This window comes from Oncorhynchus clarkii, chromosome 10 (genome assembly GCF_045791955.1).
Source record: "Oncorhynchus clarkii lewisi isolate Uvic-CL-2024 chromosome 10, UVic_Ocla_1.0, whole genome shotgun sequence".
In the NCBI taxonomy this organism is placed as follows: Eukaryota; Metazoa; Chordata; class Actinopteri; order Salmoniformes; family Salmonidae; genus Oncorhynchus; species Oncorhynchus clarkii.
Window position 1 is genome coordinate 10,514,192 of NC_092156.1, and position 71,639 is coordinate 10,585,830.

At 42.8% G+C, this 71,639-nt stretch overlaps 4 protein-coding genes across 10 annotated transcripts in view; 3 read left to right on the top strand and 1 right to left on the bottom strand.

Moving 5' to 3' along the window:
• The window catches only part of LOC139419425 (V-type proton ATPase subunit e 1-like), a 3,902-nt gene extending 2,571 nt beyond the window's left edge, over nt 1-1,331 (top strand). Inside the window, exon 3 of the mRNA XM_071169374.1 lies at nt 308-1,331. Coding sequence (XP_071025475.1) covers nt 308-401 — 94 coding nt within the window. The 3' untranslated portion in view covers nt 402-1,331. The remainder of the gene's footprint in view (nt 1-307) is intronic.
• Nucleotides 1,332-2,998: 1,667 nt separating this feature from the next.
• On the top strand, nt 2,999-24,066 carry LOC139418000 (creb3 regulatory factor). Of its 5 annotated transcripts, none has more exons than XM_071167067.1 (9): nt 2,999-3,242; nt 13,542-13,643; nt 15,267-15,392; nt 17,543-18,785; nt 19,410-19,604; nt 19,980-20,169; nt 21,341-21,414; nt 21,643-21,765; nt 21,881-24,066. In XM_071167067.1, exons 1-9 carry the CDS (start codon nt 3,228-3,230, stop codon nt 21,997-21,999), a joined length of 2,187 nt encoding a protein of 728 aa, XP_071023168.1. In that variant the 5' UTR covers nt 2,999-3,227; the 3' UTR covers nt 22,000-24,066. The 5 variants fall into 5 exon arrangements, with proteins under 5 accessions (XP_071023168.1, XP_071023169.1, XP_071023172.1 ...); XM_071167068.1 differs by having other exon boundaries at nt 3,092-3,242; nt 13,454-13,643; XM_071167071.1 differs by having other exon boundaries at nt 3,106-3,242; nt 13,454-13,643; nt 15,333-15,392.
• Nucleotides 24,067-43,450: 19,384 nt separating this feature from the next.
• LOC139419426 (BCL2 interacting protein 1b) lies at nt 43,451-46,236 on the top strand. 3 transcript variants are annotated; one of them, XR_011635405.1, is made up of 7 exons: nt 43,459-43,558; nt 43,780-43,872; nt 43,968-44,059; nt 44,160-44,264; nt 44,479-44,597; nt 45,077-45,580; nt 45,667-46,236. XR_011635405.1 is itself a non-coding variant. In XM_071169375.1 (6 exons), the coding sequence occupies exons 1-6, from the start codon at nt 43,475-43,477 to the stop codon at nt 45,271-45,273; spliced, it is 690 nt and encodes a 229-aa protein (XP_071025476.1). In that variant the 5' UTR covers nt 43,451-43,474; the 3' UTR covers nt 45,274-46,236. The 3 variants fall into 3 exon arrangements, 1 of the variants encoding a protein (XP_071025476.1); XR_011635404.1 differs by having other exon boundaries at nt 43,470-43,558; nt 45,077-45,602; nt 45,645-46,236; XM_071169375.1 differs by having other exon boundaries at nt 43,451-43,558; nt 45,077-46,236.
• Nucleotides 46,237-48,622: 2,386 nt separating this feature from the next.
• Nucleotides 48,623-53,591, bottom strand: LOC139418002 (stanniocalcin-2-like). Its single transcript, XM_071167075.1, has 4 exons — nt 53,304-53,591; nt 52,112-52,254; nt 51,033-51,244; nt 48,623-50,895 (listed from the first exon to the last, which is right to left on the bottom strand). Exons 1-4 carry the CDS (start codon nt 53,446-53,448, stop codon nt 50,505-50,507), a joined length of 891 nt encoding a protein of 296 aa, XP_071023176.1. The 5' UTR covers nt 53,449-53,591; the 3' UTR covers nt 48,623-50,504.
• Between the last annotated feature and the right edge of the window lie 18,048 nt (nt 53,592-71,639).

Here is a 71,639-nt window from a genome sequence, read left to right on the forward strand (position 1 = left end):
GTAAAATGTTGGGAATTCATGATGGAGAGAGGTTTGCTGAACAACTCCTTCTTTGTTCTCATTAAACTGTATTTCATTGATCACTCCACAGTACATACTGTTATTGTACGATGCATAATTTCTTCTTTTTTTTACATCATTGGATCTAAAAAACAAAACAATCCACATTCTGGCTTTGTTCAAATTAAAGATGAATTCAACACAAAGATGATAAGAGTGCTTGAAGCAGATGAGGAGAGTGCACAATGAATATGATAATTGAAAGGCTATCATAATGGTTTTTTTTCTCGTCCCTGTTCTTTCACAGCTGGTTGATAGCCATTCTCTCCCAGCTGAATCCACTGTTTGGACCTGCTTTGAGTAATGACACTATTTGGTATCTGCAATTCCACTGGCGCTGACTCTGCCCTCAATGACTGAGAAAGGCCTAGGAGGACCAAGGACAAAAGCATCATAAACCTGTCCATGTAGCTTTTTTAACTTTATATCTGACTCTTGGTTTACCTAAGATAATGGTAATAAATATACTGAAATAGCTTGCAAGATGGAATTCATGATAGCCTGTAAAACGGTCACCAACATCTAGGGAAGCTATATCTATGTAGGAATTTGAAAATGAGGTGGCAAGTGGTTGAGATACACAAAGCACATTGAGTGAAAGTGATTGTTTTATTTCTTACTGCTGAGTAATAGCCTCTTCTATTGATAGAGGGGGGGGGGGGGGGGGGCTGGCGGATCTAAGTCCTCCAGACTTTCCCACAAGGCCCTGAGCTCAGACCCTCCCACCAATGGAATCCTTGGCTTTGTTTATATGTATTTTTATTAACCACACAGTTACTAAGTGTTTTAGGTTAAATGCGAATGTATGACATAGGATCTTCAGCGATGATTGGATTCACATTACCTTGCTCATCCTATCAGCTTTAAGTGTTTCTCAAAACTCATGTTGTGTTTATTTATCTCACCCAACTTGTCTGTTACAATTCATATTTGAAGGTGCCTCAAAATCCACTTTGTGATTTTGTACTGTATGGACATTTTTGGGGACACAATGTGCCCAAGCATTTCCTGTACAGGCAGTAATGTTAACTAAATGAGTTAACCTAGTCTGTATGTTCCATGTTTATCTTACCCTGGACAATTTTTTCCAACATAGTAACAATGTCAAATCACAATACATAACAAATAGCATTCTGGCAGATCTAATCAAAGATGGTATTTGTAAACCCTAATGACTTGAGTTTCATGCTTGCACCAAGCAAGTGTAACCTAGAGCCTTTGGAAATACAGTGGGACAAAAAAGTATTTAGTCAGCCACCAATTGTGCAAGTTCTCCCACTTAAAAAGATGAGAGAGGCCTGTAATTATTATCATAGGTACACTTCAACTATGACAGACAAAATTCAGGGGGAAAAATCCAGAAAATCACATTGTATGATTTTTAATTAATTTATTTGCAAATTATGGTGGAAAATAAGTATTTGGTCAATAACAAAAGTTGATCTCAATACTTTGTTATATACCCTTTGTTGGCAATGACAGAGGTCAAACGTTTTCTGTAAGTCTTCACAAGGTTTTCACACACTGTTGCTGGTATTTTGGCACATTCCTCCATGCAGATCTCCTCTAGAGCAGTGATGTTTTGGGGCTGTTGCTGGGCAACACGGACTTTCAACTCCCTCCAAAGATTTTCTATGGGGTTGAGATCTGGAGACTTGCTAGGCCACTCCAGGACCTTGAAATGCTTCTTACGAAGCCACTCCTTCGTTGCCCGGGCTGTGTGTTTGGGATCATTGTCATGCTGAAAGACCCAGCCACGTTTCATCTTCAATGCCCTTGCTGATGGAAGGAGTTTTTCACTCAAAATCTCACGATACATGGCACCATTCATTCTTTCCTTTACACGGATCAGTCGTCCTGGTCCCTTTGCAGAAAAACAGCCCCAAAGCATGATGCTTCCACCCCCATGCCTCATAGTAGGTATGGTGTTCTTTGGATGCAACTCAGCATTCTTTGTCCTCCAAACACAACGAGTTGAGTTTTTACCAAAAAGTTATATTTTGGTTTCATCTGACCATATGACATTCTCCCAATCTTCTTCTGGGTCATCCAAATGCTCTCTAGCAAACTTCAGACGGGCCTGGACATGTACTGGCTTAAGCAGGGGGACACGTCTGGCACTGCAGGATTTGAGTCCCTGGCGGCGTAGTGTGTTATTGATGGTAGGCTTTGTTACTTTGGTCCCAGCTTTCTGCAGGTCATTCACTAGGTCCCCCCGTGTGGTTCTGGGAATTTTGCTCACCGTTCTTGTGATCATTTTGACCCCACGGGGTGAGATCTTGCGTGGAGCCCCAGATCGTGGGAGATTATCAGTGGTCTTGTATGTCTTCCATTTCCTAATAATTGCTCCCACAGTTGATTTCTTCAAACCAAGTTGCTTACCTATTGCAGATTCAGTCTTCCCAGCCTGGTGCAGGTCTACAATTTTGTTTCTGTTGTCCTTTGACAGCTCTTTGGTCTTGGCCATAGTGGAGTTCAGAGTGTGACTGTTTGAGGTTGTGGACAGGTGTCTTTTATACTGATAACAAGTTCAGACAGGTGCCATTAATACAGGTAACGAGTGGAGGACAGAGGAGCCTCTTAAATAAGAAGTTACAGGTCTGTGAAAGCCAGAAATCTTGCTTGTTTGTAGGTGACCAAATACTTATTTTCCACCATAATTTGCAAATAAATTCATTAAAAATCCTGTAATGTGATTTTCTGGATTGTTCTTCTCATTTTGTCTGTCATAGTTGAAGTGTACCTATGATGAAAATTACAGGCCTCTCTCATCTTTTTAAGTGGGAGAACTTGCACAATTGGTGGCTGACTAAATACTTTTTTGCCCCACTATATATAGGTGTCATTATTGAAGTATGTATATTACTTCCCTATTTATAAAAATGTCTGGATGTATTACAGCATCTGAAGTGTGTGTAATGCTCTGCATTGTGTGCAGTAGTATACTGTAATTTAGGTGCAATGTTTTGGGTCAAGCTTAAAGCTTCAGTGCGATTGGTCAGTGAAGGACCAGGTGACTCGGTAGTCACGCGCTTTCCAACGAACCCGTCAGGAAGAAGAAAAACAAAACAAACGCAAGAGAAAGGCAGCGTGGACTCCATTGAAATTGCTTTGTTATTGCTCAGATAGGAATAAACACGAAGCGAAACACGACATAAAACGTTCATATGGGGTTTCTAAAGGTGAGCTGAACGTTTTTAAAACCATTTGCCAAACTTTGTGGATAATGTTTCTTCGTTGTATGCTTGTTACCTCTTGTCTTGGTTAGCTGGTTATATCGTGCTGCTGTGAGAGGGGCGGGACGGAGGCCATACTGGAGCTAGTTGGTAGGGAACAAGATTGAGCTATTTTCGTGTTAAATCCTGCTGAACTAAAACGTCTTACTTATTTGACAAACCATGTTTTTGTTGTATCACGACAACTGTATATATGTGAATGCACAATGTAGCTCCTTTCAATAGCTTGCATTTTTGTTTACGAAATAATTTTTATTTGTAAGATTGACATTTAGATTTATTTTTTTTGGGGGGGGGGATCATGCGGGTGTTGAAACAAGGTGCTGTGAATCAGGCATTCCCCATTAATGCTTTTTGGGTCAAGTAAAATCAACATCCTCTTAGGGTACACGCCCCCCACCCCCACCATGCTGCTACAGAGCTCGAGAAAAAGATCTAGAACATTCTAGGTATATTGAGCAAAGAATAAAGACAGCATTTGACAGAGTTTGTTGACAAATTGGCATTTCGGGGATTGAAGGGCGTCAGCTAGTCGGGACGGTTGTCAATGCTTACTTTTGTTCAGTGTCACCGATATATCCACGTCGTGTGTTTATAATATTGACTAACTAGATATGCGTGTTCCCTCAGTAATTTATAAGATGATTACATAGACCTCATAAAAATGATCTCCTATGCGAATTCTGCCTGTCAAGGGGTCATTTTGCATGTATTTAGTCAGCTATTTAGGCCACAAAAACAATCCTTTTAAATTGCTTGTTGTTTTCAGTCTCAACCTACAATGAAATCTCCTGCTATTGACAGCAAAGCCGACCATTCGTGCATATCTGGAGGCGGGCTATAACTGCGCTTTGACCAATAGGGCTGTTGGATTACGTGGGTGTTGGCCCAGGATAGTAGTAAGTTAGTTTGACGTTGTACTTGTTTGTGTTGGGATCCATGTTGAGTCAGCCTCAAACTATTAATTCAGTTGATTAGTGATTGTATTAGTTTTTTTGCTCACTGCAATCCTGTATTGCAGAGGTATTATGTATTATGCTGTGTAGTTAGATCGTCCATCCTCATCGCGTGTAAACGCTAGACATCTAGTCCTATATCTATACTGAACAAAAATATACATGCAACATGCAACAATTTCAAATATGTTACTAAGTTACAGTTCATATAAGGAAATCAGTCAATTGAAATAAATAAATGAGGCACTATTCTATGGATTTCACATGACTGGGCAGGGGTGCAGCCATGGGTGGGCCTTGGAGGGCTTAGGCCCACCCACTCAGGAGTTTTTTTCCCCCACAAAAGGGCTTTATTTCCGACAGAAATACTGCTCAGTACTCAGTAAGACTTAGCCCATTTCTGCTGTAATTCTTTCCTACATGATCGATTTGCCCCTGTAAACTTAGGGGTGACCAGTGTTGCAAATTTGATGTGGAGTGCTCTGCATGCTGAGAATACCACACACATTCTTGTCTTGACTCTTTGCTCAACATGTCCTCAAAGCAAGGTTGTCATTACCAGCTGTGGTGGTTAGACCAGAAGTATATCCTTCAGAGTACATGAAAGAAAGATGTCTGCCTCAGTGTATTGGATAACTTTGTGATAATAATAACATGGTAATAACTGAGATAATAAAACGGATCTAAACTTCGTTGTTACAGAAATTCAACAATAATCCTGAAGCAGTCCATTTTGTATATTGGTAGTACAGTATCTCAGACAAAATCAATGCAATTTAAAACATCTAGGCTATCTAGATGTGCACTGAACATTTAATGGTAAACAAACAACCTTTGAAGTTAGGACATTTCTCTGTATTGTCTCTCAGGCATAGTCAGTTAATTATTATAAGGTTGCTGGTACTGCATTTGCTTCCTGGTTTGTTTTGGTATTGGCCCTAGACCTATAAATATGTTTGCATGATATTGATAGAATTTGCCCGATAGTATAAGTTTGCGTGACTCATCTTGCCATGTTTATAGCCTACTTTTCTAATGTAGTTGTAGAGAACATAGCTATTTCTCTGTGTAATTAATTAGCGAATGGAGATGACGACAAATAATTCCTGCTACCACTACCAAATCGGCCTATCACACTTGAGATTATTATCTCTCTGTTATTATATTATAAAGCCAACACACGTGGCAAGGATTCAGTTCAGCACGGAAGCGGAGCTTTTTCTGTAGGACGCTACCTTCAATATTAGCAGAATGATATGAAACTTGGATATGCTAGTGATAGATTTTTTTGGTGTGCTGCAAAAGGTGCACAGGAGAGGTCCCTGTGTTTCTAAAATATACCTATGCTGGTCTTTACACCAAGGTTTTTTTTGTTGTTGTTTTTTTGTGAAGCATATCAGTTGGTGACGGGGTAGCAATTGATAAAGTAGATTATCACAATATTATCTTTGCTGATATTTATATACAATACCAGTCAAAAGTTTGGGCCTACTCATTCCAGGGTTTTTCTTTATTTTTTACTATTTTCTACATTGTAGAATAATCGTGAAGACATCAAACCTATGAAATAACACATATGGAATCATGTAGTAACCAATAAAGTGTTAAACAAATCAAAATATGTTTTAGATTCCTCAAAGTAACCACCCTTTGCCTTGATGACAGCTTTGCACAGGCTTGGCATTTTCTCAACCAGCTTCACCTGGAATGCTTGTCTAACAGTCTTGAAGGAGTTCCCACATATGCTGAGCATTTGTTTGCTGCTTTTCCTTCACTCTGCAGTCTAACTCATCACAAACATCTCAATTGGATTGAGGTCGGGGTGATTGTGGAGGCCAGGTCATCTGATACAGCACTCCATCACTACTCCTTGGTGAAATAGCCCTTACACAGCCTGGATATGTGTTGGGTCATTGTCCTGTTGAAAAACAAATGATAGTCCCACTTACCCCATTCCATCTAGTTTGCGCTATCACTGTAGAATGCTGTGGTAGCCATGCTGGTTAAGTATGCCTTGAATCTGACAGTGTCACCAGCAAAGCACCTCCTCCATGCTTCATGGTGGGAACCACATATGCAGAGATCATCCGTTCACCTACTATGCGTCTCACAAAGCCATGGTGGTTGGAACCAAAAATCTCAAATTTGGACTCATCAGACAGACCAAAGGACATACTAATATCCACTGCTCGTGTTTCTTGGCACAAGCAAAATCTCTTGTTATTATTGGTGTCTTTTTTGGTTGAGGTTTCTTTGCAGCAATTTGACCAAGAAGGCCTGATTTCTATTATTGTGTGCATGTTGTTGTCAGGGATCAGAGAAGTTGGGTTAAATGCGGAAGACACATTTCAGTTGAATGTATTCAGTTGTACAACTGACTAGGTATCCCCCTTTCCATGGTTGTAAAGAGTATGTTATTAAAAAGATGTAGGTCCATTATATTTTCTACATACTTTATATGTGGTTTAAGTTTACAAAGAACCCCCCCACCCCTTTTAAATGGTCAATTTGCTGGTAGGCTGGTTTAGCCTTAATGTTTTTTGTGTGCTTATGAGTGAGACCCTCCCACCCTGAAGTTGGTACAGGAGTATGACTGTCCTTTGTATCTGTCATTCTTTCCCCACACAATCAGATTGTGAAGTGGGCTCATGTTTCCTAAGGCCTGTGGCTTAATGCCTATGGCTTAATGCCTTTCCAATTGTGTTGAGACCTTTGAAGCCAGCTAATGCATAGTGAAGTTTAATGTCCGTCAGGAGCAGCTTGTGACATCCATTGTTACCAATGATATATACAAAAACTAGATTGCTGATGCTATGTATTGGCCAATGAGAGGCTTTGAAGCCACCGGTCGGCCATATTGGTAATCCTCAGCAGCAGTCCTCCATAGGAATGAATGGAATTACACAGTATTTCAATGAGTAGTAAAATGGATCAGCGGTGGGGGGGGGGGAGTAGTAAAATGGATCAGCGGGGGGGGGGGGGGGGGAGTAGTAAAATGGATCAGCGGTGGGGGGGGGGGAGTAGTAAAATGGATCAGCGGTGGGGGGGGGGGGGAGTAGTAAAATGGATCAGCGGTGGGGGGGGGGAGTAGTAAAATGGATCAGCGGTGGGGGGGGGAGTAGTAAAATGGATCAGCGGTGGGGGGGGGGAGTAAAATGGATCAGCGGTGGGGGGAGGAGTAGTAAAATGGATCAGCGGTGGGGGGAGGAGTAGTAAAATGGATCAGCGGTGGGGGGGGGAGTAGTAAAATGGATCAGCGGGGGGGAGGGGAGTAGTAAAATGGATCAGCGGTGGGGGGGGGGGAGTAAAATGGATCAGCGGTGGGGGGGGGGGGAGTAAAATGGATCAGCGGTGGGGGGGGAGGAGTAAAATGGATCAGCGGTTGGGGGGGGGGAGTAGTAAAATGGATCAGCGGTGGGGGGGGGGGGGAGTAGTAAAATGGATCAGCGGGGGGGGGGGGGGGGGGGGGGAGTAGTAAAATGGATCAGCGGGGGGGGGGGGGGGGGGGGAGTAGTAAAATGGATCAGCGGTGGGGGGGGGGGAGTAGTAAAATGGATCAGCGGTGGGGGGGGGGGGGGAGTAGTAAAATGGATCAGCGGTGGGGGGGGGGAGTAGTAAAATGGATCAGCGGTGGGGGGGGGAGTAGTAAAATGGATCAGCGGTGGGGGGGGGGAGTAAAATGGATCAGCGGTGGGGGGAGGAGTAGTAAAATGGATCAGCGGTGGGGGGAGGAGTAGTAAAATGGATCAGCGGTGGGGGGGGGAGTAGTAAAATGGATCAGCGGTGGGGAGGGGAGTAGTAAAATGGATCAGCGGTGGGGGGGGGGGGAGTAAAATGGATCAGCGGTGGGGGGGGGGGGGAGTAAAATGGATCAGCGGTGGGGGGGGAGGAGTAAAATGGATCAGCGGTTGGGGGGGGGGGGGTAGTAAAATGGATCAGCGGTGGTGGGGGGGAGGAGTAAAATGGATCGGGGGGGAGTAGTAAAATGGATCGGGGGGGGGGGAGGAGTAGTAAAATGGATCAGCGGGGGGGGGGGGGGGGGTAGTAAAATGGATCAGCGGTGGTGGGGGGGAGGAGTAAAATGGATCGGGGGAGGAGTAGTAAAATGGATCAGCGGGGGGGGGGGGGTAGTAAAATGGATCAGCGGTGGTGGGGGGGGAGGAGTAAAATGGATCGGGGGGGGAGGGGAGTAAAATGGATCAGCGGTGGGGGGAGGAGTAGTAAAATGGATCAGCGGTGGAGGGGAGTAAAATGGATCAGCGGTGGGGGGGGGGGGGGGAGTAGTAAAATGGATCAGCGGTGGGGGGGGAGTAGTAAAATGGATCAGCGGGGGGGGGGGGAGTAGTAAAATGGATCAGCGGTGGGGGGGGGGGGGTAAAATGGATCAGCGGTGGGGGGGGGAGTAAAATGGATCAGCGGTGGGGGGAGGAGTAGTAAAATGGATCAGCGGTGGGGGGGGGAGTAGTAAAATGGATCAGCGGTGGGGGGGGAGTAGTAAAATGGATCAGCGGTGGGGGGGGGGTAGTAAAATGGATCAGCGGTGGGGGGGGGGGAGTAGTAAAATGGATCAGCGGGGGGGGAGGAGTAGTAAGATGGATCAGCGGGGGGGGGGGGGGGGGAGTAAAATGGATCAGCGGGGGGGGAGGAGTAGTAAAATGGATCAGCGGGGGGGGAGGAGTAGTAAGATGGATCAGCGGGGGGGGGGAGTAAAATGGATCGGGGGGGGGGGAGTAAGATGGATCAGCGGGGGGGGGGGGAGTAAAATGGATCGGGGGGGGGGAGTAAAATGGATCGGGGGGGGAGTAGTAAAATGGATCAGCGGTGGGGGGGAGGAGTAAAATGGATCAGCGGTGGGGGGGAGGAGTAAAATGGATCAGCGGTGGGGGGGGGGAGTAGTAAAATGGATCAGCGGGGGGGGAGGAGTAGTAAGATGGATCAGCGGGGGGGGGGGGGAGTAAAATGGATCGGGGGGGGGGAGTAAGATGGATCAGCGGGGGGGGGGGAGTAAAATGGATCGGGGGGGGAGTAGTAAAATGGATCAGCGGTGGGGGGGAGGAGTAAAATGGATCAGCGGTGGGGGGGAGGAGTAAAATGGATCAGCGGTGGGGGGGAGGAGTAAAATGGATCAGCGGTGGGGGGAGGAGTAGTAAAATGGATCAGCGGTGGGGGGGGGGGGGGGGGAGTAGTAAAATGGATCAGCGGTGGGGGGGGGGGGGAGTAGTAAAATGGATCAGCGGTGGGGGGGAGAGTAGTAAAATGGATCAGCGGTGGGGGGGAGTAGTAAAATGGATCAGCGGTGGGGGGGGAGTAGTAAAATGGATCAGCGGTGGGGGGGGAGTAGTAAAATGGATCAGCGGTGGGGGGGGGGGGAGTAAAATGGATCAGCGGTGGGGGGGGGGGGGAGTAAAATGGATCAGCGGTGGGGGGGGGGGGGAGTAAAATGGATCAGCGGTGGGGGGAGGAATAGTAAAATGGATCAGCGATGGGGGGGGGGGGGGGGGAGTAGTAAAATGGATCAGCGGTGGGGGGGGGGGGGGGAGTAGTAAAATGGATCAGCGGTGGGGGGGGGGGGAGTAAAATGGATCAGCGGTGGGGGGGGGGGGAGTAAAATGGATCAGCGGTGGGGGGAGGAATAGTAAAATGGATCAGCGATGGGGGGGGGGGGAGTAGTAAAATGGATCAGCGGTGGGGGGGGGGAGTAGTAAAATGGATCAGCGGTGGGGGGGGGAGTAGTAAAATGGATCAGCGGTGGGGGGGGGGGGGGAGTAAAATGGATCAGCGGTGGGGGGGGGGGGGGGGAGTAAAATGGATCAGCGGTGGGGGGAGGAGTAGTAAAATGGATCAGCGGTGGGGGGGGGGGGGGAGTAGTAAAATGGATCAGCGGTGGGGGGGGAGTAGTAAAATGGATCAGCGGTGGGGGGGGGGACTAAAATGGATCAGCGGTGGGGGGGGGGGGAGTAAAATGGATCAGCGGTGGGGGGGGGGGAGTAAAATGGATCAGCGGTGGGGGGGGGGGGGGAGTAAAATGGATCAGTGGTGGGGGGAGGAGTAGTAAAATGGATCAGCGGTGGGGGGGGGGGGAGTAAAATGGATCAGCGGTGGGGGGGGGGGGGGAGTAAAATGGATCAGCGGTGGGGGGGGGGGGAGTAAAATGGATCAGTGGTGGGGGGAGGAGTAGTAAAATGGATCAGCGGTGGGGGGGGGGAGTAAAATGGATCGGGGCGGGGGGAGGAGTAGTAAAATGGATCAGCGGGGGGGAGTAGTAAAATGGATCAGCTGGGGGGGGGAGAGTAAAATGGATCGGGGGGGGAGGAGTAAATTGGATCAGCAGTGGGGGGGGGGGGTAGTAAAATGGATCAGCGGTGGGGGGGGGGGGGGGGAGTAGTAGTAAAATGGATCAGCGGTGGGGGGGGGGGGAAGTAGTAGTAAAATGGATCAGCAGTGGGGGGGGGGGAGGGGAGTAGTAGTAAAATGGATCAGCGGTGGGGTGGGGGGGGGAGTAGTAAAATGGATCAGCGGTGGGGTGGGGAGGGGGGGGAGTAGTAAAATGGATCAGCGGTGGGGGGGGGAGTAGTAAAATGGATCAGCGGTGGGGGGGGGGAGTAGTAAAATGGATCAGCGTTGGGGGGGGGGAGTAGTAAAATGGATCAGCGGTGGGGGAGGGGGGGAGTAGTAAAATGGATCAGCGGTGGGGGGGGAGTAGTAAAATGGATCAGCGGTGTGGGGGGGAGTAAAATGGATCAGCGGTGGGGGGGGAGGAGTAAAATGGATCAGCGGTGGGGGGGGGAGTAAAATGGATCAGCGGTGGGGGGAGGAGTAGTAAAATGGATCAGCGGTGGGGGGGGGGGGGGGGGGGGAGTAGTAAAATGGATCAGCGGTGGGGGGGGGGGGGGGGAGTAGTAAAATGGATCAGCGGTGGGGGAGTAGTAAAATGGATCAGCGGTGGGGTGGGGGGGGGGAGTAGTAAAATGGATCAGCGGTGGGGGAGGGGGGGGAGTAGTAAAATGGATCAGCGGTGGGGGAGGGGGGGGAGTAGTAAAATGGATCAGCGGTGGGGGGGGGGGGGAGTAGTAAAATGGATCAGTGGTGGGGGAGGGGGGGAGTAGTAAAATGGATCAGCGGTGGGGGGGGAGTAGTAAAATGGATCAGCGGTGGGGGGGGGGGGAGTAGTAAAATGGATCAGTGGTGGGGGAGGGGGGGAGTAGTAAAATGGATCAGCGGTGGGGGGGAGTAGTAAAATGGATCAGCGGTGGGGGGGAGTAGTAAAATGGATCAGCGGTGGGGGGGAGTAGTAAAATGGATCAGCGGTGGGGGGGGGGGGGGGGGAGTAGTAAAATGGATCAGCGGTGGGGGGGGGGGAGTAGTAAAATGGATCAGCGGTGGGGGGGGGAGTAGTAAAATGGATCAACGGTGGGGGGGGGAGTAGTAAAATGGATCAGCGGTGGGGGGGGAGTAGTAAAATGGATCAGCGGTGGGGGGGGGGAGTAGTAAAATGGATCAGCGGTGGCTTCAGTACAGTGCTCCCTGTCTGTCATCTAGTGTATATATAAATAATTGATTGTGACCCATATGTCAGTGCCCATGGTAAACTAACTTAACCTGTCTGCATAGCATACTGAAGAGCCCATTATGCTTTAGTCGTGATCTCCTATTTCAAAATCTTGCGCCAACAAGGCTAAAACATGTAGCCTGCCCTAATCTAGATTGACTACAGAGCTGTCAATATCAGGTGTGGGGCGCACAGTTGTTTATGTCTGAAATCTGCAATTATTTCGGCCTTCCTTTCATCTCTATATTCTGCCGTCAACAGAAACCTATCATCAGAGAAATCTGACTAGGAAGTGAGTGGTCAATCGTAAGCGTAAGAGAGAGGCCTACTCTGTAGCGTGCATTTTAGAAACTGTTGCAGTAAGGCATCACGCAGTGTGTTTTCAATGTCCAGGGGGATGTTTCTGTGTAGAGAGGACAAGGATATTAAAATGGCAGAGTGCAGTAGCCAGGCTGGCAGGCAGTTTCGCATGGCATCAGCACATTGCAGCAAGGGCTTCCCCACAGTGCCTCCCAAAACACAATTGCCCTCATCTGAGTGGCTCTAACAGGTGTGGTGTATTTTCAGGACCAGGACTGTACTCGCAGTACAATTACTTTTCCTTTGCATACTGACTAGGTATGTGTAACCAGTAACATACTGACTAGGTATGCGTAACCAGTAACATACTGACTAGGTATGTGTAACCAGTAACATACTGACTAGCTATGTGTAACCAGTAACATACTGACTAGCTATGCGTAACCAGTAACATACTGACTAGGTATGTGTAACCAGTAACATACTGACTAGGTATGCGTAACTAGTTTCAGCCAGTGCTACTGCTCTACTTTGCAGGCTATGCTGCCGTGTCTGTGTGTCTCTGTGTGATGCTGTGGCAGGCAGAGAGAAGAGGAGGTGGTGTTTTTCCTCTGCGGGCAAAAGCTGCTGTGTGAAAAGCAGACGGGGGTGATAAGAAGCTCATTTGACTGAGTTGGCAAACCAGGGGGAAAATGTCATCCACCACTAGAGGAGCTGGGTTGTTTTGCTCTGTGTCACAGCTGGCCAGCACAGTGCCCTCCCTCCCAGCATATTTCTCATGATTTGTTATGCAAACGGGGTCCAGTGACTCTGCTCCCTCTCTTTGTGACTCTTCGTTGGCAGCGGGGAATGGTAGCTAGCTAGAGTCGTTGGAATGGTAGCTAAATAGCCTAGACACAGTGTTTATTCAATGCTCATTCTGTCTCGCATCAAAGTAATCTGCCGTCTGCAGGGAGGGCTCCCAGTGTATTTTCTGGATCTGAAATGCTGCAATCGGACAATGTCTGCAACTTTGCTCGGCTTCGACTGTCTCTTTTACAAACATGGAAGCCCCCCCCCCCCCAGTCTTGCACTGAGTGTAACCAACACAGTCATGAGTTAAGATATATCACACTAGAGTTGATAGAAGTAGGCTATGTGTTCTGATTTAAATGAACAGCCGGTCTTGACAGTCGCTCTCAGAAGCCGTGTTTGACGATCTGCACAGAATCTCAGCTTGCAGGCTAAGTGACAGTATTATGTGTTTTTGTTGTATAAGAGTGTAGGCGGGGAAGTGGGAAAATGTGCAAACATATGTAATATCTTACTAATTGAACCCTTCCATTCCCCCCTGTGTTCTCATCTCTCTCCAGACGCCAGGCATCAGACGAGAACTAAACTTCCATGAGTTCACAGAGTTTTCCACAATAAAGAAGACTCTTTTTGTTACTTAACTCATAGATTTTTCTACTGTCGGTTGACATCATCCGAAGACGACTGGGACACGAGGTGGAGGAAACATTCCCAATAAGAAACAGAGATCGGTGCTCGGCGATGCCTCAGGTAACGGAAAGGTTAGGGTTCTGGACGTGGTCCAGCTTTAGCCAGTTGTCTCTCTATAGTCTTGCAATTGACCAACTTCTGAAGCGAAAACAACTAGGTTGCTGGACAGTTAATGGACAGTCTGTAGCTTAAAACTGACAGACCTCAGTCTAGTTGCCCTGCAATTACAATGTGGATGATATAGCCACAGAGGGAACAATGAGCCGGTTAGTTAGAAAAAGTATTTGATACAGCTGTCAGTGAACAGACAGCCTATGGCGATTTCCCACGTCCATGGGAACATCCCCCTTTTTATCCAGGCTGTCCCAACCCCACAAATGTTGTTTGTTCACTGTTACTCTCCATGCTTAACTAAATGTTAAAGGGGCAATCTGCAATTGGTGCATCCATTAATTCAAATTTTAAATAATTAATTAATTAAAATGTACTTTTAAGTTCATTTTATATATATACCCATTTGATTCTTACAGAATGTAACTTATATTGTAATTGCCTCATGACCTTAGTTTAAAACAGGTAGCTTCTTTAAACTACAACTACACTGAACAAAAATATAAATGCAACATGGAACAATTTCAAAGATTTAACTGAGTTACAGTTCATATAAGGAAATCAGTCAATTGAAATAAATAAATGTGGCCCTAATCTATGGATTTCACATGACAGGGTCGCAGCCATGGGAGGGCATATGCCCACCCACTTGGCAGCCAGGCCCAGCCAATCAGAATTAGTTTGCCCCCACAAAAGGGCTTTATTACATACAGGAATACTCCTCAGCAACCCCACCCTCCCCCCTCAGATGATCCCTCAGGTGAAGAAGCCAGATGTAGAGGTCCTGCCTATTGTGGTAAACATTCAATTAACATTCAGTTCCCTGGCAACAGTCTGCGGTTGTGATGCCGGTTTGACATACTGCCAAATTCTCTAAAATGACGTTGGAGGCGGCTTTATGGTAGGGAAATGTAACATTCAATTCCCTGGCAACAGCTCTGGTGGACATTCCTGCAGTTAGCATGCCAATGGCACTAACACTAGGCTACCCTGCCGCCCCAGGGTTGGACTAGTAACCGGAAGGTTGCAAGTTCAAACCCCCGAGCTGACAAGGTACAAATCTGTCGTTCTGCCCCTGAACAGGCAGTTAACCCACTGTTCCTAGGCCGTCATTGAAAATAAGAATTTGTTCTTAACTGACTTGCCTGGTTAAATAAAGGTTAAAAAAAACTCTCCCTCAACTTGATACATCTGTGGCATTGTGTTGTGTGACCAAGCTGCACGTTTTAGCGTGGCCTTTTATTGTCCCCAGCACATGGTTGATATGCCACACTTGTCAGGTAGATGGATTAACCTGGCAAATGAGAAATGCTCACTAACAGGGATGTAAACCAATTTGTGCACAGAAATACGCTTTTTGTGCATGTGGAGCATTTTTGGGATGTTTTATTTCAGCTCATGAAACATGGGACCAACACTTTTACATGTTGCATTTTTATTTTTGTTCAGTATAATTATCTCTGTTCACTCTGAAATGGAAAAGCGGTATTTAAATATGTTATTCAGAGTATTATAACAGGACAACAGGAATTGCAACAGGTTGAATAGTTTGGAATGTTTATTTCCCCTTAGCCCGGCATCAGTGGAATGGATCTTCCCTTTGGGGATTTCTTTCAAAATTATACTTTTGCTGATCAGGCGCTGACCAGCACGGACCTGTTGGCGAGTAACACAGACCCAGACTTCATGTACGAACTGGTAAGTGTTCTCCGTGCAGAGGAGTCTCCGGGCAGGATCACAGCTTACAGATGATAGAAAGAATGATAGTAAAAAGCTTTGGCACACCTTAAATTACATTTTGGGCAAAAAGGCAAACTCAGCTCCATCATTCATTGAATCAGATGGCTCATTCATACAAAACCCACTGATATTGCCAACTACTTTTTCATTGGCAAGTTTAGCAAATTTAGGCATGACATGCCAGCAACGTACGCCGAACCTACACATCCAAGTATAAATGACAAAATTATTAGAGACGAGCATTGTCATTTTGAGTTCCGTAAAGTGAGTGTGGAAGAGGTGAAAAAATTATTGTTGTCTATCAACAATGACAAGCCACCAGGGTCTGACAACTTGGATTGAAAATTACTGAGGATAATAGGGGACGATATTGCCACTCCTATTTGCCATATTTTCAATCTAAGCCTACTAGAAAGTGTGTGCCCTTGTGCCTGGAGGGAAGCAAAAGTCATTCCGCTACCCAAGAATTCCTCTGTCCCCTTTACTGGCTCAAATAGCCGACCAATGAGTCTGTTACCAACTCTTAGTAAACTTTTGGAAAAAATGGTGTTTGACCAGATACAATGCTATTATACAGTAAACAAATTGACAACAGACTTTTAGCACCCTTATAGGGGAGGACACAGCACTTACAGAAATGACTGCTATATTGTGGATAAAGAGTTACCTAGCAGAACACAGAGGGATGTTCTTTAATGGAAGCCTCAAACATAATCCAGGTTGAAGTAGGAATTCCCCAGGGCAGCTGTCAAGGCCCCTTACTATTTTCAATCTTTACTAATGACATGCCTCTGGCTTTGAGTAAAGCCAGTGTGTCTATGTATGCGGATGATTCAACACTATACACGTCAGCTACTACAGCGACTGAAATTACTTCAACACCTAACAAAGAGTTGTAGTTATTTTCAGAATGGGTGGCAAGAAATATTAGTCCTAAATATTTAATTTAAAAGCATTGTATTTGGAACAAATCATTCACTGAACCCTAAACCCCAACAAAATCTTGTAATAATGTGGAAATTGAGCTAGTTGAGGTGACTCAACTGCTAGGAGTAACCCTGGATTGTAAACGGTCATGGTCAAAACACATTGATACAACAGTGGCTAAAATAGAGAGAAGTCTGTCCATAATAAAGCGCTACTCTGCCTTCTTTACAACACTATCAACAAGGCATGACCTACAGGCCTGAGTTTTGTCTCACCTAGACTACTGTTCAGTCGTGTGGTCAGGTGCCACAAAGAGGGACTTAGGAAAATTACAATTGGCTCAGAACAGGGCAGCACGGCTGGCCCTTAATGTACACCGGGAGCTAACATTAATAATATGCATGTCAATCTCTCATGGCTCAAAGTGGAGTAGAGATTGACTTGTTTTTGTAAGAAATGTTGACAAGCTGAATGCACCGAGCTGTCTGTTTAAACTGCTAGCACAAGACATACCACCAGAGTTCTCTTCACAATCCCCCAATTCCAGAACATACTATGGGAGGCGCACAGTACTACATAGAAATCAAATTTGATTTGTTGCATACACATATTAAGCTAAAGTTATTGCAGGTGTAGTGAAATGTTTTTAAAATACTTGACTACATGGAATTCCACATCAGGTAACTGAAGCAAACAGTAGAATCAGATAAAAATACACCTTATGGAACAGCGGGGACTATGAAGAGACACACACACACACACACACACACACGGGTACAGACACCCACATACTTACACACACACATGCACACGTACATTGTAATATTGTTGTATGGTGGTATTATACATTTTGTATTGTAGCGGTGTAGTAATGTTATCTGATGTACTGTTTATCTTTTGTTTTTATGTGTTATGTAAGTGTCTTAATGTGTTTGGACCCCAGGAAGAGTAGCTGCTGCCTTGGCAACAGCTAATGGGGATCCATAATAAATACACACAGAGAGACAGGACAGGTGGTGTAGTAGAGAACACAACACGCAATGTCAATACAATTAAAAAAATAAATAAAAAACTTTATTTACACAGAATATTGTTGATTGAAGATGGTTGCATACTTATCACATGAAATAATGTAAATTCTATGCACTATTTTCATCTCTGTACTTTCTTTTCCTCCCCAGGACAGAGAAATGACTGCTTGCCTAAGTCCTAGAGTTGATCACTTCACGGTGGGGGACTGCAAGGAGATGGAGTGTGGGGAGCACCTCATGGAGCTGGTGGACAGCGACCCGGCCTACAGCTCGAACTTTGAGCAGTGGGATACGTACTGGGAGGACCTGACCAAGTACACCCGTTTCACCAGCTGTGACATCTGGGGCACCAAGGAGGCAGGCCTGGATGACTTCTCCAGCCCTTACCAAGACGAGGAGGTGATTGCCCGGACCCCCACCTTGGCTCAGCTCAACAGCGAGGACTCGCAGCCCCCTGTGTGTGACACACTCTACCACCCTGATCTGCTGATAGGGGGCCAGAAGCAGCACACCTCCCTCCACCCACTCTCCCTGAGCAAGAAGACAGCCGCCCGCCCGGGCCCCTCCTCTTCCTGCTCCAACCTGGTCAAGAACCCCCTGGGCGACTTTGCCAAGGGTTCCCAGAAGGCCACCTGGCCTGTCCCCTCCAGCACAGAGACAATGTCCAAGGCCCAGGGAACCAGCAAGATGGCCACCCTGGGCTACCACTGCAATGACTACGTGCGCAAGGCAAAGGTTCGCATCAGCATGCCCCACCGGCCCCTAGTCGACATGTCCATGGCCTCCCATCAGGTTGAGGCTGAAAACCACTTCACATACAGCAGCAAGCCCCCAGAACTGGCCACCACATCTGGCTGTGCTGCTCCCGTGGCTGCTCCTGCTACTGCAGCCTCCGCCTCTGCCTCCGCCAGCACCCTGGCCTATGAGAAGACGGTAGAGCTGCCTCGCCGGGAGATGCCACCCGCCTCAGTGGGCACGTCTGGCGCTGTGCCCCCTATGCTCCACTACCCTGTAGCTGGGGCTGGGGCCAGCGAGACCCTGGTGACTGCCAGTGGGACTGACCCAGTCTCTGACAAGAAGAAGGAGGAGGAGCACAACTACTCCCTGTTCCTAACCCGAGCCAGGCTGGCCGGGAAAGCCCTCACTGAGGAGGAGGAGGAGGAAGAGGTTGAAGAGGAGGAGGAGGAAGAGGAGGAGGTGGGGGAGGACGAAGAGGATGCTGAGGGGGTGGAGCTGGATGAAGATCTCGATGAAGATCATGATGAGGGTTTTGGCAGCGAGCATGAGCTCTCTGAGAATGATGATGAGGAAGATGAGGAGGACGATGATTATGAGGGGGATAAAGATGATGACATGAGCGACGCCTTCTCCGAGCCAGGTAGCCATATATCAGGTAGACATTCACCTTTTTTGAGACTCACATTGGCCCCGAGCCCAAGCATGTACCTTTATAGCAACCATGTTGTTTTTCCATGTGAGGTTGGAGTTGCTGCAGGTGCTCTTCAGACCGGCAGTTTATTACAAATGTCAGCTCCCTGTAATAGTAATGATCCCTTAGAGTTCTGGATGGGAATATCTTTGTAGCTGCAGAGTCCCACGGAAAGGAAATATGTGATTGGTGAACTTATTCCCTGTTGGGAGTCCCTGGCCTGGCCCATTGTGGTCCAGTGAGTCAGGATTATAAATGGATCTTGAGAATGGGGTCATGTTTCTGCTTTGGGTGGGTGTTAGTGTGACCCTGGCCGTGCTCTGAGATGGAACAGTATAATCAAGGGTTTATTTAAGCTGTTTTATACGTGGAAGGCTCTCTGATCGACTGACCCTCTGCCATTTTCTCATCCTTGCTCTCTCCATCTTCATCTCTCTCCATCTTCATCTCTCTCCATCTTCATCTCTCTCCATCTTCATCTCTCTACCCTCACCCTTATCTCCCTTGCTAATATTTTCTCTCTGGTCCTTCTTTCTCTCAATTGTGTCTCGCTCTCCCCCTCCCTCCCTCCCTTCCTGTTGTGATCAGGATGTGACAATGACGCGGTGGAGGACGTGAAGGGGCTGACGGCAGGGATCTCCAGGAAGAGGGGCAAGCGCCGCTACTTCTGGGAGTACAGCGAGCAGCTCACCCCCTCCAAGCAGGAATGCTTGCTCAAGCCCTCTGAGTGGGACAGGGAGACCCTGCCCAGCAACATGTACCAGAGGAATGGCCCACACCACGGTGAGACACACTTTATCATAAACACACACATCTGGTAAGTGGTGACATGTACAAGCACACACCACAAGCACACACCACAAAATATATATTGCTCTACAATCATGTGAAGAAGTATGAATTCCCGCATTTACACATGCACTCGATGGAAGCCACACTCTTCATAGTTCATCGATTACAGTAGATCACATCATACAGTACATTCTACCCTGATAATGTATGTAGGTTACAAATGTAACATTGTTGTTCCATTATTTATAGTGTACATTTTGGGTTTTTTAATGAATACATTTGAGATACAAATGTGTCTGACTGTCCCTGCTGACTAAGGGACATGTCTCAGTGGTTAACTGGCTCGGTGATTGGCTGTGTGAACAGGGAAGTACACTCTGAAGAAGTCTCGGCGGACAGATGTGGAGGACTTGACCCCTAACCCTCGCAAGCTGCTGCAGATCGGGAACGAGCTGCGTAAGCTCAACAAAGTGATCAGTGATCTGACCCCGGTCAGCGAGCTGCCCCTCACAGCCCGCCCACGCTCCCGCAAGGAGAAGAACAAACTGGCATCCAGGTACTGGATACTCACCTTGAAACCCTGTTCAACTCTTGTTCTCCAGAACCTTCTCTTTCTGCTTTGTTACAGTTAACTTTGATACACGCTGCTACTACTACTACTATTATCACTGCTACTACTACTACTACTATCACTACTACTACTAGTACTGTCACTACTACTACTAGTACTACTACTAGTACTACTATCACTACTACTAGTACTACTACTAGTACTACTATCACTACTACTACTAGTACTGCTATCACTACTACTACTAGTACTGCTATCACTACTACTACTAGTACTGCTATCACTACTACTACTAGTACTGCTATCACTACTACTACTACTACTACTAGTACTGCTATCACTACTACTACTAGTACTGCTATAACTACTACTACTACTAGTACTGCTATAACTACTACTATTAGTACTGCTATCACTACTACTACTATTAGTACTGCTATCACTACTACTACTATTAGTACTGCTATCACTACTACTACTATTAGTACTGCTATCACTACTACTACTATTAGTACTGCTATTACTACTACTATTAGTACTGCTATCACTACTACTATTAGTACTGCTATCACTACTACTATTAGTACTGCTATCACTACTACTATTAGTACTGCTATCACTACTACTATTAGTACTGCTATCACTACTAGTACTGCTATCACTACTACTATTGCTATCACTACTATTCGTACTACTATTGCTGCTGCTACTAGTGCTATCGCTGCTAGTACTATCACTGCTAATGCTAACACTGCTAGTACTATCACTGCTAATGCTATCACTGCTAATGCTATCACTGCTAGTACTATCACTGCTAATGCTAACACTGCTAGTACTATCACTGCTAATGCTAACACTGCTAGTACTATCACTGCTAATGCTAACACTGCTAGTACTATCACTGCTAATGCTAACACTGCTAGTACTATCACTGCTAATGCTAACACTGCTAGTACTATCACTACTACTAATACTACTACTGCTACTATTACTACTAATGTCACTACTACTGATACTATTACTACTAATGTCACTACTACTACTAATGTCACTGCTACTATTACTACTAATGTCACTACTACTACTAATGTCACTACATAAGGGGTGTTCTTGTTATATGTATACCTTTACACAAGCTGTTTGTCTCTCTGTTCAGGGCCTGTCGACTGAAGAAGAAAGCTCAGTATGAGGCCAACAAAGTCAAGCTGTGGGGTCTGGGCACAGAATACGGTATGTTGATCACTTATGTTGAATAATATACTTTTCCCATAGTCGATTTCCCTCTTGATTTCCATTTACTACATTGTGCAATTGGTAGACTGTCAATTGTCCTTCTGTATAATGTGTGATTTAGGGAAGGAAGTTTATGTTTTGTGTTTGTAAATAGCTTTATTGCCAATCTCTTTCTCTCTAAAAAAAATAACATTTACATTGCCCTTGTTTTATTGTTTGTTCCAGATCGGCTTCTGTTTGTCATCAACACCATAAAGGAAGAAATAGTGAACAGAGTGCAGGATATCTGCGACGACAAGGGAACTAGCATGGCTGAAACTCTGGACAAACTCATCCAAGAGACCCTTGGTAAGATGATGATGTATTTTTCGTAAGTAGCAACAGAAATATAGTTTTGAGCCCAAACACAGTTTAAACAATGGCTGTTGTTTAAAAAAACATGTCCTTTTATTTTTTTCTACAGTGAAGTCACCAGTTGCCGGGCAGACGTCTGACTTTGTTAACCAGATCCTAGAGAACACTGGCAAGGGGGATCCCACTGGAGGACTGGTCGGGCTGCGTGTACCCACGTCTAGAGTGTAGACGGACCATGTAGAGGTCTGGTGATGGCATACTCTAAGCCATCCGCGCCATTCTTGTCCCACACTGTAACGGCTCACCCTCTGCATGACCATTCCATCCAGGAATCGCATCACCATGCCCTGTGGGAAGACATACATACCACGCTCCAAATGTATGTGTGTCTTCACACTGTGAGCATGCGCTGAAATGAAACTTAGTATCTATCTCTGCACTAGTAGTCTGTTACTCGCCATTTGTACACATGGCTAGTGCACGTGGCTAGTGTCTTTAGGGCCGCAGTGTTTGCGAATTCAAAGCCAATATATGAAAAATACCTCCCGAAATGTTTATATTGGAAGAAAAAAATATGATTATCAGTTCTAGCTGTAGCCATTTCCTGTAGCGTTCAAACGACCTGTTTCATGCCTGCGTACCTGGGTGGGAAAGGCAACACAGGATGCCGTTATAATTAGAGCGAGACGACGGGATGGCACGAGATATTTGCTATTGAAACGTAAATAGTAACTTGTCAATCCCATGTCCTTGTCACCTTTACTGAACTGTGCTTCTCAGATGAAAAAAACAAACAACTTAAAACAGCCACTGGGTATTCCATAGTGTCTACTGTTGTGGAGGTATAGGGAACGCTTCATACCCGTTGTCTGCTTTCCCATTCTAGCACCGTGGCATTCACATAGGGGGAGATGATGTTACCCAATACTCTCAACCTGCCAACCACATTATAAGGCAACAAAAACACACAAGCACCTGAATTACTACTAACATTAAGAAAGTCTACTTTGACAGAATGCGCTAAAAATTAGTAGAAGTTAGGGGGGGATACACAGGAATGCAGTGAAATGTTGTTTTGCGATTTGGCCTGATTTTTTTTCAATTCCATTATCCTGTGTTTTTGCAGTTGAGAAGATATTTCAAATATACTTGAGCAGAAGGCCACTATATTCCCATCCGTTGCATGGGAAAAATTCTTAGTCATCTGACTATAAGCTAGATGACGTGATTATAACAACCATTTCCTCGATCTATATACCCTTTGGTTGAAGCGTCTTCAAATGAAAGCACCATTGGCTTCTTGCAAAGTAGGGATGAGAGGGCTAATAGTTTGAAGTTCCTTAGTTTGGTGTGTTCATATTTGTATTTAATAACAGTACTGTTCATTGTGCCTTGTATTTAAAGTGAGATGATTACACAAGTGGTTGAAGGATAGTGGACCATTTTACACTGAGGGAGAGCAGAACATGGTGCAGGAAAGGTAAAGAGGTTTGTTATGTATTTCTGCTCTTTCAAGCTATTCTGAATGTACATATGAACATGGACCATGTAGATATATGCCACAGAGTCTGTGCATTGTATTATAAGATGGCTCTGACAAAAATGTACTTTGGTTATCGGTACTTGGACTTTGGGGCAGAGAATGGGAGGGTTAAAAAAGGATATTCGTATAGAATTTAAAAAAAATATTTGCACACTATATTTTGATTGCTTTTTGTACCAAAGACACATGCAACGAAAACGGCGACTAGCCAGATAAAGTAAGGTTTTGCACAGCTTACCTGACACCGTATTGAATGTAGGAAATGTGGTAGGGTCAGGGATTTTCATTGAACTGTGAAATTGGCTTGGGTCCAATTACGTACTGAAAGAAGCATTCATTAACTTTTTCTAAACGGCTCCTGTCAGTTGGCTTCTCAAGTAGATTAGTTGCTTTAAAAACATTTGATAGATTCCAGAAGTTACATATAATACTTCCACTTCTATTGTGCTTTGGCACAAAGTAGAAAAGAGAGGGAGAACATAAAATGTTTATTTTGACTGTTTGTCAAAACGTCACAAATAACCAAAAGGTATATCACTTCTATAATTTATGTAGGTGAGACGAATACACATATGTCATATTAAGTGTTGCGTATTTATAATAATGTCCATTCATGCATACACATATGTCTATCTATTGTGAATTGCCACTTTTTCAAATTGATACGTTAGTAAGCATGACACATTTCTAAGGCCTATCCTCACATTCAGAGAAACTTTGGAGAAGAAAAAAATTGAATGAAAAAACAAAAACATTTTTGTACTATTTGCCTTTTTCTGTTGGTGCGCATGTATGTCATTTGAGAGATGTTCAGAGAAATACATTTCTGGATGGTGACTCTGCATGAGATAGGGTGGGGTTTCTGGATGGAGACTCTGCATGAGATAGGGTAGGGTTTCTGGATGGAGACTCTGCATGAGATAGGGTGGGGTTTCTGGATGGAGACTGCATGAGATAGGGTGGGGTTTCTGGATGGAGACTCTGCATGAGATAGGGTGGGGTTTCTGGATGGAGACTCTGCATGAGATAGGGTATGGTTTCTGGATGGAGACTCTGCATGAGATAGGGTGGGGGTTCTGGATGGAGACTGCATGAGATAGGTTAGGGTTTCTGGATGGTGACTCTGGGAGGGGTTCCTCCTGTTTTTTGTGATCTTTGTGAAGAGGCTCTAGTTTTTTAGGGGTTGTTCTGAAAGTAAGCGATTGAATATCATGGATATCATTCTGGTTTCTTTGTGCCCTCCGCCTCAGTTCTTGACACAAAGCTCCTCTGTTGCGCTGAGTCACGGGGAAGATTGATAGAAAACGAATGGATGATAAGTCTCAATTGTATTCTTGCAATTGTAGTCTTAACCTGTATTACAATCTCAGCCCAGACTAAATGAGGTGAGCAGCTTTTAGAGAGGTCTAGCGTCTGTCTTTGCTGCTGTAACTTGTCAATGTTGTCAATTTGAAAGACTAGGTTTGCTAATTTCAAGAGAACAAGGAGACTTAAGGCTGAATTCAATCAAACCGGCACAGCTGAAAAACCCTCTCTGCGGGAACGTAACACTGTCCTTATTCTGAGAAAGGGCATGTTTTAATTGAAAATGTAGTGAACATTTTCTTATTTCAGTACTGAAGATATCTGAACATGCCTTTTGTTTGCTGTAGAGAAACAATGTTATTGTTCTGCAAAGCAGGTTTCCGCACTGCATGCCATACTCCAACTATTTTTGGTTGAATTAAAAAAGGAAAAAATACACTCTCTGAAACTAGAATGATATGTTTGATAAGATATCTTATTCTACTTACTTTGTTAGTGTGGTAAATATTCTCTATATACCGTCCATGGTTTGTTTTTGTAGTGTTTCATTTTGTAAATGGATTTATCTTCTAAAATATTATATTTGTATAGTATATTCTATATTACATGTATGAAAAAGAAAGCACTTTTGTTCAACAAAAAAAACAACGACAAAAAACAAGTATGAAGAAAAGCATTTTTCCTTCCATTTGCTGCTAAACCGACCTTGTTTGAATGCTGCAGTGAGTACTTGACTTCTGTAACCTGACCAGGACAGTGTGTTGGGGAGGTCTTAAGAGGGCAATCAACCTTTGATTACAATGCCCCTATGTTCTGAATGACTCTAACGTCATGAATTCATTTGCCTTCAGTAGAGATTTCCTATGGAAAAACAAATTCTGCTTTGGGTTTTTCTTCAGGTTGATGTACAGTGTAGACACACTTCTTCTGGGCATTTGCCAGAGAGTTATATTGTTATCATTTTAAAAGTAATTTGTACTTGTAACTTGTACTTAATGGGGAGGGGGAGACTGAGGTACTCACAACAGCCCACATCCTTTTGTGAGTACCTCAGAAGGAAAACTATATCACTGTACTGTATGGCAAGTAATTTGCAGTGGAGATTTAATCCGGGATACTTTTTGCCTTCTCAAACACCCATCCATTCACTTAATTAAGATGGCCAATAGTGGGTTCAATTGCAAAGTGGTTTGCTGTGGCAACCGATCTTGGCCAATATTGTACTGTCTACAATCAAGACCTTCAACCTGGTGATATGCTCAAATCAACGATGGCCTCTCCATTGGGATCACTGATGGCAAGTGAGGTTGAGCTAGGGGAATTAATGTTGTGTAAGAAGCTAGTGGAACATAGTGTTGTGAGGCTGATTCCAGCATCGGGTGTGTGTGTCCACGCAGGTTTTCACATTTAACATGATGGGCGCAAGCTGTGCAACTTTACATTCTAACCAGGAGACTCTGTGGCATTTTAACAGTCAAGGAAGTGGTTGACATTCAAAGCCAGTAACTATTCCTTCTGCTCTATTGACATCAAACATATAAACAGATAATAGATTGTGTAATTATGTGCTAGTCTCGTCTGATAATTGAATCCATTATGGTCTCTTCTGCAGCGAATCAGGGTAACTACCATTCTTCTAATAGAAATATATGTAATAGAATAGTAAATCAAAGGAAAATATATTTATGTATTCCAATTAACGTTGCGATTTTTATTTCTGCAGTTCAATAACTATGTGTGCGTTTTAATGGAGATTCAATGTAAAACAAAATGGTGCGATGCTCTCTACGGGATAAGAATAGACAAAGGCCAATGGATTTGTAAGTATAAATATTTTACCTAGATTAGTTTTTCTTTATACTCTAAGAAATTTAAACGTACAAACTTTTTTTTTTTGTATTATTCAAAAGGGAAATAAATTATATTTCTAGTTTTGATCCAACTTCTGTTTTACTGTGCTGCTGCTCATGTATGGGTTGGTTATTAATGGATTATATTGTATTAAAAAGACGATAGTTCATTATACATTACATATGCCTATGCTTAACAGACCTTTTTATACTTTTTAACAAATGATTAACGCTTTGATCACATTTGAGTTAACCTTATGCTATAGTCTTAGACCTTGTGGATAGATGTCTAATGGTAGCATTAACAAACCGCTGGATCACAATGAGAAAGAGACCGATCTCAATTTATTCCAATTCTCCCAAATGGCTACAGTAGACTAGAGAGGAGGCGGCAAGCGTGTTTGTCCTCTTTTCTTTCAATTCCTGATATGTTTTTGGCTTGCTTTGTATGTAGTTGTTTGTAGTGTATGTGATGACAATGTTCTTAAATTGTGCACTATGCATGTCTTACTTGTTTTTTAGTAAGACAGCGTGTTGCTTTAGTTTTCAGCTGTCTCGTGTCTGAGCAGAGCATTTTCATTGTATAAAGTCAGACTCTTATCCTGTCTCCATAATCCTATGGAGGTGTTCCTAGTGGTGATAGGCAGGTGGGGAATGAGTGGAGCTATTTCCTCTGACAATGGAGGAGCCACACGTGTGTGTAACGGAGAAAGACCTGTCTAATAATTGCTAGATGAGTATGTTCCTTTCCATCTTAGCTAACCAGTTGAATGCTTTGTTTTTTTGCTTTAAACTGTCATTCAAAGGACCTGCATTCTGCCATTTATTTATATATATATATATATATACACCTTTTCCCATACACCCATAGTATCTATAGAAATTGAAAACTTAAAGTATGAACACCTGTATAGTTGATATTTCATGGGCTGTATATTGCGTATATAATTGCTTCAATGCTTAAAGGGGCGGGCACTCAGCAGTTGCTACCTTTATAAATTAATGATACGTATCCATTGTTTCTTAAAGAATATAGCTTGTAAAAATGCCTCATGAAGTAAGTTCAACTGTCGTAACCCATCGGAAACCAAAATATAAGCTTTTTTTTTTTTACTCCAATGTTTGTAAACAAAGTAAATGTAAATGAACACTGTATAGCCTAAAAACAGTTTTAACCATTGTTTTTATATAATGCATGGTCAGTCCTTGCATCCATAGCTCTTTGAATTTGAGAGTGCCTACTGGTGCTTAGCGATTAACCTACGTGTTTGTATTTTTTTGTTATTAAACAACTAATTGACCATCAGTTCAATTACTTGAATTCCATTTAGTTTGTTTTGTTTGGGGGGTGGCCCAACTCGTTGTTTTTCTTGAGATAAATCATTCACGAGAGAAATCATGTCAGGAACTATGTGGGACACTTGGCTGAAGGGAGTTGTAGTTTTAATTAAGCAAACTTTCAACCTAGTTCACCACAAGAACGTGGTAATTAACTACAATGACCATAATCCATTACGCCTGTTTTTTCCGTCTTGGACCGAGAGATATAAAATTTACACCTGTTATGTTAGATACACACCGGTCACATGAGAGAGGAATGTACACAACACGACTACGAGAGAGATGGAGACAGTTTGTGAAAGTATGCCTTATCTAATTTGAAAAACAAGTACAATTATTTCATCAGACAGCTCGGCAGCACGCTAGGCTAGCCTAGCTAAAAAAGGATGACTAGACAGTACAGTATGGGAAGCACAGGGAATGTTGTCTGGCTGCTACTGCCTGAGCAGAGAATAGGACTTTAAACAATGAAAAATAATGAAGTCCTCAAATAAAAACTAAGTCATATGCACATCTGATATTTTTGATTTCAAAGTCATTTTCTTTTGATACCTAATGTGGACTTGATGGAGACAATGGAATATTTTCATTTTTTTTTAGCAATTGAATGTTCACAATTTTTGGCTTTGGAATTTCCATTAAAAAGCTCTAAAATATTGTCATTATTTCATAATGCATTTGATGTAAAAAAAAAATAAAAAAAAATGAAATAAAAAAAGACGTTATTTGTTAATAATCAAACTGAACTGACCTCAAAAAATCACTAATCGCGTAGCGCTAGTGTTACCATTATTACATCCCCATCCCCCAGTTTTTTTCCCAAAACAGTGGTGAGGAGGACGATTTGCTATTGTTTCAACTGCTGATTGCCGGTTTTAAGCATTGCAGAAGCATTTCAAACGCATTCTTTTCGTATTATAACTTGCTCAACACCCTATATTGCTTGTGGAACTGCTCATACTCAAAGGTTATATGCTCAGTGCACTATAACCGTTTATGTATTATATTGTTGGATAATTAAATGCAGAGAATATGCGTAGGGAATGACCATTTGTGCATGAAAATCTCACTCATCTGATAGGTTTGTTACTGGTTCAAAATGTACTGAGTAATGGGTGCATCTTCACCCTTAGTTCAAGGATTTTGTAGGTGTCAAGGACTATGTCCACGTGGCATTTGAACTTAACAAGCATAGAGAAATTTGGTTTTGGATGTTGAACATATTCAGATCAAACTATTTTCCATTGCTTACCCACTGTTTTTATGAAAACAAAATCGTACAAACAAAAGCATACCCACAACTCACTTGGTTTTACAAAATGTCAAACATTAATTTTAATACAATGCCTGCTAAACCAGGTGCCTTAAAAAAATAAAAATTGAATCCAAACGTGATCTACTCCCTTCAAAGTCTTGATGTTTTGTACAAATACAAGATTTACTATCTTTCTGCCCACTATGCCAAGAATTCTGACATTTTACTCTGTCTGGTGTTTTAACAGGGATCTCATGTACAGATGAAAATTGATGCTGCTTTGCCTCAGACAGTTTTCTCATCAGTGGAATGTAGTCTTCCTTCAAAGGATTCAATTCAATATAAGGATATGTTCATACTCCAGATGTCCAGTGTAACATTGGGTGAGAGAGACTATCCAAAGTGTGCTGCAATCATGATTCAGAGGAATTTGAACTTGTTTGTATGGTTGTCCTTATTTCTGTAAACCTTTTTTTATTTATTTTGTATTTGTGCTCAAAATCAGTCAATTGTTGCACACGTTTGAATTTTTAAAATCTTTTTTTGCCTTTTCTACTTAGACCTTACCTACTTGCCATACCATTCATTTTATATTTCATTTGAAATATTTCCTCTAGTTTACCTATAGAAATTATTTTAGATATTCATGATACCGCAGCGAATTACTGCTTGCTGAATTACATTTATCAGACCCAGAGCATTCACCAATGGTGATTGATTTAGTTGAGTTTTCTATAGAACCGGTAGATCTGCTTTGCAAAAACTGTCAATTTACCAACCTATTGTGTCCCCTCAAAAATGATCAAGATAATTGTGCCTCTTTGGTCCTCATTTTCTACTGTTCCACAAACGGCTGAGTTTCATTTTACCCGGAGCAGTGTCACATGTACAAGCAGATGGCCTTTAGCAGCCTTTCTTCAATGAACAAACAAGGTTTGAAACAGTAACTCTTAATGACACATGTTGAGGTTTGCATTGTTCAACATAGATCTGTTAACCATGGAGTTCCAGGAAACAAAGCTTGGATGTCTCTAGTAATTACGCAGGAGCAGGCGGCGTTTTAAACGTGGCAAAGCCTGTATAGCGCTTAAAGCAATGGTGATGGTGACGTGGTGGCTGCTGCACAAATCCAGGTTCCTTGATTTCGCCAGTTTGCTCCAAAGTGCCACCACACAGTTAAGATTGAAGGGGGCACTAATTGGAGAGTGAGTTTAAAACAAAACAATGCAAACAGCTGATCGGAGGCACCATTCGCCAGCCATGGTGCTGAATCTCAAAGACGTACTTGAACTTCCTCAAGAGCTGCCACTCGGGCCCTGTTGCTGTGTTGGAACGCTGCCTGAGGGGTGTTGCCACTCTTGACCAGTTCCCAGTGAACTTTGGACAGTGACTGACTTCTCTTTTAAGACCTGCTGTAGCCACTGCAGTGTCGGTGTCAGTAAGGCCTTGTCCTCAGTAATGGTGGTTGACGACCGTGTTTTTAAAAATGTAATTGAAGTGGATTGGCTGGTAGCTTTGATAGGATTATTAGTATTATTTTTTTGCTTCAGGAAAAGGCATAGAGATCGGTAAGGGTCACTAGGGCTGCTGGGCAGAGATCTCTCATCCCTTCACTGAAGTGTTGGAATATGTGTTCCTGCATAGTACACATGCAGACCAATTCAATGATTACCAATGACATTGAGAAAACAGATATAACCCTCTTTCAAAGCACCATAAACACATCATATTCACACTGCAATGATTTACATTTTCCTTCCAAACTTGCCAAATTATTTTTTGGGGGAAATCCATACAACTCCCAATGAGGACAATTTTTTTTTAAAGATATCTCACCCATTCTTAAAACTACACAATTCATGCCCTTGATGTAATGCTTCTGATGTTGTATGGTATTTCAATAGATAATGTAGCATGGGAACTTTAAGTAGTTAGTACTGTGTGTGTACTCCCCAAGTGAAAAATATTTGTCACAGTAGGAAGGCTGTATTTCATTGCTAAGTGCTCTGTAATAAATCTCTTGGGTGATACTCATAAACAAATCTGTATCCTGCTGAAACTAACAGTGACTTGATCCTATTAGAAATGTCTATATTTGTAGTTCACATGTATGCCTGTTCAAATTCAATAATATCTTGACAGTTCTATTTATGTTGTTTAAATGTTGTGCTGGGTTTATACTTTTGTCGTTCGATCTCTTTCTCTTTATTTTTCTTTCCATTTTTTTTGGAGGCACAATTAGTTGGAGAACAGATAATGATCCTTGTAAATGTACAGATGTGATGTAGGTTGGGTTCAGTTATGATTGATTGGAAAAATGTGTCTGCTTGTGTAATTGTGCCTCTCCTTCATTTTAGTTTAGTTTTTTTTTTTTATCATACTTTTTCTCACAGAATTGTATCAGCCAGGAGTTGGTACCACAGTTGTGGCTAGGTGGAGTACAGCTATGGACTGAAGTGACTTTACGTAGCAGGTTAGGAGAATTAATGTAGCAGGTTAAGGTTAGGAAAAGGGGAAAGGTTAGCAAAAATGCTACAGCTGACCCCGATGCGACTCGAACATGCAACTTTTGGTCCGTAGCTGTACTCCAATCTAGCCACAACCCAATTTTGCTTGTAACCATGATTCTATTGTCCAATTCTATTGTTGATTTTAATATCAAAATAAAAACCTTTGAAAACCACTATTTGCCTTCTTTTACAATTTGTATGTTTTATTTGGGCTATCAGTTTATTTGTATGATTTAACACTGAAGCACATTCATGACCTATGTCTTCCATACTACAAAGCATAGTTAAAATCCAGTCCAGACATATGACATATTGAATTGCATAAGCATTGATGTTAGAGGCTGAATCATAGAAATTCAATCACATTCTAGTTCTATGAACCAACTGACCAACTGTACTGAAAAGCCAGTTCAAATAGCCTGGCAGCTTCACACAAACACTATCTCCTCTCAATATCTGTCCTTTTCTGATTTCTTGTCTTGTGTGGATGCCAGTAGCTGGTCAGAGTCAGCATGACATGACAATGTTTACCTGAAGCAAACAAAAGTCAAGTGGTTTATTATGTCACTCGCAGAAAGCTCTTACAATGGCTGAGATGCATGAGGACATCTACCGCTTGGGACTAGAAGTTTCTATCTGGTTCTATTTGAAGAAATGCAGATAGAAACTTATACTCACTAAACACAAATTATTAATGTGTAAATTATGTGAGTGTTGGAACATGCCACTGGCTATCTGTAAATATACTGATTATTTATATATATATATATATAATTATTATTTTTTATTATTATTTTTTTTGCTTAAAAGGAATTTGAAATTATTTATACTTTATTTTAACTTTTGATACTTAAGTATATTTAAAACAAAAGTATTTTACTGGGTGACTTTCACTTTTACTTGAGAAATGTTCTATTAAGTTATCTTTACTTTTACTCAAGTATGACTATTGGGTACTTTTTCCACACCTTGTAGAGTCCATGCCCTGACGAATTGAGGCTGTTCTGAGGGCAAAAGGGGGTGCAACTCAATATTAGGAAGGTGTTCCTAATGTTTTGTACACTCCGTGTATGCGTTAACAGGGCTGAAAAGTGACTGGTTGGTAGCAGGACTATATACATACTTATTGCAACATACTAATGGTCATATAATTATTAGCAATGAATCCTTAGGTACTGGTACTCAGCGTTCAACACCATAGTACCCTCAAAGCTCATCACTAAGCTAAGGATCCTGGGACTAAACACTTCCCTCTGCAACTGGATCCTGGACTTCCTGACGGGCCGCCCCCAGGTGGTAAGGGTAGGTAGCAACATATCTGCCACGCTGATCCTCAACACTGGAGCCCCCCCCCCCCTCAGTCCCCTCCAGTACTCCCTGTTCACCCACGACTGCATGGCCAGGCACGAGCAGGTTGAGAGCTTCAAGTTCCTTGGTGTCCACATCACCAACAAACTAGAATGGTCCAAACACACCAAGACAGTCATAAAGAGGGCATGACAAAGCCTATTCCCCCTCAGGAAACTAAAAAGATTTGGCATGGGTCCTCAGATCCTCAAAAGGTTCAACAGCTGCAACATCAAGAGCATGGTTGCATCACTGCCTGGTATGGCAACTGCTCGGCCTCTGACCGCAAGGCACTACAGAGGGTAGTGCGTATGGCCCAGTACATCACTGGGGTTAAGCTGCCTGCCATCCAGGACCTCTACACCAGGCGGTGTCAGAGGAAGGCCCTAAAAATTGTCAAAGACCCCAGCCACCCCAGTCACAGACTGTTCTCTCTACTACCGCATGGCAAGCGGTACCAGAGTGCCAAAGTCTAGGACAAAAAGGCTTCAACAGTTTTTACCCCCAAGCCATAAGACTCCTGAACTGGTATTTAAATGGTTACCCAGACTATTTGCATTGTGTGCCCCCCCCTCCAACCCCTCTTTTACGCTGCTGCTACTCTGTTTATCATATATGCATAGTCACTTTAACCATATCTACATGTACATACTACCTCAATCAACCCGACTAACCGGTGCCTGTATATAGCCTCGCTATTGTTATAGCCTCGCTACTGTATATAGCCTCGCTACTGTATATAGCCTCGCTACTGTATATAGCCTCGCTACTGTATATAGCCTCGCTATTGTTATAGCCTCACTACTGTATATAGCCTCGCTACTGTATATAGCCTCGCTATTGTTATAGCCTCGCTACTGTATATAGCCTCGCTACTGTATATAGCCTCGCTACTGTATATAGCCTCGCTACTGCTGTTTCTCACTGTCTTTTTACTGTTGTTTTTATTTCTTTACTTACCTATTGTTCACCTAATACCTTTTTTGCACTGTTGGTTGGAGCCTGTAAGTAAGCATTTCACTGTTGTATTAGGCGAACGTGACAAAAACTTTGATTTGGAGTTGATTCTTATTATAACTCTACATTGTCAATGGATTTGGTCTTGTTTCCTATAATTACATAGGCCTATAGAACAATAGGATTTCTATTTTGCTATTCATGATTATTTTATTTAACTAGGCAAGTCAGTTTTTTTTTACAATGACGGCCTACCAAAGGCAAAAGGCCTCCCCGCGGGTAGGGGGGGGGCTGGGATTAAAAATAAAAATATATAAATATAGGACAAAACACACACCAACCACAACAAGAGCCACAACACAACACTACATAAAGAGAGACCTAAGACAACATAGCAAGGCAGCAACACATGACAACACAGCATGGTAGCAACACAACATAACAACAACATGGTAGCAACACAACATAACAACAACATGGTAGCAGCACAAAACATGGTACAAACATTATTGGGCACAGACAACAGCACAAAGGGCAAGAAGGTAGAGACAACAATACATCACACAAAGCAGCCACAGCTGTCAGTCAGAGTGTCCATAATTGAGTCTTTGAATGAAGAGATTGAGATAAAACTGTCCAGTTTGAGTGTTTGTTGCAGTTCGTTCCAGTCGCTAGCTGCAGTGAACTGAAAAATGCAGCGACCCAGGGATGTGTGTGCTTTGGGGACCTTTAACAGAGTGTGACTGGCAGAACGGGTGTTGTATGTGGAGGATGAGGGCTGTAGTAGATATCTCAGATAGGGGGGAGTGAGGCCTAGGAGAGTTTTATAAATAAGCATGAACCAGTGGGTCTTGCGACGGGTATACAGAGATGACCAGTTTACAGAGGAGTATGGAGTTCAGTGATGTGTCCTATAAGGAGCATTGGTGGCAAATCTGATGGCAGAATGGTACAGAACATCTAGCCACTCGAGAGCACTTTCACCTGACGATCTATAAATGACATATCCGTAATCTATCATGCAACGATATTCGTAGGTGGAAGAAGGTGAAGAGGACCAAGGTGCAGCGTGGTACGTGTTCATGGTAAATTTAATAAAGAAACTGAACACTAGAACAAAAAAACAAAGCGGGAACAAACGAAACTGTTCTGTCTGGTGCAGACACACAAAGACAGAAAACAACTACCCACAACCCATAGTGGGAAAACAGGCTGCCTAAGTATGGTTCTCAATCAGAGACAACGATAACCAGCTGCCTCTGATTGGGAACCATACCAGGCCTAAAAACACAGAAACACAACACCTAGACATACAACATAGAATAACATAGAATACATAAAAATAGAAACATACAAAGCAATCTACGGTCAGGGCGTGACATCATGGGTAGGATGGTCATCTGAATCAGGTTTAGCAGCTGGGGTGAAAGAGGAGTGATTACAATAGAGGAAACCAAGTCTAGATTTAACTTTAGCCTGCAGCTTTGATATGTGCTGAGAGAAGGACAGTGTACCATCTAGCCAGACTCCCAAGCAGTGGCGGTTCTAGCTTGTATGACTCCCTGGGCTAACTGTCATTTTTATTCAGTCATTTGGAACAACACAAATAAATAATAAACATTTAAAACTATATAAATATTAAAAATATATACGAAAATAAGACTCATAAATATAAAAAAGAAGTCATAGAAACAAATAGTATATAAATATAAATGAAAAAGATAATTTAATTATTACACTATTACCCTATTGCTAACAAAAAATACACAAATAAAACTAAATTGCACAAATCCTATATCACACAAATACACAACTATAATAACACACTTATAAAGAAGATGATTATTACACTACTGCACTTCAAACAGGAAACACACAAACCATCTAAACCCTGACCTTTCTTGCCTTCCTTGATGCAAAGTCATCATCATCATAAGAAATCTGCCCAGCAATTGCATGGTTAATACTGATGACAGCAAGGCCACTAAGGTGTTCCTGTCACATGGTGGACGTCAGGTAGGATTTGATGAGCTTCAGCTTTGAAAAGCTCCTCTCTGCTTCAGTTACGGTCACTGGAAGAGTAAGACAAATTCTGAGAGCAGTTCATAAATTTGGATACATTTCTGAGAGCTCCCTTTCGTGTATAAATATCAGCAGCTCAAACAGGGTCATGGTCTTCGATGGCAAGTCAGGCAAGTTCTTCAGTTCCTGTGCAAGATCTCTGCCATCCAAGTCTGAGTGTTCTTTATAGTGCAGTGTCATACTAAAGGCCTCACATTGTTCTGTCAGCTCCTCATTTGAGAGACTTTGGAAGGTTGACAGCACTCCAAACTTCTCTCCCACATTTTCCAATGTGGAAAATCTTTCCTGAAGGGCCGAGGGTGCAGCATCAACAACAACATTGAAAAATGTCACCTCCAGCTTCTTCAGGGCATCACTCAAAGGCTCATCAAATGATTTGTATGAAAAGTGCTGCTTTGTGGACCTCAGCCTTTTCTGTTGTTGTAGAACGGCCTCTACATTCATACCATCGCAAATATCTTTGGCTGACGTTTGTGCTTTAGCAAGTATCCTTGGCTGACCATTGTACAGTCATAAAGCCTGTCGCGCTGTAGTTGCTGAGACCTCTCTCTGTCTTTCTGAGAAGACTGACTGCAACATACACATGCATACTGGGAGACTGCATTAGCTTGCTCACATGTTGGATATGGCTCAAGATGTCGTACCACACCATTGTACAGATGCTGAAGCGGTATGATCCCACCTCCTCTGACAAGGACTAGGCCTCAATCTTTATCACAGGGTCTTTGGTTTAATCCCTCACCTCAATCAGTGCCTCTCTCACCTCTGCTGCCTGATACCTCAGTGTCTCTCTCACTGCTGCTGCCTGATACCTCAGTGCCTCTCTCACTGCTGCTGCCTGATACCTCAGTGTCTCTCTCACCGCTGCCTGATACCTCAGTGTCTCTCTCACTGCTGCTGCCTGATACCTCAGTGGCTCTCTCACCTCTGCTGCCTGATACCTCAGTGTCTCTCTCACTGCTGCTGCCTGATACCTCAGTGTCTCTCTCACCGCTGCCTGATACCTCAGTGTCTCTCTCACCTCTGCTGCCTGATACCTCAGTGTCTCTCTCACTGCTGCTGCCTGATACCTCAGTGCCTCTCTCACCGCTGCTGCCTGATACCTCAGTGTCTCTCTCACCTCTGCTGCCTGATACCTCAGTGTCTCTCTCACTGCTGCTGCCTGATACCTCAGTGTCTCTCTCACTGCTGCTGCCTGATACCTCAGTGCCTCTCTCACCGCTGCTGCCTGATACCTCAGTGCCTCTCTCACCGCTGCTGCCTGATACCTCAGTGTCTCTCTCACTGCTGCTGCCTGATACCTCAGTGTCTCTCTCACTGCTGCTGCCTGATACCTCAGTGCCTCTCTCACTGCTGCTGCCTGATACATCACCTGCCTCTGATTGAGAACCATACTAGACCGAAACATAGAAATCCCAAAATCATAGAAAAACAAACATAGACTGCCCACCCCAACTCACGCCCTGACTATACTAAATAACGACAAAACAAAGGAAATAAAGGTCAGAACGTGACAAGAGTAGTATTTCTGTGGCCCCTTAGTGCCAGATTTCTAATTGCCAGAGACTGCACAATAGCAGTCAGACGTGTCAACACCTCTCTCCATCTTATCCTCTCAGCCTCCATAAGTGCCATCTCATGCTTATCAATTGTTTCCCTTTTTTTGATCCTCATTGCCAGTTCTTTCCATGTTTTCATGCAGTTTTGGTGTTCTGGGCTGCTGTCGTGTGAAGTCAGCAAAGAACTTGCATGTTTTCAGTCTGTCAGACCTGAGTTTGCTAAATTCATTTTCTTCTTAGAAGCAGAAGAGGCTTTTGTTTCTTTAAAATAATACAACAACCAAATTCTAGAGATTTTTTTACCACTCACCAAGGTCTTCCTGAAATACTGGTGGTGGCAACTTCCATCACTCTCATTCCCTGGGAAAACAAAGTTAGGTGGTACCTCACTTGGTCCTCTGCAAACTAGTTGTGTCCAAATTCTGTCAGTCAGAACAGAAGGCCAGTCAGCAGGGTCTGTAGACAGTGGTTCATCCTCAGCAGCAGGATTTGGTGGGGATGCTGCTACAGGCATTTCTAATGGAGAGAACATGGGCATTAGTTTAAACACGTTATTCACCACATTTATAGTGGTGGATCATCCCACATACATACCCAGTAATAATAAAATCATCATTGTTACCTACAATATGGAAACTTAAAACTTTGCGAGAGGAAATTATTTATTTTGTTTATGTTATGCAGGAATGCACACAAATACATGTGCGTGTGCGTGTACCCCCCACACACACACACACACACACGTGCGTGTACCCCCCCCCACACACACACACATGTGCGTGTAGCAAATGGGTCTTCATCCTCATCCTCAGGCTCAGGCTCAGACAACATTTGTGAAGACACGTGTGGCTGAGGAGGTGGATGGCTCCTCATTCTGAGGTGCCGAGATAATTTCTGAAGAGACCTTCTGTGGCTGAGGAGGTAGATGGCTCTTCATCCTGGCCAGTGCCAGAGGGTGCTCCAAAATATTTCAGAAGAACCCCTAAATTTGCATTGAAATACAGTATTTGAGTCTGACACCCTAAATACATTTGTTGCACAATTAAATATGTCATTATGCACAATTTATCAAACTTTCAGATAGGAACCAAATGAACCATACAACCTTATTGGCTAATTCTAGGCATTAGACACCCCAAAATACTCAATATATCACAAAGGTACAAAATATAAGCATAATATAGACGTCTTTTAAGTTAGCCCCCTTACTGAGCTCAGGACCTAGTCAATACCATCACAGAAAACCTTTATGTCACCCCAGTAAAAGTTAACCAAATCAATAATGTGCTAGTTAGGTTTTAATCGTTTTGCTGCAGGCTACACACATTATCATGTGAAATTATATCCAATGTTATGTAAGCTAGTTGGACAGAAAATTGAATATTGTCGCCCTTCAGTGGGGAGAACAAGTATTTGATAACCTGCAAAATCGGCAGTGTTTCCTACTTACAAAGCATGTAGAGGTCTGTAATTTTTATCATAGGTACACTTCAACTGTGAGAGACGGAATCTTAAAACAAAAATCCAGAAAATCACATTGTATGATTTTTAAGTAATTCATTTGCATTTTATTGCATGATATAAGTATTTGATACATCAGAAAAGCAGAACTTAATATTTGGTACAGAAACCTTTGTTTGCAATTACAGAGATCATACATTTCCTGTAGTTCTTGACCAGGTTTTCACATACTGCAGCAGGGATTTTGGCCCACTCCTCCATACAGACCTTCTCCAGATCCTACAGGTTTCGGGGCTGTCTCTGGGCAATACGGACTTTCAACTCCCTCCAAAGATTTTCTATTGGGTTCAGGTCTGGAGACTGGCTAGGCCACTCCAGGACCTTGAGATGCTTCTTATGAAGCCACTCCTTAGTTTCCCTGGCTGTGTGTTTCGGGTCGTTGTCATGCTGGAAGACCCAGCTTCAATGCTCTTACTGAGGAAAGGAGGTTGTTGGCCAAGATATCGCGATACATGGCCCCATCCATCCTCTCCTCAACACGGTGCAGTCGTCCTGTCCCCTTTGCAGAAAAGTATCCCCAAAGAATTATGTGGGGTTGTACTCATCCTTCTTCTTCCTCCAAACATGGCGAGTGGAGTTTAGACCAAAAAGCTCTATTTTTGTCTCATTAGACCACATGACCTTCTCCCATTCCTCCTCTGGATCGTCCAGATGGTCATTGGCAAACTTCAGACGGGCCTGGACATGTGCTGGCTTGAGCAGGGGGACCTTGCGTGCGCTGCAGGATTTTTATCCATGACGGCGTAGTGTGTTACTAATGGTTTTCTTTGAGACTGTGGTCCCAGCTCTCTTCAGGTCATTGACCAGGTCCTGCCGTGTAGTTCTGGGCTGATCCCTCACCTTCCTCATGATCATTGATGCCCCACGAGGTGAGATCTTGCATGGAGCCCCAGACCGAGGGTGATTGACCGTCATCTTGAACTTCTTCCATTTTCGAATAATTGCGCCAACAGTTGTTGCCTTCTCACCAAGCTGCTTGCCTATTGTCCTGTAGCCCATCCCAGTCTTGTGCAGGTCTACAATTTTATCCCTAATGTCCTTACACCCTCTCTGGTCTTGGCCATTGTGGAGAGGTTGGAGTCTGTTTGATTAAGTGTGTGAACAGGTGTCTTTTATACAGGTAACGAGTTCAAACAGGTGCAGTTAATACAGGTAATGAGTGGAGAACAGGCGGGCTTCTTAAAGAAAAACTAACAGGTCTGTAAGAGCCGGAATTCTTACTGGTTGGTAGGTGATCAAATACTTATGTCATGCAATAAAATGCAAATGAATTACTTACAATCATACAATGTGATTTTCTGGATTTTTGTTTTAGATTCCGTCTCTCACAGTTGTAGGAAGTAGGAAAACCTGCAAAATTGGCAGTGTATCAAATACTTGTTCTCCCCACTGGATGTGTAATAGCATAGAAAGCAACATAGGCTAAGTGTTATACTAGTCTATTTCATTAAATGCATAATATTATAGTCATAAAGAGAGGACATAGCTGCATAGCTTTATCTTTCACGAGTTTCTGCTCCTCTTCTTTCCTCTTTTTCCTAAACTGGACACCTGATGGCTTGGACCTTTTCTTATCAAATCAAATCAAATCAAATTTATTTATATAGCCCTTCGTACATCAGCTGATATCTCAAAGTGCTGTACAGAAACCCAGCCTAAAACCCCAAACAGCAAGCAATGCATTTATCCATTTGTGTTGATTTGGCACTCGAGCATCAATACATTACCCATCCCCCAACACTGTCAACCAAGAGTCAAGACTAAACCGATTCACCTTGGTGGTGTGCAGACTGGTTTTATATTATTCTTAAAGAGTCAAGACTAAACCGATTCACCTTGGTGGTGTGCAGACTGGTTTTATATTATTCTTAAAGAGTCAAGACTAAACCGATTCACCTTGGTGGTGTGCAGACTGGTTTTATATTATTCTGAACCATTTCACACAAACCAGAAAAAAATGCAACAACATGTCTGTGAAACTATATATTCAAAGTATTATGGATGAATGGTTTATTTGGTAGTATTTCATAGTGTGACTGATTTTACTAATTGCATTAGTACTGTACAAAGTTAGAGGTGCACTATTTGATAGATTCCCCGCTCCCCCTACCTCGGGCTTCCAGTGGGGAGACCTGAGGTCAACCTACCCCCGCCCCCCTCCCCATCTCATACTTCTGTGGGAGACCTCCCCATCTCATACTTCTGTGGGAGACCTTCCCAGGCAGTAGCCTGCCTAGCTCACAAACTAGAACCATGGCGCCCACTCCGACAAGGTTAATTGACCCACAGTCCCACACGGTGACATGATATCATTTACATGACGTGCAAATGAGCGATAGAAAACTGATCGCGCAAATGTCACCATTCCAAATGTTTTTCTTAGGGCGCCCAGTGCCGACCCCGGCAAGATGCCGCCCTGGGCGGCTGCCCATGTAGCCCATACCTAAATCTGCCACTGCTCCCAAGTACTTGTATGAGGTGACCACCTCAAGCTCTAAACCCTCAGAGGTAGTAATCACACCTGTGGGGAGAGGGGCATTCTTCTTACCAAACCACATTACCTTTGTTTTGGAGGTGTTCAGAACAAGGTTAAAAGTAGAGAAAGCTTGTTGGCCACTAAGAAAGCTTTGCTGTGGAGCATTTAACACACAATCTGGGGAAGGGATAGCTGAGTATAAGGCTGTATCATCTGCATATAAATGGATGAGACAGCTTCCTACTGCCTGAGCTATGTTGTTGATGTAAATTCAGAAGAGCGTGGGGCCTAGGATTGAGCCTTGGGGGTACTCCCTTGGTGACAGGCAGTGGCTGAGACAGCAGATTTTCTGACTTTATACCCTGCACTCTTCGAGAGGTAGTTAGCAAACCAGGCCAAAGACCCCTCAGAGACACCAATACTCCTTAGCCGGCCCACAAGAACGGAATGGTTTACCCTATCAAAAGTTTTGGCCAAGTCAATAAAAATAGCACATTGCTTAGAATCAAGGGCAATGGTGACATCATTGAGGACCTTAAAGGTGGCAGGGACACATCCATAACCTGAGCAGAAACCCGATTGCATACCCGAGAGAATGCTATAGACATCAAGAAAGCCAGTCAATTGATTATTGACAAGTTTTTCCAACACTTTTGATAAACAGGGCAAAATATAAATAGGCCTATAACAGTTAGGATCAGCTTGATCTCCCCCTTTAAATAAAGATGAACCGTGGCTGTCTTCCAAGCAATGGGAACCTCACCAGAAAGGAGAGACAGGTTAAAAGGTCAGAGATAGGGCTTGGTGATGATAGGGGCAGCAACCTTAAAGAAGAAAGGATCTAAACCATCTGACCCAGATGTTTTTTTGGGGTCAAGTTTAAGGAGGTCCTTCAGCACCTCGGACTAGGTGACTGCCTGCAGGGAGAAACTTTGTAGTGGGGCAGGGGGAAAAGAGGGAGAAGCATTGAGGATAGTCGCATTAGAAGGGGTGGCATATAAGGAAATGTTGGACGGGCAAGGAGGCATGGTTGAGTCAAATAGGAATCCTGACTTAATGAAGTGGTGATTAAAGAGCTCAGCCATGTGATCCTTGTCAGTAACAACCACATCGTCAACATTAAGGGACATGAGAAGCTGAGGAGGAGGGTTTATTCTCCAGGTCTCTAACCGTTTTCCAGAACTTCTTGGGATTAGACCCACAGAGAGAGAACAGGTCCTTAAAGTAACTAACTTTGGCCTTCCGGATAGCCTGAGTGAACTTATTTCTCATTTGCCTGAACGAGAGCCAGTCAGCCTGAGTATGTGTGTGCCGAGCCTTTCACCAAATGCAATTCTTGAGGTGGAGTAACTCTGTAAGATCACGTTCGAACCAGGGGCTGAACCTGTTTTTAATTCTCATTTTCTTGATGGGGTGTGTTTGTTAACAATAACACTGAAAATATAAAAAAAAGGGGATCAAGCTGATTCTATACCATTTTACAGAGGCCAGTTCACAAAGGAATTAAAGTTTTTTAGCAAGTGTCTATGACAAAGCAGGACATGTCGTTTCACTGAGAAACCATTACGAACACAGGCTATAAAACAGTGATCACTAAGGTCATTACAGAAAATACCACACTGATATCTATCAGGATTAGTCCCGAGTGTGGGAACAAAGATAGTCTGTCCCACGGTTGGGTAAAGAAAGTTTGTAGTCAACAAAGCATGCAGGAGCCATGAGGCAAATAGCAAAATGCACAAGAAAAAAAAGATTCTTCAAACAAGTACTTTTCATATATAGACTATGCACCGCTGCTTATCCTATATATATTTTTAATACGATGTGTTCATTAGTTATATTAATATTGCATATAATGCATTTCCCATTTATATTGAACACCCAATCTTTTCATTGAAAAACGCGCTTCAAATAGCACGCACTTTTTGGATTTGTGGTTTGCCGTACAACAACAGAAATGGCCTCTTCCCAGGATGTCCACGTCCGAATTTGTGGTCAAGAAATAATCAAATATGATCTCGAAATTAAAGCTCTCATTCAGGTAGCTTATATTTTATCAACTGTTTACATATTTTCTTTGTTCATTTTGTGTCATTTAAATGTGTGATTGGGGGACAAGTCAGTGTACATTTGGCAAACTAATCTAGCCTAGCTAGCTACTGTAATTGTTGAGAGAAAGCGATGCAATAAACTATTAAACAAATGTGGATTATATTGAATGGTCAGTTAAAGTTTAAAAAGTATGTATCTTATCTTGTTTAGGACATTAGAGAATGTCCGGGGCCACAAAGTGTGTTGATGGATTTCAACTCCGAAGTAAAAGAGAGATTCAATCAGCTACGACTGAGAATCCAGGTATGTAATTCAACGCATTAGTTTAACTTACTTTACATCGCATTCATTGTGATCAGCAAGATAAAACTCTTCTGACCTATACATTCAATTCACAGAATATGGAGCAAATGGCCAAGGAACAAGACCGAGAAACAGAAAAACAAGCCATCTTGAGTGAGACAGAGAGTAATCGTAGACAGATGCTGAGGTATGCGATTGGAATCCAGATTCCTATTTAAAATGTCATTGATCTCACAATTCCTCTTGGAATTCCTTAACTGAATATTTTCAAAATATTCCCTCTACAGTAACCAGACAGCTTGGAGGAAGGCAAACCTGGCATGTAAACTGTCCATTGACAACCTTGAGAAAGATGAGCTGTTGTATGGTGGAGACTCCACTGTGCGACAACGGTGTGTGGTGCTCTTCTCTTCACTCACAGCTGCTTTATTAACCCTCTATTTGTCCAGTTTCTTATTCCTGCAATCCTCATTCTTCACAGCTTTCTTCTGCACTTTTTCAAGAAACGTATTAACGTGCAAGTGGATAAATACCCCGTTGACAGGGTGACAGGGACAGAAAGTTGGAATTGCATTGGAATTAATTGCAGTGTGTGTCCCCTCTCAGAAAAGCAACTAAGGAGAGTTTGGTCCAGACATCCGGTGATATCACAGAGAGCCTGATGAGCATCAGTCGTATGATGGCTCAGTCGGTGTCGCAGAGCGAGGAGACCATCGGCACTCTGGGTAAGAGACTACTCATTCGGGAAGGGAGAACAGTCACAAAATGGGTGCCAATGGTTTGGGCTTGCAGACCTATAATAATAAATGCCATTTTGCAATGTTTTTATCCAAAGCGACTTAGTCATACTTGCATACATTTTTACTTATGGGTGGTCCCGGGAATCAAACCTACAACCAAACAAATATAAGATATGATAACTTTGTCCATTTATCTGAAAATGTATGTTGTGATGTTCACATACAAAATACACAAAGCCAATACACTATAGTACAATACAAAAATTGCTGGAAAGTGAGCACACAAATATTCACATAGCCTCGTCCCTTTGGCATACTGCCCCTAGTGTCCCTGTTGGTGCTAGGCTTTGTCCACTAGTCTAGAACACTTTGCATTTCCAGCACGTATTGTAATTCCTCCCATCAACGCTCTTATTAATCTAGGATAAATGAGTCATTATGTACACATTTTCTCCTGTATGTAGCTACGTCTTCAAGAACAGTCCTGGAAACTGATGAAGAGTTCAAAGCCATGACAGGAACCATACATTTGGGAAGGAAACTGATCTCAAAATATAACAGACGAGAATTGACTGACAAACTACTCATCTTTCTAGCAGTGGCTTTGTTTTTAGCAACTGTCTTGTACATTTTGAAAAAAAGGCTGTTCCCTTTCATTTAGAGAAAATTGTGAGCAATTTCCTGTTCTTAATTTATTTTTGTCCCTTGATATTTCTGTCCAAAACTGTCTGTAATATAACTACAGTCATGCCTTTCTAACCTTTCAATTAGTTTTTCTTGCCATACAGTCGGACTGTCTACAGAACTGTGTCAGGCTGTCTACAGAACTGTGTCAGGCTGTCTACAGAACTGTGTCAGGCTGTCTACAGCACTGTGTCAGGCTGTCTACAGCACTGTGTCAGGCTGTCTACAGCACTGTGTCAGGCTGTCTACAGCACTGTGTCAGGCTGTCTACAGCACTGTGTCAGGCTGTCTACAGCACTGTGTCAGGCTGTCTACAGCACTGTCAGGCTGTCTACAGCACTGTCTCAGACTGTCTACAGCACTGTCTCAGACTGTCTACAGCACTGTGTCAGACTGTTTTTTAAATTTTATTTAACCTTTATTTAACTAGGCAAGTAAGTTAAGAACAAATTCTTATTTACAATGACAGCCTAGGAACAGTGGGTTAACTGCCTTGTTCAGGGGCAGAACGACAGATTTTTACCTTGTCAGCTCAGAGATTCGATCTAGCTACCTTTCGGTTACTGGCCCAGAACTGTGTCAGACTCTCTGCAGCACTGTGTCAGACTCTCTGCAGCACTGTGTCAGACTGACATGCATTATCTATCTATACCACAGAGGAATAACCTTGTTTCAGGGCTCATAGCTGGCAGGGGCACTTTTTAAAATATATTTTTTTATCCCATTGCCCTACTTATTCTTACTGTACAGTTTACCTGGAATGTACAACCTGGCTGTAGTCCCTATACAATAAGAAGGAAATGGTTACTGTAGATCTGTATTGCTGATGGAATAGTGTTCTCAAAACACATGAATTTAGCAAATTGTTGTGAGATAGACTACTTATTGTATAAAAGAATCAACCGTTTTACAACATTTTGAATAAACAAATGTTTCTCAAGTCTCTTTAATTATTGCTAGCTAGCTCAAAGATCTGTCTCCACTTTCACACGACATAAGGACAGATATACATTTACCTTAAAAGTTTAGGTATGGTGTGGCTATTTATGAAGCTTTAGCTACCCAGGCCTACGATATGAAGGCAGTGCGCCTTGGCGGTCCAAATAACAGTTGAACTTGAGGTGAGGAAGTTTCAGACCTACCAGAGTTACTCCTTTAATACAATGCTTACCTTTATACAAAATATTCAGAGAAATTAACAAATTACCCTTGTTCTGTATGTCTATCTGTATAGCAGATGCAGTAGCCATCTGACATTAAGAAATGCATATCTCCATCTCTCTGGGGTTAGGCCTGAGCTTCTCTTATTATTTATTAATATATGAATATCATACAGTAGACAACTAAGCCTGTAGGTCTTTGCATGCAGTGCCCTGATACATTTAGTGCTCAAATCTCTGAGACCTGAACTCTTGAGGTGGACAATTATTGTTTTAGGAATCCCCCAAATAATAGGCTATAAAGTTTTGCATATGCTACACATCGAAACCCTACAAGGAATAGGGTTTTTGTCATTTGTTATAGGCTGTTTTTAAGGACATGTAAATGTGTCTCATTTGGCAAACATCCCTTGTTTATTGATGGTGCTAGCTGTGTTGGATCTGAATGTGTATGGATGTCCATTAAATTTGTAATTTGTCCAGTATATTAACTTCCCAGTCATGTTGTCCGGCGCCAAATTTTCCTAAAGGAAACTCTGAAATGGCATATTGTTTTTATGAAGATTTTTGAATATTCACATGAAAATCTGTCACCAATTGGAAGGAAACCTAGCTATAGACACCCTAAAGACTGGCAACTCACTAGTCCACTGTCACTTTGAATATGCCTAAACATCATGATTCATCATCAGCCCCAAACTTCTGAAAAATAAGCTACCACCCAAACAAGCTTGTAAGAATTGTACTTAATCTCTCCCATTAAACTTATCTGGAGGTTGATAGAGACAAAAAATATCTATGTAATGTGTCTATCTACGCTGAACACAAATATAAAGCAGCATGTAAAGTGTTGGTCCCATGTTTCATGAGCTGAAATAGAAGATCCCAGAAAGGTTCCATACGCACAAAAAGCTTATTTCTCTCAAATTTTGTGCACAAAATTGTTTACATACCTGTTAGTGAGCATTTCTTCATTGCCAAGATAATCCATCCACCTAACAGGTGTGGCATATCAAGAAGCTGATTAAACAGCATGATCATTACACAGGTGCACCTTGTGCTGGGGGGCAATAAAAGGTCACAACACAATGTCACAGATGTCTCAATTTGAGGGAGCATGCAATTGGCATGCTAACTGTAGGAATGTCTACCAGAGCTGTTGCCTCACAACCGCAGACCACGTGTAACCAAACGAGCCCAGGACCTCCACATCCAGCTTCTTCACATGAGGGGGGTATTTGTCTGTAATAAATCCTTGTGGGTTAAAACGCATTCTTTGAAATTGTTGCGTTACATTTGTTTTTGTTCAGTAGCCAAACAAAAAGACCTGTGACTGGCATAAGGGAATAAGTTGCATTATCATTGACAATCATACACAGAAGAGGTTTGCCCCTTTGAGCAAAACTTAATGTAAATATTTTCTGTTAAACATTAAGGGACCACAATAGAAATATGTCCCCAATTTTGTGCAATCCGAGTCAGTTTAAAAATGTGTATATGTATCTAAGACAAAATCAATCCAAACTGTGCAGCGGACAATTGAACGGAAAGCGACATGCTACACAACAAAAAGTCTAACATTCAGAAAATGTCAACCAAGCCTTCTATACTGGGTAAACCTACAAGTGTCCGTAGTCGGTATGCTTCATTGGTTGGGTGGTGCAGAGAAACTTGGAAATTGTTGCATATATTTTATATAACTATGAATCTGATTAACCCCTAGCTGATCGTAGCGTAATGAAACAGGCTCCAGGGAGAGTTCTCATCTGGGCTGATCGGCAAACCCTCAACCTTCTGGCCCGTAGCGGCAGCGAATGTGCCACAGAAGTCGGGCCGCTACAGTTATTGGTGGTCGTAAACATGAGGCAAGGGGGGGGGGGGGGGGGGGGGGGGTGTTGAACGAATTGAGGGTGACCAGTCACTCCCTCAGTAAATCTTGAGCTGGCTGAATAGTATCCACTTTGGATTCCTCCTATGTATTACCAGTAGATGGCAGTAAGCAACAGTATTATGGACAGATGGTGTCTATGTACATCTGATTTTGGCAAATTTTACAATATTGCCGCGATACAACTTTTGCGCAACCTTACGTTGATTGTTCTGCACGTCAGTGTCATTTAAGTTAGATTTAACAATTTGCACTGAGTTCAGACTCAAGCCAACTAGTAGAATTTGTTAGTTTTATTCAACAATATGCTTATAAAATTACAATGCATTGTCATAGATTTAAAACGGCAAAGTATCTGAAATGTTTAATGTCCAAAATAACTAAAATGAAAAGTATAAAATGGTAGTTTGCTTGTATCAAGGCCTAACCCTACACCACAAATACCAAAGGTAATGCATAGCTTAAGAAAAGTAGTCAAAATAAATAAAAGTTAAATACTTAAACATCGAATCAGTACAAACAAACTTTGTAAGAAATAAGTTGCTGTTTTCAAGTACAGAGTCTGAATGCAGTCATCCACTTGATGACATTTAGCCGATAGTACTGACAGAAGTTGTGTAGAGAGAGGGCAGTTGATGCTCATCTTACACATGCACAACTGGACATACCAAAAGAAAATCCACATCATACAAGCCAACTGTACAAAATGTGTAAAAAAAAAATGAATGTGTGAGATAGCAGAGTGTCTGTTGTATTCATACCAGTTCAATGTCCTCTGTAAGTGTCCAGTATTAAACATCTCTAGAGCTGGCATGACTGGTGAGGTAGGTTACTTGGAGTACTATTGAGGTTACTACTAAAGGACAAGCTAGCTAGTTGGATCAAAAGCTAGTAAAAACATTCAAACTGTCAGATTTGAAAATGTTTGACAAGACATTCTGTGGTCATCCTGTGTGAAATTAAAAATTGCAGTAGACCCTGATACATAAACGAAGGCCTCAGTGAGAACAGGCCAAGACTCAACATTCCATTTAACTAATACATTTTGATGGGTCTCATTGTTTTGTTATAACACCTGAGGTTTCCTGATGTTTGCCTTTGAGTGAACGCGCATTACCATGTTTCAGAGTTTATGGTTGTGAGATATCTTTTTAATGAGCTTTCCTGATTGTGGTAGAAGGGCCACTTGTCAGCCAAGTTGTTACTTGTGATGAGAAATCACACACAAGGCATCATATGGGCCAGTAATGGACTTCTCTTTGCAGAGTTAATGTGCCATTGAGTTGTTACGGTTCACTTTTGTACTGCAAATAAAATAGTTTCCGCAGAAACATTGACAGCTTGCGTAAGCACAATTCTCTACACAAGTTTATTTACGGTAGCGCCTAGTATTTAGTTAAAACAAAACTCAGTATTGAAACTAGTTGACAGAAGGTAAAACACAATAGACCGTTTACTCAAATTTACCTCATCTTCTGGATACCTAGAAAAATAGAACCTAGAGCGAGTCAGCCAGCCAAGATGTGGGTTTAATTAAGTGTAAGGTCTCGTTAAAACCTAATTTGTCAAACTATAATTCATAACTTTGTGTGTATTACCAAGTTCATGTCTAGCTAAACCTGGAATATTGCAGTCACAATTTTGGGAAGAAATGTAAGAGAACTTCCAACCAGTTCCAATAGAGTCCTTGCTGTGACAAACTTACATTTTCACTGAACTAACAGATACCTGGATCTGTATACATTGCTTATACTCTAAGATTGATATGCCCATGATTTACTTTTTTAAAAGGAATCAAATTAAATAAATGTTACTTTAAAATATGTTTTGAATATCACTTGTAATTAAAACAAGGAATTACTGAAAAACAAGGCCTCAAAATCTACATTTGACCAAATATACCCTGTCACCTGTACCATTTAGGAGTAGGAATGGAGAAGCATGGTACAAGGTCATTACTCTCCCTTGTTTACAACCGAGGTCGTCTGTAGTAGGGTTGTTTCAGGGGAAGGAGAGGGGTCAGAGTCATCTGTAGTGGGGTTGCTTGAGGGGAAAGGGGGTCAGAGGTAGTCTGTAGTAGGGTTGCTTGAGGGGGAAACGTGGGTCAGAGGTTAGGGGCTTATCTGTTGTGTGTTCAGGCTAGGGACCTTGCACTCTGTTTCACCCCTGGACGGCGGTACTGGGTGCTTGACCGGGCACAGCGAGCCCAGGGTCTGTGGCGTCATCCAGGGGATTCTGACTGAGACTCTCAGAGGGGTGAAGGCTCCCCTCGTCTCCTAGCTGGTCTGTTCTTGGTTGGTCCTGTTCGGTGTTGGGGAGGGGGAGGGGGAGGGAGAGCTGGCCAGCAGGGGGCAGTGTGCTCCTGCCCTGCAGAGAGGTGGAAGGGACGGTGATGTGTTGGGGGTCATCTGAGCGGCCCAGGGAGCACAGGCTCAGGCTGCCACACAGGGCCCCCCAGTTCAGCTCACACTGCATCCTCACTCTCCGTGCTATAGCCGTCCTCACCTCCTCGCCACAGCCCAGAAGGATGTTCACCAGCTCCACATGAGGCCTGACATAGGAAGAGGAACAATTAGATTTCTGAATGCAGATTACTATAGTAATTTAATTCAGAGCATGTGGACTCTGGACCATTAAAATGTACTACACGGAATGGGTTTAGTATGAAATGGAAGGCTTCATGCCCACCCTTTGGGGAAGAGGTCCTGGAAGTGGATCATCTCCACCATGACGTTGACGTTCTCCCTGACAGCAGAACATAGGTTGTGTTTGACGTAGCACTCTCTCTGCAGCTGGAACACCATCTCCTTCACCGCCAGGCACTTCCTGCTCACACAGCTGAACCGGTGCCTCAGGCCGTGGGCCATGCACTTCAGGGCATCCTTGATGAAGGACTTCCCCTTTAGAGTTCAACATAACAAAGGTTGACATTACCTTAGGACTGGTACAATAGTATAGCTGACAATTATGGACAATAACCGTGAACTGAAGTTGTAATCGTCATATCCTCTTACATTTATTTTAGCGGGGGGGGGGGGGTTAAACTTTATTCAAGTAGATATAGTTCACCCAATAGCAGTTTCATTTTTACTTGAAGATGCTAAAGTTGGTAATAGTTTCGAGTAGAGTGGCAGTCGAGAGAAGCTTAATTTTCGAAAGTTCCAAGTGGTCAAATCTAGTCGTTTGAGACGGGTGTCTCCAAAGCTGTATTGGGAAGGGGGATACCTAGTCAGTTGCACAAGGCTTTCAACCAAAATGTCTTTCACATTTAACCCAGAGAGGTGTGGGGGGCTGCCTTAAATTGACATCCTCACCCAGGGAGCATTTGTTGTTAGCGGTTAACGGTCTTGCGCAAGGGCAGAACAGCAGATTTTACCACCTTGCTGGCTCGGGAAAGCAAACCAGCGACCTTTTGGTTACTGGCCCAATGCTAGGTATGTTGTAACTAATTTTCTAAGATTCATTATGAGTTCAAACTTTTTCTGCAATTATGACAATAACTGTGGCAATTTGCTTGACAAATATTCGTAAACCAAATTTCCATAATCGTCAAAGCTATACATCTGAAGTGGCAATTTCCAAATTGTGTTCTGCAATAACTAATAAGCATAACACATGTTTATACAGTTCCATAAAGCATGTAATGTATGTAAGCTGTAGTAGGTCATGGGGATACTGTCACTTTCACCCTCTACGATAGAAACACAGTCCTGAGTCACTCACAAGCCAGGAGGTTAGTTGGGAGGTTTGGAAGAAGTGGGATATACCTGGGAGTCAAACTTGCCGGCATTGTGCAGAAATGTCATACAGATGTCATGTAGGCCTTGGATTTCACACGAGTTGTTGTTGAAGCATTCGAACATGCCACAGCCCACATCCCCAGCATTCACCAGACAGTGCTGGATCTCCGCTGATAGAGGGAACATGTTAGTGAACATGAGGGAGGGCATGTGAAAACTACAAGGGAACAGTAGCTTTTTAATAATAATGCAGAAGTTGACCTGGTGCCAATGTGGCTGGTGGTTGCTAGGGGGATGAGAAAAAAAAAAAAAGGGATTTTACTGATACTTTCAATGATAATGTTCCAAATACAGTAGAGATTTAAAAAAAATTATGTCCATGATTTAGTAGCCAATTAAGCAAATAGCTTTTACAATTGCAATAGGGTTAGACCAATGATGACTATGAAGATGGAATGCTGGGACCATTCGAGTGCCTGACGCCATGTGGCATTGTATCGGTGATTACATAAACGCAGGGGATAGGCAAAAGTACATGAATGCATTGCTAATAGTGTCATAACGGCTTTGATCGAAAAATAAAACATGGGCTTCCATTCAATGCATTTGTGCGTAATTGAAGACAAATGGCAACTTGCGCGTTTTAAAAATCAACCCAATAGCAAACATTCAAGTAACCTAGTTAGAAATGTCGAAACAATATAATCATTCCTTTGTAGTCTACACAACCTACCACCTTGGCATTTATGTTTCTTAGCAAAACTGCTTATAGGTCATCTAGGACGCAAATAAAATATTCGAAAACATGCAAATGTATCATAACAATGCTACAATTTCTAAAATTGTTATCATATTCCCGCTGGTGTGCCTGCGCCGGGGTAAAAAGAGCTTGTGTTGGCATTTAAACAGGAAGGTGCTTGGAAAAGAGCTGGCCACTAGGCGTATGGAATTACAGTGAAGTGACAGAACTAGAGATCACTGGGTACCTGCGTAGGAACAGACTATGATAAAACCACATTTCGACCACAGGTGTGCGTGTGGGGGGGGGGGGGGACTAAATAACCCCAAAAGACATGTCATAGAATTATTGATTTTGGCTCGTAACAGAATGTGAAACAGAATCCAAGCAGGGAATTTCTCTTTTTTGAGTTCACCTGTTTAAAAAGTTATAATCCGAATTATTATTTTAAACATGCAATACACAGTAGCATTCACTTACCTGTGTTTTGCAGTGAGAGTCGTCTTTTCGGCTGGTTCAAATGTTTGTCTTGAGGGATTTCGTGAAATTCGATTGGATCTGTCGCCAATAATTGCTGAAACGCTATTAAAAAGAGCGCTAAAGAAAATGTAAGTAGCATCTCCATTTGCACTATTACGCACTCAAAAAAAAAAAACGGAAATTTAGAAAAAATATTACTTTTGAATTAAGTTCAGCTTGGAACCGCGCATTAATGTCGAGAGTGAGTACGGAGAGGGTATGATGCTTCCTATATCTCCCTCAACTCGTGTCAGTTTTGATTAAGTAGCTAAGCAGGTGCTGTCATTCGTGGCTGCCGACCAATCACAGTGGCAGGCATCCACCACCAAGTTTAAAGGGCGTGCGCTCAATTAAATATTAGCCTATCCTGTACTGAATAATTAGAAGCAATTAGTGACATATTACCACAACGCAGTGGTGCATTGATATCATTATGTTTTTTTAAATGATTCTCTGTAAGAATACAATGTAAGGGTGGGGTTAGGTTTTTTATTTTGGTTCAACTTCTGAATCATTTGTTGTTATTCACATCTAGTATTTTTTAGTAATTGCTGCTGCTGAGGTGGCATTTGAAAAACACATAATAAAATGTTAGAATAGTTTGTGCATACCCAGAGAAATGTACAATAGATGCTTATGGACTGCATGGAGTGACTTGTGGTGAGGTCAGTGTAGTAGTCACTGGCTATTATTAAAGCCAGATTTATTCACAAATAAACCTTGATGAAGCCCAAGTTCCCCATACAAAAGATAGTTCCAACAACCAAAGTGACAAAATGTACAAAAATGTAAATATCAATGTAGGCAAAACACACAAGTGATTTTATTTAACTAGGCAAGTCAGTTAAGAACAAATTCTTATTTTCAATGACGGCCTAGGAACTGTGGGTTAACTGCCTGTTCAGGGGCAGAATGAAAGATTTGTACCTTGTCAGCTCAGGGATTTGAACGTGCAACCTTTCGGTTACTAGTTCAACACGAACCACTAGGCTACCCTGCCGCCCCTGCATATTTCATATATGACAAAATGACACCCCACTCAGCTCAGCCATAGACCGGTGTAGCATCCACAGTTACAACTGATAGGTGGCACTAAAATACCAATATATGCACATTTAAAACTCCATAGCCTTTTACAAGGGATTTACAATTCTTACAATGTACTGCACTGCACGCAAGCAAACACACACACACTAATAATATTATTACCCACATATATACAGTTGAAGTCGGAAGTTTACATACACTTAGGTTGGAGTCATTAAATCTGGTTTTTCAACCAAATTTCTTGTTAACAAACTATAGTTTTGGCAAGTCGGTTAGGATATCTACTTTGTGCATGACACAAGTCATTTTTCCAACAATTGTTCACAGACAGATTATTTCACTTATAATTCACTGTATCACAATTTCAGTGGGTCAAGAGTTTACATACACTAAGTTGACGTTCGGTCTCCTAGAGATGAACGTACTTTTGTGCGAAAAGTGCAAATCAATCCCAGAACAACAGCAAAGGACCTTGTGATGATGCTGAAGGAAACTGGTACAAAAGTATCTAAATCCACAGTAAAACAAGTCCTATATCGACATAACCTGAAAGGCCGCTCAGCAAGGAAGAAGTCACTGCTCCAAAACTGACATTAAAAAGACAGACTACGTTTTGCAACTGCACATGGGGACTACGATCATACTTTTTGGAGAAATGTCCTCTGGTCTGATGAAACAAAAATAGAATGGTTTGGCCATAATAACCATAATTATGTTTGGATGAAAAAGGGGGAGGCTTGCAAGCTGAAGAACACCATCCCGACTGTGAAGCACAGAGTTGGCAGCATCATGTTGTGAGGGTGCTTTGCTGCAGGAGGGACTGGTGCACTTCACAAAATAGATGGCATCATGAGGCAGGAAAATGATGTGGATATTTTGAAGCAACATCTCAAGGCATCAGTCAGGAAGTTCAAGCTTGGTTGCAAATGGGTCTTCAAAATGGACAATGACCCCAAGCACACTTCCAAAGTTGTGGCAAAATGGTTTTAAGGACAACAAAGTCAAGGTATTGGAGTGGGGCCATCACAAAGCCCTGACCTCAATCCTATAGAACATTTGTGGGCAGAACTGAAAAAGCGTGTGCGAGCAAGGAGGCCTACAAACCTGACTCTTACACCAGCTCTGTCAGGAGGAATCGGCAATAATTCACCCAACTTATTGTGGGAAGCTTGTGGAAGGCTATCTGAAACTTTTGACCCAAGTGAAACAATTTAAAGGCAATGCTACCAAATACTAATTGAGTGTATGTAAACTTCTGACCCACTGGGAATGTGATGAAAGAAATAAAAGCTGAAATAAATCTTTCTCTCTACTATTATTCTGACATTTCACATTCTCAAAATAAAGTGGTGATCCTAAAAACAGGGAATTTTTACTAGGATTAAATGTCAGGAATTGTGAAAAACTGAGTTTAAATGTATTTGGCTAAGGTGTATGTAAACTTCCGACTTCAACTGTATAATAAATAAGGGTTTAACTTACATTTCATATCAACAATCAATGACTGAAAAATACATTTAAAAACGTGGAAGTCTCTCATCAAAACAACATTTTGGCTTGATAAATCAAACACATTCAAAGAGATGTTAACCCTCAAAATTGCAAAGGAAAATGCATTCTCAGCCCTACGCTGTTGTAAATGAAGTCATTTCATCTGTCCTTCAGGGTGAACCATCTCACTGACAGCGTTGTAGAATTCACAGCAGAACCACATGTCCATTACAACAGGCCCATGGTTGTGTGGGAGAGGCATCCCCAAGGCACAACGTCACACACAAACAGTAGCACAGTTCTCCCACGCAGCACACAGGTAGGCAGCTCCATCCATTAGGGCAGGGTGGCCTGCGGGTGGTTTTATTTGGCCGCCAAAGTTTTCTGAGCTAAAAAAAACAAATATTTAATTGTTGGACATAAAAGACTGTAAGAACACCAGGAAATCAGCTCAAATTTATTTTAATTTGGTTAATCTGTACCCAAGTATTCCCACGCATTAATATGTGATCGTATACACATAATAATAATTCGTAATAATTTATTGGATTTATATCTAGCACTATTGTACCAACTGAGGTACGCAAAGCACTTTACATAGTAGAGGGAACTCACCTCATCCACCATCAATGTGTAGCACACATCTTAGTGATGAACAGTGACCATTTTTTTTTGTACCAGAACCCTCACCACACATTAGCCATGATGGAGAGGTGAGGAGGGATATATACCAATTAGGAATGAGGGGGATGATTAGTTGGCCATGATGGAATGGGGCCAGGTTGGGAATTTGGCCCTGACACCGGGTGAACACTCCTACTCTTAAAATAAGCCCCATGGGATTTTTAGTGACAACAGAGTCAGGACACCCGTTTAACATCCCATCTGAAAGACGGAACCCTATACAGGGGAATTTTCCCAAATATAATCAATATTTGAAATGATTATGTTTTAGTCAAATATTATATATGTTTAGGCTTCTTGCGTTCAATTTGCAGTCAATTCTTTGTTTTATTATGTTCCCGCCAACTAACCATTCGCTCAAGAACAAACTGTCCCGTGGCTAAATCTAGTTGATGATCGCTGATAGGGCTTCAAGCCGGTTGGATAGCTGAATCCTCACGCGCGAGTGCGCCCGCATGCAGCCACTCACGTAGAATAGTTGTAGTGTGGTTAGTCACATCCATCTGGTAGAAGCCAAGGCTCTGGCCCGTATTGAGTGGTGTGAGAAGCCCCATTCCCACTATGTCCACGAAGTACAGGTAGATGTCCAAGATGTGTAAAAGTCAGGGTGAAAATGTTTTCATTGGTAACGACAATTCAGACAAGTGGTCAGTCCAGGACTCACTGTTCGCCTGTCCGACAGTTAGCAACGAGGATGGTCGTGGCCTGTCATGTCACGTCTTGTTGAGCTCCTGCATATTGCCTATGTTCTTAACTTCCATTATAGTTGACGTCCCCCGTTCGAACCCTCAATGCGACATGTTACATTATTCCAACTTGGAAAATTGTTTGATTTGATAGGTTGTTTTTGCTAGCTAGTTAGCTTTGTTCAGTTCAAGGGATGCGAACGACAAATTAAGTAGACACGCCCAAATGTGCAGAGTTTACCCCAGGCATTACCCACACAACATGTTTAGGCATACACGCAAAATATGAAATCCGCTACTTCAAACTAGGGAAAGCAGCGACACCTATGCTGGCTCTGTCCGTTAACAAGTGACGAGTCAAGAACTGCTGGGCTCGTCAAAGATTTTAAAGGTTTTGAAAAGATGGAAAGAAGAGATGGGAAAGAAAGGCATGAATACTGCGGCTTACCTGAGGGGTTGATGCAGTTTTAGCAGATTTTGAGATTTGAATCACCAGAATCATTAGGTAACAAAAAATAATGGTATGTTTTATATACAGTACGAGTCAAACGTTTGGATACACCTACTCCTTCCAGGGTTTTTCTTTATTTGGACTATTTTACATTTCTACATTGTAGAATAATAGTGAATACATCAAAACTATGACAAAGCACATATGGAATCATGTAGTAACCAAAAAACTGTTAAACAAATCAAAATATATTTAATATTTGTGATTCTTCAAAGTAGCCACCCTTTGCTTGATGACAGCTTTGCACACATCTGGCATTCTCTCAACCAGCTTCACCTGTAATCTTGAAGGAGTTCCCACATATGCTGAGCACTTGTTGGGACCACAGTGTCTCCTGATCCCTCCTGTCTCAGCCTCCAGTATTTATGCTGCAATAGTTTATGTGTTGGGGGGCTTGGGTCAGTCTGTTATATCTGGAGTATTTCTCCTGTCTTATCCGGTGTGAATTTAAGTATGCTCTCTCTCTCTCTCTCTCTCTCTCTCTCTCTCTCTCTCTCTCTCTCTCTCTCTCTCTCTCTCTCTCTCTCTCTCTCTCTCTCTCTCTCTCTCTCTCTCTCTCTCTCTCTCTCTCTCTCTCTCTCTCAGAGGACCTGAGCCCTAGGACCATGCCTCAGGTCTACCTGGCATAATGACTCCCCAGTCCACCTGGTCATGCTGCTACTCCAGTTTCAATTGTTCTGCCTGCGGCTATGGAACCCTGATCTGTTCACCGGACGTGCTTCCTTATCCCAGACCTGCTGTTTTCAACTCTCTAGAGACAGCAGGTGCGGTAGAGATACTCTGAATGATCGGCTATGATCGTTTTAGACACCGTGCTTCTACACCTGCATTGCTTTCTGTTTGGGGTTTTAGGCTGGGTTTTTGTACAGCACTTTGTGACATCAGCTGATGTAAGAAGGGTTTTATAAATACATTTGATTGGTTGGCTGCTTTTCCTTCACTCTGTGGTCCAACTCATCCCAAACCATCTCAATTGGGATGAGGTCGGGTGATTGGGGAGGCCAGGTCAACTGATGCAGCACTACATCACTCTCCTTCTTGGTCAAATAGCCTTTACACAGCCTGGAGGTGTGTTGGGTCATTGTCCTGTTGAAAAACAAATGATAGTCCCACTAAGCGTAAACCAGATGGGATGGCGTACCGCTGCAGAATGCTGTGGTAGCCAGGCTGGTTAAGTGTGCGTTGAATTCTAAATAAATCACCCTCAGTGTCACCAGCAAAGCACCCCCACACCATCACACCTCCTCCTCTATGCTTCATGGTGGGAACCACACATGCGGAGATCATCCGTTCACCTACTCTGCATCTCACAAAGACACGGCGGTTGGAACCAAAAATCTCAGAGCAAAGAACAGATTTCCACCGGTCTAATGTCCATTGCTTGTGTTTCTTGGCCCAAGCAAGTCTCTTCTTATTATTGTCCTTTAGTGGTGATTTCTTTGTAGCAATCCGACCATGAAGGCCTGATTCACGTAGTCTCCTCTGAACAGTTGATGTTGAGATGTGTCTGTTACTTGAACTATGTGAAACATTTATTTGGGCTGCAATTTCTGAGGTGCAGTGAACTCTAATGAACTCATCCTCTGCAGCAGAGGTAACTCTGGTTCTTCCTTTCCTGTGTCGGTCCTCTTGAGAGCCAGTTTCCTCATAGCGCTTGTTGGTTTTTGCGACTGCACTTGAAGAAACTTTCAAAGTTCTTGAAATGTTCCGCATTGACTGACCTTAATGTCTTAAAGTAATGATGCACTGTCGTTTATCTTTGCTTATTTTAGCTATTTTGCCATAATATGGACATGAGCTCTTTTCGAATACGCATACTAACCACACTAACCGTACTATTTGTGATGTGGATTGAGTATATAGTATGCTTATTGGTCATAGTATTGATATGGTTAGTATGCCCAAAAGTTCCCGGATGTCGTACTAAATTCACCAAAATATGAAGTATACACGCAGAGGACACCATTTCCGTACTTTAGGGCCCATAATGCAATTCTTCAGGAAATGGGCATGACCCTGAAGTTAATGCTCAGGAAGGTAATCGATAAGGATGGGAAAAACTGGGATTTCATGTTACCGTAACTGATGGTTGCCATTAGCGAGGTTCCCCAAGCCAAGCTGGGGTATTCACCCTTGGACATCGCCCGGGAAACCTAGGAGCACCAGTCCACCCCTTACACTCGTGTTATAGAGCATGTCATGGCAATGCAAGACAGGATAGCCACAGTCACGCCCATCGTCAGAGAGCACATGAGACAAGCACAAGAGCACCAGCAGGACACTTATAGGGAATTTCAACCGGGAGATAAAGTGTTAGTGCTGGTCCCCACGGTAGAGTGTAAACTACTAGCCGCATGGAAAGGACCTTGTGAAGTGCTGGAGAGAATAGGATTAGTTAATTATCAGATCTGACAGCTAGGTTGTCGGCCCCCGGAACAGATCTATCACATTAACCTGTTAAAAGCATGGAGAGAGGGAGAAACACTAATGGTCACGTACCCCACACCCACTCAGGAGGCAGCCGAAGTGCAGGTTTCACCTACTCTGTCGCCAGCATAAATACAGGAAGGAAAGACCCTGATCCAGAAAAACAGAGATGTGTTTTCAGGGATACCAGGCCTAACTGAGGTTATGGCTCATGATATTGTTTCCCTACCAGGGAGAAAAGTGAGCATGAGTCCATATGTGTTACCCAAGGCTCGACGACCCACGATTAGATCAGAGACGGAGAAAATGTTGGCAGATGGAGTGGTCGAAAGAGTCACAAAGTGAGTGGTCTAGCCCAGTTTTGATGGTTTCCAAGCCCGATACGTCTTTGCGGTTTTGTAATGATTTTCAGAAAGTAAATTAAATCTTCAAGTTTGATCCCTACCCCGAGTAAATGAACTGTTGAGAAAATTGGTAAAGCTCGGTACATTACGACCCTGGACCTAGCCAAAGGTTACTGGCAAATTCCTCGGACCCCCAGGGCCAAAGAAAAGACAGCCTTTGCAACCCCTGATGGTTTCAATATACCATCATGCCATTCGCCTTATACGGGGCCCCAGCCACCTTTCAACGGCTACTGGACCAGGTCCTAAAACCGCGCCGAGTTTACACCGCAGCCTAGTTAGATGACGTGGGGATCTACAGCCCAGATTGGGGATCCCACTTACCCCGGGTACAGGCAGTGCTAGATGCCCTTAGGAAGGCAGGGCTCATGGCGAACCCTGCCAAGTGTTACGTGGGGTTAGAGGAAACAGAGTATCTGGGATACACCGTGGGAAGAGGGTTAATCAAACCCTAATTTAAGAAGGTCGAGGCAATTAGAGGATGGCCGAAACCAGTAAATAAGAAGCAGGTTCGAGCCTTCCTAGGGTTGACTGGTTACTACTGGAAGTTCATACCAAGTTATGCTACAGTGGCCGCCCCACTCACCGACATGACTAGAGCCAGAGGGCTAAACATGGTCAAATGGGATGAAAAGTCCACCAAAACATTTAGAACATTACAGGAGGCTCTCTGCTGTAATACAGTGCAGGTGGTACCAGACATTACAGGAGGCTCTCTGCTGTAATACAGTGCTGGTGGTACCAGACATTACAGGAAACTTTCTGCTGTAATATAGTGTTGGTGGTACCAGACATTGAGAGAGAGAGAGTTGTTCATACAGATGCCTCAGAGGTTGGCTTGGGAGCCGTGCTCTCCCATAGAAGGGGTGGAACACCCCATCCTGTTTTTAAGCAGGAAGCTGGAACCATGGGAGGCCAACTACTCAGTCGTTGAGAAAGAGCCACTGGCAGTAAAGTGGGCTCTAGAAAGCCTGAAATACTACCTGCTAGGGCACCACTTCACACTCATCAGTGACCATGCCCCACTCACCTGGATGCATACGGCTAAAGAGAAGAACGCTCGGGTGATGTGGGGGTTTTTGAGTCTCCAACCGTTTCACTTTGACTTAAAACACAGAGCAGGGAAGGAAATGGGGATGGGTTATCCCGCATGCACGCCTATTTTGCTGCGGAAGCCCAACCTCGGGGGTCGAAGCTAGGGGGAGATGTGTGCCAATGAAGGGGGCCGAGTGATAAATGTCAGATATGTGAGGGCAGAACTAATGAACAGACTCTGCCCTCTCACTAAAATGGCCACCCCGACAAGAACTAAAGATCACAAAATGGCCAACCGCCAAAAACGACAATCCCCAGAAGCAAGGGGAACGCTCTGAAGGTGGGGCCGACGTACAGATAAGGGGTCAAGACAAACCAGGAAGAGAGAGAGGAGGGGGCTGGGGGATCTGTGAACCATAGAGAAAGAGAAAGTGAAAAGATAGATATCGACTGTATTTTCTGTGTATGACCTGGACTGTTTGGACTTACCTGTTGGCGTTTGGACCTGGACCTACCGAGAAGCTGATTTGTGTACCGAACCCTGCTATCCTTGACCACGCCTGCAGCCTGGGTGGACCAGGACGGAGAAACCAACATACAGGTACTGTCCTGTTTGAAAGAACTCTCATTCTGGGGGCGATTTTTGGTGACGGTTTCCCACTTAATTTGTGACAAACTCTCCTACCCTTGAAGAGGTTTGTCACACTATCTAACTAATACCCAATGTTTATTGACTTGATTATTCCCGTCATTCTTAGCAAAGCTAAATGGTATAGTCGTTGTGCGTTCTCAATGGACATTCGGGTGCTTTCGTAAATTCACTCTGGCTATCTACTCCAATTTCAGAGCACTCTCGTCTGAGTGTACCAGAGCGCAGAATAATTAATTTACGAGCGCTCAACACCCGTTGAATATGTCCGGTGTCAGTAAACGTCTGCAAAAAAATGTCATTAAATTGTCGCCAGCAGTACAGTTACAGTCACCAACGCTCTGGATAACATGAAAACTACATAACCAGCTCTGCTAGGGCGACTAAAATGGTCAGCGTGGTCTCATTTGTGTCTGGAAGTAGCTAGAAAGCTAGCCAAAGTTAGCTTGGGTGCTTGACTGCCGTTTCCCAAACGTATTAAGAAGGGAAGAAATTCCACAAATGAACATTTAACAAGGCACACCTGTTAATTGAAATGCATTCCAGGTTACTACCTCATGAAGCTGGTTGAGAGAATGCCAAGCGTGTGCAAAGCTGTCATCAAGGCAAAGGGTGGCTACTTTGAAGAATCTCAAATATAAAATATATTTAGATTTGTTTAAAACTTTTTTGGTTTACATTATTCTGTATGTGTTATTTCATAGTTTTGATGTCTTCACTATTATTCTACAATGTAGAAAATAGTACATATGTAGAAAAACCCTTGAATGAGTAGGTGTGTCCAAACTTTTGACTGGTACTATATATACAGTTGAAATTACATGCACCTTAGTTAGGTCAGTTAGGATCACCCCTTTATTTTAAGAATGTGAAATGTCAGAATAATAGTTGAGATAATGATTTATTTCAGCTTTTATTTCTTTCATCACATTCCCAGTGGGTCAGAAGTTTACATACACTCGATTAGTTTTTTTATTTTTTATTTCACCTTTATTTAACTAGGTAAGCTAGTTGAGAACAAGTTCTCATTTGCAACTGCGACCTGGCCAAGACAAAGCAAAGCAGTGTGACACAGACAACAACACAGAGTTACACATGGAGTAAACAATAAACAAGCCAATAACACAATAAACAAATCAATGACACAGTAGAAAAAAAGAGAGTCTATATACAGTGTGTGCAAAAGGCATATGAGGAGGTATGCAATAAATATGTCATAAGAGCAAATAATTACAATTTAGCAGATAAACACTGGAGTGATAAATGAGCAGATGATGATGTGCAAGTAGAGATACTGGTGTGCAAAAGAGCAGGAAAGTAAATAAAATAAAAACAGTATGGGGATGAGGTAGATAGATTAGGTGGGCTATTTACAGATGGACTATGTACAGCTGCAGCGATCGGTTAGCTGCTCAGATAGTTGATGTTTAAAGTTGGTGAGGGAAATAAAAGTCTCCAACTTCAGCGATTTTTGCAATTCGTTCCAGTCACTGGCAGCAGAGAACTGGAAGGAAAGGCGGCCAAATCAGGTGTTGGCTTTGGGGATGATCAGTGAGATATACCTGCTGGAACGTGTGCTACGGGTGGGTGTTGTTATCGTGACCAGTGAACTGAGATAAGGCGGAGCTTTACCCAGCATAGACTTATAGATGACCTGGAGCCAGTGGGTCTGGCGACGAATATGTAGCGAGGGCCAGCTGACTAGAGCATACAGGTCGCAGTGGTGGGTGGTATAAGGGGATTTGGTAACAAAACGGATGGCACTGTGATAGACTGCATCCAGTTTGCTGAGTAGAGTGTTGGAAGCTTTTTTGTAGATGACTTCGCCAAAGTCGAGGATCGGTAGGATAGTCAGTTTTACTAGGGTAAGTTTGGCGGCATGAGTGAAGGAGGCTTTGTTGCGAAATAGAAAGCCGATTCTAGATTTTTGATTGGAGATGTTTAATATAGTTTTTGGTAGCATTGCCTTTAAATTGTTTAACTTGGGTCAAACGTTTCAGGTAGACTTCCACAAGATTCCCACAATAAGTTTGATGAATTTTGGTCCATTCCTCTTGACCGAGCTGGTGTAACTGAGTCAGGGTTGTAAGGCCTCCTTGCTCGCACACGCTTTTTCAGTTCTGCCCATAAATTTTCTATAGGATTGAGGTCAGGGCTTTGTGATGGCCACTCCAATACCTTGACTTTGTTGTCCTTAAGCCATTTTGCCACAACTTTGGAAGTATGCTCGGGGTTATTGTCCATTTGGAAGACCCATTTGCGACCAAGCTTGAACTTCCTGACTGATGTCTTGAGATGTTGCTTCAAAATATCCACATAATTTTCCTGCCTCATGAGGCCATTTATTTTGTGAAGTGCACCAGTCCCTCCTGCAGCAAAGCACCCCCACAACATGATGCTGCCACCCCCATGCTTCACGGTTGGGATGGTGTTCTTTGGCTTGCACGCCTCCCCCTTTTTCCTCCAAACATAATTATGGTCATTATGGCCAAACAGTTATATTTTTGCTTCATCAGACCAGAGGACATTTCTCCAGTGTATGTAAACTTTCGACTTCAACTGTGTGTATATATATATATATATATATATATATATATATATATATATATACAGTGCCTGTATTTGGCTCCATCCATCTTCCCATCAATTTTAACCATCTTCCCTGTCCCTTCTGAAGAAAAGCAGGCCCAAACCATGATGCTGCCACCACCATGTTTGACAGTGGGGATGGTATGTTCAGGGTGATGAGCTGTGTTGCTTTTACGCCAAACATAACGTTTTGCATTGTTGCCAAAAAGTTCAATTTTGGTTTCATCTGACCGGAGCACCTTCTTCCACATGTTTGGTGTGTCTCCCAGGTGGCTTGTGGCAAACTTTAAACAACACTTTTTATGGATATTTTTAAGAAATGGCTTTCTTCTTGCCACTCTTCCATAAAGGCCAGATTTGTGCAATATACGACTGATTGTTGTCCTATGGACAGAGTCTCCCACCTCAGCTGTAGATCTCTGCAGTTCATCCAGAGTGATCATGGGCCTCTTGGCTGCATCTCTGATCAGTCTTCTCCTTGTATGAGCTGAAAGTTTAGAGGGACGGCCAGGTCTTGGTAGATTTGCAGTGGTCTGATACTCCTTCCATTTCAATATTATCGCTTGCACAGTGCTCCTTGGGATGTTTAAAGCTTGGGAAATCTTTTTGTATCCAAATCAGGCTTTAAACTTCTTTACAACAGTATCTCGGACCTGCCTGGTGTGTTCCTTGTTCTTCATGATGCTCTCTGCGCTTTTGACGGACCTCTGAGACTATCACAGTGCAGGTGCATTTATACGGAGACTTGATTACACACAGGTGGATTGTATTTATCATCATTAGTCATTTAGGTCAACATTGGATCATTCAGAGATCCTCACTGAACTTCTGGAGAGAGTTTGCTGCACTGAAAGTAAAGGGGCTGAATAATTTTGCACGCCCAATTTTTCAGTTTTTGATTTGTTAAAAAAGTTTGAAATATCCAATAAATGTCGTTCCACTTCATGATTGTGTCCCACTTGTTGTTGATTCTTCACAAAAAAATACAGTTTTATATCTTTATGTTTGAAGCCTGAAATGTGGCAAAAGGTCGCAAAGTTCAAGGGGGCCGAATACTTTCGCAAGGCACTGTATATATAGTACCAGTCAAAAGTTATATATAGTTTTTTTTTTATTTGGCTTTTCATGTGTTTTTTTGTTGTTGTTGATTGTAAACACTGCCTACCCTGACTGGACGACAATGCTACTAGAAAACATAATCATGCTATTGCCTGAAGGTATCAGGTGGCACAGAATAACATTCCCTTACCCCTAAAGCGCCTAAGCACACATGTTTAGTCAGCTACACTGAATTGATGGGATTATCATAACTAGCCTCAATTAGCCAGTCTGCTAAGTGGGTGCGAAAGAATGTCAGCATGTCTTGACAGCCAGTGTGAAGGTAGGCAGCTAGCTGTAAGGTAGTAGCCTTCATGAGTCACTTAGTTGTGAGTCTTTATTAACAGGGAGAGAGTCAGCGAAGGGGTGTGTACTTTGAAATGGTGCTATTCAAAACAATTGTCTGCAAGTCAGGAGCCTCTCTTACCCCGGCCCAATTCGGCAGGCCGTGATTTGTGCCAAAACATCTTGCAGTCTTGCCTCAAGGTTATAACTAACTGCATGATCGGCATAGTACCATGGAAACCAGAATGTGTCAAAGTGGCAAAGGATCCCAAAGGAACATGAGGTAAGAGCGACTCCGATGCCTTTACCAGGGCCAAGCCAAACATATCCCGTCATCCTTGTATTAGCACTATGTGTCAGAAACTTGACTAATGTGGATAATATGCCATGATGAAGGTAAATACAGCCTCCTTGTGTATTAAAAAAATAGTATTTATATTTAACTAGGCAAGTCAGTTAACTCTTATTTACAATAACAGCCTACTGGGGAACAGTGTGTTAACTGCCTTGTTCAGGGGCAGAATCTGGGATTTGATCTAGCAACCTTTGCAGTTACTGGCCCAATGCTCTAACCACTAGGCTAGCTGCCATCCTATACAAAGGGCCATATGAAGGGCCAGCAACTGAGATAATCCCTAAAGCTGACACTTAAAGTCGCTTGAGTGACAGCTCGTTCTGTCCTGATCCAGTTTTGAAATTCCCACTACTTACTTAAACTGAAACGTCATAAATACATTTCAAACCAAATTTGTATTTGCTTTCAGTAGTAAGGTGCAATTTAAGATTATATTGAATGAAAGTCAGGGGATGGGGGAATCAAACCTAGATCTGGTTGCTGACCCAACCCAGATCATCACCATCCATCCATCCATCTAAATGATAAAGGCCCGCACTCATTAGCAGAGTCACACACAGATAGCTGAGTCAGTCCTGGTAGTCGCTCCACTACTCCCAAAATAATCAACTACAGATGTAGCATCTTAATTTGATCACTATTTTGTTGCTGAGAATATTCCTGCACTGCAGGATAAGCAGATGAGATTTGTGATTTACATAAATTCACTGAAAACTCAAAATAACACACAGTTATATTTACAGTATTGCACTTTTCATGTGGCCTACTTTTGGCCAGCTAATAGCCTAACCTCTGAACAAGCAACATTATGGACTAAACATTCAAATCCTGTTGCTGCAGGATTATTTTGCTGTGACAACATAGGCAGGGGTGCAACTTTGGTTTTAGAAGTGGGAAGGACATAACTTGGCGGGGGTCTGAGGGTCCACCCATATTTAAAGCTAATTTCCTGTATAACTACACAATCTAATATGACCTGTGACCCTTCTAGCCAACTCTATTTAGAACAACAAAAAGTAAGTAAAAATGCCCTCGGTCATCAAGCTTGGCAAGAGACCATTACTAAATATGATTTAAGTGATTGATAACACTGAACTAGATCAATAATAATTCAATAATCAATATTGTGCTGCACCTTGAACCAGTAGCCTAACAAATGAACAACTCTTACAAATAAAGTACAAAGACTTACATTTTGATTGTCTTTATTAAGACATCCTCTATATCAAATTTCAGCCAGACCAGCCTAAGCTACCTGCACGCCCGACCCCCACCAGTCTAGTCAATAACTCAACTCTCTCCCAACACAATTTCCTTACCATCTTTTTTTATTTTTTATGTCTCAATGGAAAGGTTTGGAAATCAAAAGTTTAATAAAAACACACATTCACTGCCTACACATAAACACATAGAAACAGTTAATCCTCCGTATAATTCATACAGTGCCTTGCGAAAGTATTCGGCCCCCTTGAACTTTGCGACCTTTTGCCACATTTCAGGCTTCAAACATCAAGATATAAAACTGTATTTTTTTGTGAAGAATCAACAACAAGTGGGACACAATCATGAAGTGGAACGACATTTATTGGATATTTCAAACTTTTTTAACAAATCAAAAACTGAAAATTTGGGCGTGCAAAATTATTCAGCCCCCTTAAGTTAATACTTTGTAGCGCCACCTTTTGCTGTGATTACAGCTGTAAGTCGCTTGGGGTATGTCTCTATCAGTTTTGCACATCGAGAGACTGAATTTTTTTCCCATTCCTCCTTGCAAAACATAACATATGCAAAATATGTCCCCTTTTGTGCTTTACACTTTCAGCAGAGGAATGACATTTCCGAGTGCATGATATTCAGTTTCACTGGCATATAGAACGGTCTATGGATGGTCTACAACTGCAGTCATTTATATCTGAGATTATATGAACATGACTGGGCATTCTAGCACATCTGTATCTATTCATCATCATCAATAACATTTCCCATTTTCTTCCTCACATTTTTGTTTTACATGTTTTGTGTCATAGGGAAAGGCCACTGTCAACCCTTGATACAGTTAGGAAATCAACTTTAGAAGTTTGTCAAACGGCCTTAAAATAGTTTAAATCTTTGAAGCTTCTTGTTTGTCCAGTGTTCGCTGCACCGAGAGAATAAAGTGTTGTATCTGCAAAAGTTCACCTCTGCGCCGTCACAAATGGGTCTTCCCTGGCTTCCTGACCCTGCGCCGTCACAAATGGGTCTTCCCTGGCTTCCTGACCCTGCGCCGTCACAGACGGGTCTTCCCTGGCTTCCTGACCCTGCGCCGTCACAGATGGGTCTTCCCTGGCTTCCTAACCCTGCACCGTCACAGAAGGGTCTTCCCTGGCTTCCTGACCCTGCGCCGTCACAGATGGATCTTCCCTGGCTTCCTGACCCTGCGCCGTCACAGATGGGTCTTCCCTGGCTTCCTGACCCTGCGCCGTCACAGATGGGTCTTCCCTGGCTTCCTGACCCTGCGCCGTCACAGATGGGTCTTCCCTGGCTTCCTGACCCTGCGCCGTCACAGATGGGTCTTCCCTGGCTTCCTGACCCTGACGAGACCCCTGTCACCATCTGATCCTGCTCAGAGGAGGCATGACAAAGCATTATCTTGCATTTATACATTATATTATCCAAGAAGTCATAGTCTGTTCTCTCTGCTACCGTACGGCAAGTGGTACTGGAGCGCCAAATCTAGGTCCAAAAGGGTCCTTAACAGCTTCTACCCCGAAGCCATAAGACTGCTGAACAATTAATCAAATGTCCACCCGGACTTTTTGCATTGACCCCCAGCGAGTAGCAGCAGTTTTTACACTGCTGCTACTCGCTGTTTATTATCTATCCATAATGACTTTACCCTTACCTACATGTACAAATGACCTCGACTAACCTGTAGACCCACACACTGCCTCGGTACCGGTACCCCTTGTACATAGTCTCGTTATTGTTATTTTGAGTTACTTTTTGTATTTCTTTTTTTTTTTACTTTAGTTTATTTTAAAAATATTTTCTTAACTCTATTTTCTTAACTGCATTGCTGGTTAAGGGCTTGTAAGTAAGCATTTCACGGTAAGGTTTACCTAGGTGCATTGGACAACTAACATTTGATTTGAAGAATAGAATCAATGGTTCAGTAATTGAAATTACCATTATTCCCAGATCCCAGACTGTATCATACCCATCAACTCAAGATGGAACTTTGTATCTGTTTACTGATTGTTATAAAATACTGCAAAATTCACCTGAGTTCCTTAGACTGGTCTTCCTTGGCTGCCTGACCCTGTTGGGACACTTGTCACCTTCTGATCCTGCTAAGACATGATGAGCATAGGGTTGTGTACTGACTGTGCACCATGACATTTCTATTTGTATTTATTATGGATCCCCATTAGCAGCTACTCTTCCTGGGGTCCAGCAAAATTAAGGCAGTTTGTACAATATTAAAAACATTACAATACATTCACAGATTTCACAACACACTGTGTGCCCTCAGGCCCCTACTCCACCACTACCACATATCTACAGTACAAAATCCATGTGTACGTGTGTGTATAGTGCGTATGTTATCGTGTGTGTATGCATGTGTCTGTGCCTGTGCCTGTGTTTGTGTTGCTTCACAGTCCCCTCTGTTCCATAAGGTGTATTTTTATCTGGTTTTTTAAATCAAATTTTACTGCTTGCATCAGTTACTTAATGTGGAGTTCCATGTAGTCATGGCTCCATGTAGTCATGGCTCTATGTAGCACTGTGCACCTCCCATAGTCTGTTTTGGACTTGGGGACTGTGAAGAGAACTCTTGTCTCATTGAAGCCTATAGAGCTGTTTATACCATGTCAGTGTGAAAAGTAAGGAATTAGCTAGGGAAACTGACAGATCAATAATGTTACATTGCAGTACTGACTAATTCAAATTCACATTACGCTGAAGAAACGTCAGAATATATCAGTCTTCAATCGTTTAGCTGCTGGTTTCATCATTTGTTTCAGGTCGAGTGTGATTGAGTCAAAAATAATAGCTAAAGTTAGTGAGCTATCTTGCTAGCTAGCTAACGTTAGCCAACTTTTGGCTGGCTCTAGCTAATGGTACATCATCAAATTTACTTCTGTTGAAACAGGACAAAACAAAAGCTACAAAACATTTCTATGCACACAACAGCTGTTAGCCATGACAGATAATTAGAGGCTAGCTAGAGCTGAACTGGCTGTGGTAGCTACTAGCTAGCTAACTAGCTGCTAGTAATTAATTTACTTCAGTCGAGAGGGGATGATACGTTGGCTAATTTAACATATCAGTTACACTACTAGCTGGGAATAAAAAGTTGTTTTCTGTCAAACAGCAGTTACCTTGCCAGCAGATCAGTCAACTAAAGGAGTAGCCAGTTTCTGCTTTGCTTACTTTTACAACTCAGGGAAAAAGCGCAACACAGACAGCAGCTGCCCCTGATCATCTCTCCCATGCTGGTCCTATATTTTTTTTGTTTCGTTTAGTTTATTAATTCGACCATAAAAAAAAACACACATACAACTTGAAAAAGCCATACATGCACATGAGTAAAATCATTGAGGATAATACACAATTTTTATTTATTTTACTAGGCAAGTCAGTTAAAGAACAAATTCTTATTTTCAATGACTGCCTAGGAACAGTGAGTTAACTGCCTATTCAGGGGCAGAATGACAGATTTGTACCTTGTCAGCTCGGGGATTTGAACTTGCAACCTTTCGGTCACTGCTCTAACCCCTAGGCTCCCCTGCCGCCCAAATAAATAAATAACAATAAACAACAATAGTCTGGGACATATTTTCATTGTGGTCCTCTTGAGACAAGATGGCGAGACAAGATGGCGAGACAAGATGGCGAGATTAGATGGCGAGACAAGATGGCGAGACTAGATGGCGAGACTAGATGGCGAGACAAGATGGCGAGACTAGATGGAACACAGGTAAACATAGTATGGCAGTGAAATAATAGAACAAAAACAGAAGAACATGTATCCCATCAAAAACAGAGAAGAAGAA

What these genes read in the sequence shown, in the direction of transcription:
- LOC139419426 (XM_071169375.1), top strand. Translation starts at nt 43,475, where the DNA reads ATGGCCTCTTCCCAGGATGTCCACGTCCGAATTTGTGGTCAAGAAATA. An exon ending in AAATTAAAGCTCTCATTCAG is followed by an intron (nt 43,559 to 43,779) that starts GTAGCTTATATT and finishes TATCTTGTTTAG; the next exon opens with GACATTAGAGAATGTCCGGG. An exon ending in GGAGACCATCGGCACTCTGG is followed by an intron (nt 44,598 to 45,076) that starts GTAAGAGACTAC and finishes TCCTGTATGTAG; the next exon opens with CTACGTCTTCAAGAACAGTC.
- LOC139418000 (XM_071167067.1), top strand. An exon ending in GAGGAATGGCCCACACCACG is followed by an intron (nt 19,605 to 19,979) that starts GTGAGACACACT and finishes CTGTGTGAACAG; the next exon opens with GGAAGTACACTCTGAAGAAG. An exon ending in AAGAACAAACTGGCATCCAG is followed by an intron (nt 20,170 to 21,340) that starts GTACTGGATACT and finishes CTCTCTGTTCAG; the next exon opens with GGCCTGTCGACTGAAGAAGA.
- LOC139418002 (XM_071167075.1), bottom strand. Translation starts at nt 53,448, where the DNA reads ATGGAGATGCTACTTACATTTTCTTTAGCGCTCTTTTTAATAGCGTTT. An exon ending in ACTCTCACTGCAAAACACAG is followed by an intron (nt 52,255 to 53,303) that starts GTAAGTGAATGC and finishes TCCCTCTATCAG; the next exon opens with CGGAGATCCAGCACTGTCTG. An exon ending in CAGGACCTCTTCCCCAAAGG is followed by an intron (nt 50,896 to 51,032) that starts GTGGGCATGAAG and finishes TTCCTATGTCAG; the next exon opens with GCCTCATGTGGAGCTGGTGA.